Source organism: Capsicum annuum, chromosome 6, assembly GCF_002878395.1.
Source record: "Capsicum annuum cultivar UCD-10X-F1 chromosome 6, UCD10Xv1.1, whole genome shotgun sequence".
Lineage (NCBI taxonomy): Eukaryota > Viridiplantae > Streptophyta > Magnoliopsida > Solanales > Solanaceae > Capsicum > Capsicum annuum.
The window spans coordinates 75,233,208-75,305,296 of record NC_061116.1 but is presented as its reverse complement, the minus strand read 5'-3'; the positions used below and the strand labels follow the sequence as shown (position 1 = coordinate 75,305,296).

The window sequence follows — 72,089 nt, the reverse complement described above, 5'->3', positions numbered from 1 at the left end:
GATAATCAGGCCTTCTGAAATATAGAAGGCTCACGAAGTGACTCTACAAATCTTTCCGAGGAATGTACTAATTTTCTGGACCCCTAGACTGCGCCTCCGAACTTGGGAGGAAGGGGGTCAATAAAAAAGTACTGGTATGCAGAGATATAAAAAAACATAAATATTTTTACAAAAATAGTTGAGAGCTATTATAAAGTAGTTTCATATCAAGTTATTTGAAAACACATGGGCGTAATGTAATTGTTTTTCAACAATAATGTAATGTAGCTGAGCTTGGTGGAATACCCTACATATCATATTTGCACCAACTGTCAAACCTTGGTTGCCATCAAGATTAGAGTATACGTGAGGTGAAGACACATAAGATCACCTGGTAGTGCAAAAGATCATAAAGCAGCGCTCCTAACCATAGTTCCAATTTAGGAATGACATAAAGTTAGGTGCACAAGATCACAAAGCAAGGTACCATATTCCCATGTTGGCAAACACAATTTCCAGCGATGATCCCTAACACTCAAGTGCCTTGTTCGGGCATGCACCTATCTCATGTAAAATCAATGCATTCAAATTTTATCTAATTAAATCACATATCTTATTTGTAGGGTATCGTCATACCCGACTTGCAAGTCATCAATATCACATCAACATTTGCATAATCATGTAAAAATCAAGATGTTTTCATCATTTACAAGTAGTGGACAATAATTATTTCAAATTCATGCTCTCTTTTGTTGGTCACAATCTAATATGGGGTATCGAAACATTATCATGGGAATTTGAAAGCAATTTATCATTCATATTTATCAAAGTTCCATGACCTTAAAAAAATGACTTAGAAATCATAATAAAATCAAGTTATTAGTATTTTATTAAAATCCCCCATTTAAAAGCATGCATGTTCGTAAAACTACACCTATGAGATTTTTGGATAGCCCCACGTACCTCGATTACTACGAATATTAGGTGCTTCTTGAAGCCTACCTTGAGAGGATTCCAAATATGCAATTAGTTTCTAAAACTCCCAGTTTAATCTTGAGTTGCTTGGGTTTTTATTTTCAAACCCTAAGGAGAATCCTTGAGCACTTTTGCTGAATGAAGGTGTATTTTGGGGTCTTTGGAACTAAATTTCATGTTTAGGGCTAAGTAAGGGTGGAAAAGGACCATTTTGCCCCAAAAACGGAGTGTTTAAGTTACTTGAAACCTTTACATAGGTGCCGCCTATGCTATCGCCTATGTCTACATAGGCGCCGCCTAGGACATCTCCTATGTTTACATAGGCGCTGCCTAGGCTATTGCCTATGTTTACATAGGCGCCACCTATGCTATCGCCTATGCTTTGCAGTGGCCATGTGCGATTGGTTAGGCGATGCATAATACTTTGAAAGGCCATAACTTCTTGCTCGGGTGCCAGATTTTAGCAAAATTGTATCGTTGGAAAGCTAACTTACCAACCTATCATTTTACACATAGTATGCTCTCGAATTTGACATATACAAAGAATCATGGTCGATAGAAGTTGACACAAATTATTATGTCTACTTGAACTTAATTGATCGAAGTAGTTTTCAAATCGTCCTTGAGTCAAATGACCCCTATGGTCTAAATTCAAGCTTGAATGGATTCACATGCTACACAAATAGTTACCATGCCGTATTGGCATAGGATTTATGGCTTCAGCATTTATCAGCATATTGTAATCATGGTCTATATTGTAGCCCGAAATTCGGGGCGTTACATTATCCCCCCTTAGGATCATTCATCTCCAAATGATGATGCGGGACATAGACAGACACGATTTCAAGCATAATAAAGGACTTGTAAAGATAAGATAGGAATAGTACTTTCTACCTCATCCTCCATCAAAACAAAGAAATTGGGATATCTAATTTTCATGTCATCTTCTTACTCCAAAGTTGCTTCTTCGACTTTCTGATTCCTCCACCGTACTTTTACTGAGGCTATCTCTTTGCTTCTCAACTTTCAAACTTGGAGATCTAAAATTTCAATGGGCTCTTCTTTGTAAGATAAGGAATCTATAACTTTGGCACTCTCTACTGGCAATACCAAAGAATGATCTCCAATGCATTTCTTTAACATGGATATATGGAATACCGGATGAATGGAACCCCAACTTGCAGGCAATTCTAGCTCATAAGAAACTGCACTAATCTTTCTCAGAATCTGATATGGCCCTATATAGCAAGGGCTCAATTTACCCTTTTTTCCAAACCACATAACTCTTTTCATAGGAGAAACCTGGAGAAACAACCAATCACCAGCTTCAAACTCTGGTTCTCTTCTTCGAACATCGGCATAGGACTTCTGACGACTCTGAGTAGTTTGGAGTCGTTCTCTAATAATCTTCACTTTCTCCATTGCCTGATGAGCAAGATCAGGCCCATACAACTAAGTCTCACCCACTTCATACCATCCTATCGGAGACCTATATCTCCTTCTATACAAAGCCACAAAAGGTGCCATCTTGATGCTAGCATGATAACTATTATTGTAAGAAAATTCAACCAGTGGAAGGTGATCTACCCAACTACCTTTGAAATCAATGACGCATGCCCTTAACATATCCTCGAGGGTCTGAATGGTATCCTCAGCTTGCCCATCCGTATGAGGGTGGATAGCTGTGCTTCAATTCATTTGTGTACCTAGACCCTTCTGAATAGATCTCCAGAACTGAGATGAAAACTACGTACCTCTATCGGATATAATAGACACTGGTGCCCCATGCAACCGAACTATCTCCTCAATGTAAATATTAGCATAACCCTCTCCCAAATAATTAGTCCTCACAAGTAAAAAGTGGGTTGACTTTGTCAATCGATCTACAATCACCCATATAGAATCATACTGGTTTCGGGATCTTGGATGTCCTATAACGAAGTCCATGTTTATCATCACCCACTTCCATCAAGGTAGGGCTATCTCTTGGGAAGTACCACCTGGCCTCATGTGTTCTACCATCACTTGTTGACAGTTCAAACACTTAGATACAAAATCAGCTACATCACGTTTCATGTTATCCACCAATACAAGGTTTTCAGATCATGGTACATCTTAGTAGAGCCTGGGTGAATGACATACCTCGAAGTGTGTGCCTTATAAATGATTCTTTCCCGCAGTCCATCAATATTCAGAATGCACAACCTACCCTGAAATCTCAGAATACCATCACTACCAATTTAAAACGACATTACCTTTTATTGACGCACATCTTTCTTTATTTGCATTAAGATGGGACCTTTAACCTACTTCTCCTTAACTTCAGCAAAAGGGATGACTTATCTAACTCATGAACAATCACCCCTCCATCTTTGGAATCCAAAAGTAGTACTCCCAGATTTGCAAGGCGGTGAATATCCTTCACCATTTCTTTCTTTCCTTCTTCTACATGAGAAAGGCTGCCCATAAACAACCTACTGAGGGTGTCAGCTACAACATTTGCCTTGCTCAAATGGTAATGAAGGCTCATATAATAGTTTTTCAGAAGATCCATCCAGCACCTCTGCCTGAGGTTCAATTCTTTTTGTGAGAAACTATACTGCAGACTCTTGTGGTTAGTAAAGATATCAACATGAAAACCGTACAAGTAGTGCCGCCAAACTTAAGTGTAAACACCATAGCCACTAACTCCAAATCATGGGTGGGGTAGTTCCGCTCGTGTACCTTCAACTGCCTAGATGTATAAGCCACTACCTTACCATGTTGCATCAACAATAACTAAGTCCCATACGGGGCGCATCGCAGTATACCACAAAGCCATTACACACTCGGGAAGGGTCAAAACAGGAGCAGCGGTTAGTTTGTCTTTCAACATCTCAAAACTATTCTCACACAGATCATACCACACAAACTTTTCCTTTTTCTAAGTCAATTTAGTGAGTGGTGCAGCTATGGAAGAGAAAATCTCTATGAACCTTCTGTAATACCCCTCTAAACCCAAGAAACTCCGAATATTGGTTGGAATCGTGGGTCTAGGCCATTTTCTCACTGCTTCAACTTTCTGGGGATACACTCCTATCCCGTCACTGGACACAATATGACCCAAGAAAGAAATAGCATCTAACTAGAATTCACACATAGAAAATTTGGCATAGAGCTGATGATCCTTAAGGGTCTGAAGAATAATTCGGAGGTGATTGACGTGATCCTCTTTACTCTTAGAATAGATCAGAATAACATCAATAAATACAATGATGAACAAGTTAAGAAATCGATGGAATACTCTATTCATAAGATCCATGAAGGCTGTAGGGGCATTAGTCAACCCAAAGGACTTGACTAGAAATTCGTAGTGACCATATCGGGTTCGAAAGGCTGTCATAGGTATGTCTGACTCCCTAAATTTCAACTGATGATAACCTGAATGAAGGTCTATTTTTGAAAAATACTTGGCACCCTAAAGCTGGTCAAAATGGTCATCAATCCTAGCAAGAGGATATTTATTTTTAATCATGACCTTATTCAGCTTATGGTAGTCTATGCACATATGAAGGGAACCATCTTTCTTGCGTACGAAAAGTACAGGCGCGCCCCAAGGAGACACACTGGGGCGTATAAAACCCTTATCTAGTAGATCGCCTAACTATTCTTTCAACTTTTTTAGTTCTGCAGGAGCCATTCTATATGGTGGAATAGAAATAGGATGAGTATTTGGAAACACATCAATACCAAAATCAATCTCCCTATCAGGTGGTATTCCTGGGAGATCATTTCGAAATACTGGGAATTCTTTTACTATGGGAACAGATTGAAGAGAAAGACTCTCGGCATTGGAGTCCTTAACTCGGATAAGGTGGTACAAGAAACTTATAGAAATGAGTTTGCGGACTATGAGATAGGATATACCTCTGGGTGCTAAAGAATGTCCTTCCCACTTTATCACTGGTTCCTTCGGGAAAGAAAAAGTGACCCTTCGAGTCCTACAATCTAATGTGGCATTGCACGAATAGAGCCAATCCATTCCCAAGATAGCATCAAAAGCAACCATATCTAACTCTATGAGATTTGCCAACATATCCCGGCTACCAACAGTCATAACATAACTCCTGTACACCCTCCTAGAAATAATAGAGTCCCCTACCGAGATGGAAACAGAAAGGGTTCAGAAATCACACTGGGCTCAAACCCGAAACCAATAGCAACATAAGGGGTCACATAGGATAAAGTAGACCCAGGATCAAGTAATACATAAACATCAAGGGAAAAGATTTGTAACGTACCGGTAACAATATCTGGGAAAACTTTTGCCTCCTGGAGGTTGGTCAAAGCATATAATCAGTTGCGACTGTTCCTTGCAGCTGAAGGGGCACCCTTATGAGGAGGTGCCATGAACGTGGCTTGGGGCTTAGTCCCCCCCGCATTTACTCTAACAGAAGGGAAATCTTTTTAAAGGTGGCCCACCTTGCCACAAGTATAACAATTCCTCCCCTCAACATAACACCTCCCCGAGTGATTCTTCCCACAAGTCTCGCACCATGGACCTGTACAACATTTTTAGGCCACACTACCCTATGACTGAGTATCTGGGGCTCTGAATCTATGAGGAGTCGAAAAACTCTGCGATCGTCTGTCTGTTGGTGGTCTGGGTGCTTGGGCGTTGGTAGCTGACTGTGTATTACTCCCAGACTTTATCTTTTTCCTTCTATTTCCCCAGTTGCTGCTCTGTGGTTGGCTATGATTCTGATCTATGGTTCTGGCTCTCTTTGCTTGGCTGTCTTTCTCTCTTGTTTTTGAAATTTTCTTTTTCTTCTCTTCTATCTACTGAATATAAACGATTAGCCGAGCAAAGTCTAGCTCCTTATTAAACATTTCCCCCTCGCACTCAAGCACCAGGTTATCAGAAAGGCCAGATACAAATTTCCATATTCGGGCTCTCATATTACCAGTCAACTCTGGGGCATAGCGAGCTAGTTTATTAAACTTCAAAGTGTATTCCTGGACACTCATACTGCCCTGCTTTAGATTCTTAAACTTTTCCACTTTTGCCTACCTCAACTCCAGAGGAAAGAATCGATCAAGGAAAGTTTCCACAAATTTGCCCCAAACTGTGGGCTCAACACTCTTACCTTTTACATCATCCTAGTCGGCATACCGTTGATTCGCAACATCCTTGATCTGATAAGTTGCTAGTTCCACCCCTTCAACCTCATCCATATTCATAACCTTAAAGATCTTTTCCATCGCATCCACGAACTCCTTTGGATCTTCCTCTACCTTGGTGCCAGTAAACTTAGGTGGGTTCATCTTCATGAAATCTCCGACCCTAGTAGCCTCAGACGCAATAGATGTAGACCCAACATCTTTCGATCGTTGATCCTAGTTAGCTACCAATTATGTTAATATATAAATAGACCGTCTAAATTGCGCATTTAAAATATCTCCCTAAGCAATTGGGGAAGGGTTGACATTAGTCTGCGGAGCCTGACATGGACTGGTCGAGACTTGAGAGACGCCCGAAGTAGGGACAAGTTCTAGAGTGTGAGCTCTATTATAGGTCCATATCCCATGGGTGGGACGAACCTCATCTGCCTGAGCATTGTGATCGATGATACGACGTGGAGGCATAACTGTGTTTCTTAAATACAAGAGATATTGCTTACGACACAGTTCAGACTCTGAAGCACGAACTAAATCATAAAAAAGGGAAATAATTCCTAAACGCCTAGCAGCTTCCTACTTATAAGTGTGGCACGCTACACACCCATAAAAAGGACTCTACCCGACGCGATTTTGCAGATACCCTGGGATAATAAACAATGCTTTGATACATAGTTTGTCATGACCCAAACTAGGGCCCTAGCCGTGATGAGTATCCCAAATCATGAAGGCCAAAAAAACCCCTATCTATCTGGTTATCATGCACATAATTCAAATGATAAAGAAATGCGGAAGACAAATAACATTACGAAAAGCATAGTCAAGAATCATATGAAAGCAATAATAGAGAATAATGTCCCAAAATCTCAAATCAACACCTCTATAACATTTACAAAATCTCTACTACATGACTGAGATAAATATCTATCTAAAAACTGGGACAGAGCCCCCAGTAGACCCAAAACTAATAAGTGATAAATGACACTGTCAGATAATCAGGCCTTCCAAAATATAGAAGGCTCACGAGGTGACTTTACAAATCTGTCCGAGGAATCTACTCATTTTTTGGACCCCTAGACTGCGCCTCCAAACCTGGGAGGAAGGAGGTCAATACAAAAGTACAGGTATGTAGAGATATAAAATAAACCTAAATATTTTTACAAAATATAGTTGAGAGCCATTATAAAGTAGTTTCATATCAAGTCATTTGAAAACACATGGGCATAATGTAATTGTTTTTCAACAGCAATGTAATATAGCTGAGCTAGGTGGAATACCCTACATATCACATTTACACCAACTAACAAACCTCGGCTGCCGTCGAGATTAGAGTATACATAAAGGGAAGACACACAAGATCACACAGCTGGGTGTCTCGACCCAATGGTATTGCACAAGATCACAAAGCAGGGCTCCTAACCATAGTGCCAATTTGGGAATGACATAAAGTCAGGTACGCAAGATCACAAATCAGGGTACCAAATTCCCATGTCGACAAACACGGTTAAAGTGATGAGCCCTTACACTCAAGCTCCTTCTTCGAGCATCCACCTATCTCATGTAAAATCAATGTATTCAAATTTCATTTGATTCAATCACATAGCTTATTTGTAGGGTATTGTCATACCCGACTTGCAAGTCATCAATATCACATCAACATATGCATAATCATGTAAAAATCAAGATGTTTTCATCATTTACAAGTACTGGACTATAATTATTTCAAATTCATGCTCTCTTTTGTTGGTCACAATATAATATGGGGTATCGAAACATTATCATGGGAATTTGAAAGCAATTTATCATTCATATTTATCAAAGTTCCATGGAAAATCTCAAATCACATATGCATGGTTTCAACCATTGAAGTATATAGGCAAGCAATTCCCACGACCTTAAAAAAATGACTTAGAAATCATAATAAAAGCAAGTATTAGTATTTTATTGAAAACCTCCATTTAAAAGCATGCATGTTCATAAAACTACACCCATGAGATTTTTGAATAACCCCACGTACCTCGATTATTATGAATATTAGGTGCTTCTTGAAGCCTACGTTGAGATGATTCTACATATGCAATTATTTTCTAAAATAACCAGTTGAATCTTGAGTTTCTTAGGTTTTAATTTTGAAACCCTAAGAAGAATCCTTGAGTACTTTTGATGAATAAAGGTATAGTTTGGGGTCTTTGGAACTGAATTTCATGTTTAGGGCTAAGTAAGGGTCGAAAAGGACCATTTTACCCCAAAAATGGAGTGTTTAAGTCACTTGATCCCTTTACATAGGCGTAGCCTATGCTATCGCCTATGTCTACGTAGGTGCCTCCTAGGATATCACCTATGTTTACATAGGCGCCGCCTAGGCTATCACCTATGTTTACATAGGCACCGCCTATGCTTTCCAGTGGCCATGTGCGATTGGTTAGGCGACGCATATTACTTTTAAAGGCCATACCTTTTTGCTAGGGTGCTGGATTTTAGCAAAATTGGTATCATTGGAAATGTAACTCAGAAACCTATCATTTTACACATAGTAGGCTCTCTTATTCAACATATACAAAGAGTCATGATTAATAGAAGTTGAAACAAATTATAATGTCTACTTGAACTTAATCGATCGAAGTAGTTTTCAACTCGTCCTTGAGTCAAATGACCCCTATGGTCTAAATTTATGCTTGAATGGATTCACGTAATACACAAATAATTATCATGCCATATTGGCATAGGATTTATGGCTTCTGGATTTATCAGCACATCAGAATCATGGTCTATATTGTAGCCCAAAATACTGGGCATTACATGGTGACAACGGTACTTGGTCCCTATAGCACAGGTATGGTATGGGAATTTTATGCATCCTATCGAGCTACTGTGGTCCTTACCATGTACCACCATCCTGGCCAGATCAGATTTGCACGGTACCCACAACTTTATCAAATACTGGTTAGAGGTGTAAGAGTTGATATTATAGAGAAAACTATCTACAGAGTTATTTTGGGCCCAGATTACATCTCTCTAACATCTACAACTGAATGCAACCACAAATTGAGGATCACACATGATTGATATATCATTTGGGAGGTCGAGCAAAGATGTGAGTGGATCAATATGGCTACATGGATATTAGTTATATTTCACAACTAGGTGATACAACCCCGTGGATTAACGGGCAAGCTGTGATCAAGGAAGGCCTCTTGACGTTGGAGGCCAAGCTTTAGTGGTTGTTGATTAGATAACAATTGATATTTACTAATTTTGATAATTCATTAATGTGGGAAGGAGAAATACTGGTTGCCTACTTAATCGCCAGATATGATGTTGATTTTGCTGCTATTATTTGCAATGAGTTGTATGATAGAGCATTGGGGAATTAACTAATATGCCCTTCATGTGCATAATTCGGAGGTTGTACAATAAGACTAGTGTGCCTGAGATACCAGGTGTAGATGAAATGATAACTGCAACAATGACTACTCTAATGAGGACATAAAGGGTCTAGCACGTCCAGATACTTCTAGAAGATCAAGACAACAGGCAGTAGTACTATGAGCTTCGTTTGAGGGCCCAATAATTTTTACAAATCCTAATGTGTCACATCTAGATGATAAAAGTTTTAGTGTTTACATAGAGATAGGGGAGCATATATTGGCTCCTAATTTGATTACACAGGGTGAGAGAACACATGCTACTTCTTCTTAAGCCCCTTCTTTGACCTCAGATCTAGTGGGAGCATCTAGAGAGCCTAATCACTCAACTACTGCAGCTCCTGTGATAGGTATGATCAATATATCTAGTGAGTTTTTGTAGAGGTTAGTGGATAGCCTGAGGGCCACAGTCCCTAGAATGAGGATTATCGAGACTAAGATAACTAGCCTCTATGATCAGATAAGATTAGGGGTTAGGACTAGCTTTCATCAGGCACAAGATATATGGAAGGAAATACTAAGTACTACACCATCCAAGAGATGTAATGATTTCTTGGAATGGCTCATTGAGTTTGAGAGATGGGTTATAGCTCGATATACAGATACTGCTGCACCAGATCTAGCCTAGATAAAAAAGAAGTTTGCTGTGTTATGAGCAGAGGTACACTCTCTTATGGAGAGTCATTTTGTAGCCACTACCTCAATTATACCCTAGGTGGTCCAGATATCACCTCTGTACATACCTAAATAGTTTTTATTTCTTACAGAGAGTTATGAGGATGTTCTAGAATTTGGGTTCATGAGAGGTCTCATAGATGACTTGTTGGACCCTGATTTGTCATATGACCAGGCTGTTAAAAAATCCAGGCATGATTCGATTGAGTCTATATTAGTCGATAGGTAGAGGCGTACATCTATAGTAGTGGGTGCATCATCCAGTAGTGCACCTCCATCACCACTACCTTCATCAGCTGATATGCCTCTATTTGGGGATGCTCCTAATTTGGGCTCCTAGTGCATCCCAAGTATGTTCTCACTTCCTTCTATTTTATTTTGTTCTAGCGCATTAATGGTATTACGTAGTTTTTCATTAGAGGTGGGCATACCATGCCGCTACAGGTTTTTATTGTCGCTCTTATTTTTTTGCTGGTCGTTGTATGGTTATAGAATAGGCATGTCTATGGTAATTTTGTGTTATATTATGTTTTTCTTCATATTTATTTGTCTTTTTGTAATTAGGAGATTTTAAGTATTTAGAAAAGTAGTCTTGTTTTGACTAATTTGTGATACACCTTACAAAATTGGTGTTTTAGAACTGTGTGAATGTATATACGTGTAACATTTTTGGATTTTGTTATGGCATTAAGATTAGGGACATAATAATCACTTTATCAATTTTATGATCAAGATTGGCAGTAGCTGGTAATATTAACTCTGTGCTATGTGTGTGAAAGGTACTAACTAGTTCCCTTTGTGTGTCAAATTCAAAACTTGTCTGGCTAGTCTTGCCTAGGTTGAAGGATAGTCAACTAGGAAACAATCATAGGCCATTTTCGAGTTTAGTCCACCATTAGCCTATACGATATTTCATGTGTGAATTATATCTCTTGATCCCTATTTTGAGACTTGTAGCCTTTTTTTATTGTTTCACCATTCTCCTTCCCATTTGTAGTACAATGAACTTATTTTGGTCATGGTCCTCCTTGGATATGTGCACCTCAAGACAGGAAAAATACCTAAGTTGAAGGTGGCTATCATAGGGGTGCATAGTGTAAAATGGGTATTAATAATGTTAAAATAAGAGAAAAAAGTTAGTAGGGATGGATGTGGTAGAAAAATAAAAAAAAACAAAAACAAAAAAAAATTATGAAAAAAGTTTAAAAAAAAAAAAGACCACACCCAACTTGAATGTGCATAAAAGAATAAAAAGGAGAAATAAGGGTGGAATAAAAGTAAATTGGTTAATAAGTGATAACCTAAGTTTAGTGTAGTGTCAAGGAGGCTTAGTCACTTGATATATCCATAGGTACCATACCAGCTTCCATGCCTATATTACAAGCTGAGGAAAGTCCTATAGTGATCCTAACTTGACTATATGAATGCTAAGCAAAAGAAAATAAGGGAAAGCCTATGGTATTTTACATGCACTAATTGTAACTTCAATCTGATTGTCTCTTGACTGTCCTTGCATTGAAATGCAAGATTTCATATGAGCAAGTGGGACATCATTGTTATGATGGAACTTAAGTCATACTGCTAGTTATTTGCTTGTTTTGGGCAGTGTAACTTGTATATATGAGTGGTTGTCTATTGCTAATGTAACTTTCATACCTTGGTCCCATTATATCAGATTGTTGTACTTCATTTTCAAACACAGTTAGTTTTGAAAAATAAGATTGGATGGCGATATTGTGTTTTGAGGTTAAGTGATTGACTGATTGCCTTGAATCACTTAGTTTCTCCTAGTTAAGTCTAGTTTTTGTTTTTGTTGTGTGTTATTGCCTGAGGACATACAAACACTCGATGTTGAGGGTGTCGATGTGCTATAGAAATATAGCACTTTTGATGCTTTAAATGAGGAAATGATGCAATATTTTGAGGTTATTTTATTGGATATGATCCGTTTTGGGTATGTTTTGCAGGAAATTATGTTCTGAATGATAAGTTCTTGAAAAAGGTGTTTTGGCTTTTTTTTGAGAAATTATTGATATTCGGGTTGTTTTCCATCGTTATTGTGATCAAAGCATGTTTTGGAATCAAAGAAGCGATGAAAACATGACTCCCGACGCTTATAAAGTCAACATATGGCCTCAAGTTGGACCTCTGGAGCAAATGTAGGCCAAGAAAGTACCAGAAGTCCAAAATCTCGAGAGCTGAACTTGCAAGAGTTTTTATCTTTGTACCTGTGGTTTGTACCTACGCCCAATGTCAGAACCGTAGGTAGTAACTACGCCCTATGCCAGAATGTAGGTACAGACCACATGTGTCCACCGAATCGATTTTCTCCTATTTTGTTTGGGCTTTGTGACACGGCCCGAACCAGGGCCTTGTCTTAATGGGCATCCCATGTTCAACAAGGATTGGGAAGCACCCTTGTTACCTAGCCTAACCTCCAAACACATACTCTGAGTTTGATGAATTTTAAACATATAACAAGATAGCGTAATTGTACCAATCTAGATTCTTGGATGGATCTATAACCGTGAACAACCCAAGAAACTCCACTCATCCAATACGAAACCAAAATAATACCAAGTTCCTGTCCATAACATAATATGGAAGGATAGAACAACCATAAATTCAGTCAAAGGGTATCCACCCCAATACCTATGTAAATACTAAGGCATACAACAATACCGACACCTCTCATTCCAACCCGTAGTAGTTACACAAATCCTATAACAAAAAGTAAAACAATATACGGTTGGGACATGCCCTCACCATCGCCAAAACTAATGTCTATAAAATTACCAAAGTATGAAAAGACATTCATGATATGAAATGGAGCCTTCTGGAGTATGCAAGCTCACCACTTCAATCCAAAATCTAATCCCATATCTGATCACTACGTAGGAGGAGTAGAATGGCTTGTTCCTAATTGCATAGAAAATATACTCCCGAAGATGGGTTAGCGGGTGAACGCTATAAAGTACTAAGGATAAGAATAAAATAATGCCAACCTTGAAAGCCAAGTAAACCAACTATATGCATTCACAACTATACATATGTATATATAACCATGCTGGGAAAGGTACCAGATCTAACATGCCTATGAAATCATTATCTTAGGTATGTGTCGCTTAACCATCCTAAATCCACCCACGGGCATTATAGGTCCATTGTAACCACCTAAACGGACCTCGATTTGTGTTGCTGCACGAATTGGAGATACCTTAGGAGTAGGGGATTCCTGAGTACCCTTCGCTCTCTATAATACATATGTACAAATGTACTTAAGGATTCCCCCAGTAAGTAACATATATGGTCATTATGACCAATCCTCATGTCGTCAAAAATGAGTTTCCACTGTCTGTTCATAGGACTCACACCTTCATGGTTAGCTATCACACACCACAATTATTGCCCAATGAAAACCATTACCACACATCCAAGCCACCATTCAATTTATTATTAACCAAGGCTATAAGTAGTGGTATCGTCATACCAACTATAGCTTGCAAGTAATATCCTTAGCAATACTTTTTAAGAAGAAGGGATTCCCATGTACCCATAATTACATTATTAAGTTGAATTGGTGGAATCCCAAGTACCCCACAAGTGATCATTATTATGTTTTCTTGGGAGATTCCCTTGTACCCCACAAGACTTTCAATTTGACAAACCACAACCAACAAGACCTTACTATATAACCATTCCAAACATTTTAAACCATTTATACCATTTAGGGTTCCATTACCAAGTTATACCATGCAATAGTTCCATTAAAAGTCCAACAATGTAGTAAAAGCATTCACACAGGAATTTTAGCAAACACACTGCACTGTGTTTCAAAATCAAAACCATGTACCAATTAACCATTCCCATGCAACCAAATGTCCAAACCACCATTAAAACACGCAAATCCATAATTAAAACACGGAAAAATCATAACCAAGCATTTATAACCAAAACTCCAGCATATATTTGAAAACCCAAAACTATACAACAATTATACCATCAAAATAATTTATATATCATGCCTTTAGTTGGAACTAATAGTGAGAGAGGATTAACTTGCCTTAGATTGAGAATAAGAAGAGAAAAAATCACCCATATGAGCCTCAATTGACCACCTTGGAGGAAACCCTAGCTTTTCTTTAACCCAAGATCCTTGAATGATTTTGAGAGTGTTTAGAGTGTTTGATTGATAGCAAATAGGTTAATGAAGCACCAAAAAGGTGTTTTAAGTCATGGGGTCCAAAAGATTTATAAGGGGAAACGTCCAGATTACCCCCACTTAAACTGTATAAATTTCTCGCAAGACGGTACGACCACCCCCTCTATCCATACCCTAGGTTATGATTGGTACCCATCATTCGTACCCCAAGCTGAATCTAAATCCCCACACTAACCAACTTACCATTCTAAAGTCCCACTCATACCCAATCATATGATTGGCACCCATAAACCGTACCCTAGGCAGAATGAAATCACTTAGGTTAATACATAGGACATCATACGAGTTGTATCATATGACTAGCACCCTATCATATGACCCTTATAAAGATGTTGTACCCTTGATAGGAGCCAACCTAGCCAAACTGATCAACATATGAGTGATGACCCCTAAATCATACCCTAGCATATGACTAGTACCCCTAGTAGTATGATGTTAGGAATGTTCAAAACTTAGGAAATTTCTAAGGACCAAAACCCAAGGTGTTTAAGTCTTCCCCAATAGGATCATTCATCCCAGATTAATGGGCAAAGTAGTATAAGCACGAATTACACCCCAACATAACCATTCTAACTTTTAAGTTAGAAAACAAAGATGCAAGGAAATAAACCTTCTTTAAACTAAGTTAGAAAGAAAAGATGTGATAAAAACACACATACCTTCTACATAAATATCCAAAAAAGAAAAAAATATAGATACTTAGACTTCATGTCCTCTATCAATTCCCAAGTAGCCTCTTCCAGCTTGTGGTTCCACCATAGTACCTAACCGAGCTACATCTTGGTCTGCAACCAACGAACCTCCAATCTATGCTCTCAACTTAGATCTTTTCATAAGAAAAAGAATATGAGATGCCCAGTCCTTCTAAAGGAACAACCGATGAACGATCACCTATACACTTTCTCAACGTAGAGACATGGAATACTGGATGAATGAAGCTAAAACTAGAATACAACTACTAATAATATGCAATATTACCAACCCTCCTGAAAACCACATAATGACCAATATATTGAGGACTAATTTTTCACCTTTTCCTGAACTGCATTACCCCTTCCTAGGAGACACCTTTAGGAATACGGTATTCCCAACTTCAAACTCCAGGTCCCTACTCCTTATATATGCATAGGACTTTTGGCAACTTTTGGCGAACTTAAGCCTAATCCAAATCACCTTCACCTTCTCTATTGCCTTATATACCAAGTCTAGACCAAACATATGTACCTCACCAAACTCAAACCATCCAATAAGAGATCTACACCTCCTACCATACAATGTCTTAAAAAAAGCTATCCCAATGCTAGAATGATAGCTATTGTTGTAAGCAAACTCTACAAGAAGTAGATGCTCAACTTAATTACCACCATAATACATAACACATGCATGAAACATTCCATGCAATGTTTGAATAGTCCTTTCTACTTGCCTATCTGTCTGCGGGTGAAAAGCAATACTCAGACTAACATTAGTACCCAACCCCTTCTAAAATGACTACCAAAAGTAAGATGAAAATTGCATATCATGATCAGAGATAATAAAACCAGGTACCCTATGCAGCTTCAAAATCTCATAAAGATACAACCTTGCATAATCCTCAGCTGCAAAGTTAGTCCTCACTAGCAAAAAGTAAACCGACTTGTTAATCCTATCAATAATGAGACAAATCAAATCAAATTAGTTTTGATACTGAGGAAGACTAACAATGAAATCCATGTTGATCACTTCTCATTTCTATTCAACCAATTCAGTCTCCTGATACAAACTCCCAAGCTTCATGTACTCAACTTTCACCTATTAACACACTAAGCATTTGGCCATAAAACCAGCCACATCATTCTTCATCCCATTCCACCAATACATCTCCTTGAGATCATGATACATTTTTATTGAACCTGGATGAACAAAGTAGCATAATTCATGTGTTTCAGCCAATACCGTTTCTCACAAACCATCCACGTCTAGAACACATAACCTCCCTTGATACTGAAAGGTACCATTACCACTGATCTCAAATTCCATTACATTTTTCCCACCTATATCATCATTGATTTTTATCAATATAGGATCTAGCATTTACTTCTCCTTGATCTCTGCACTAATAGACAACCAAACCATTTCCTCTACCAATACGCCACCATTTTTGGAGTCCAGAAGGAAAACTCAAAGATTAGCCAAGTGGTGAGCATCCTTTACCAACTCCCTCTTCTCCTTTTCCACATGAGCTAAACTCCCCATAGACAACCTGCTAAGAAAATTAACAACAACATTAGCCTTACTAGGATGGTAGTGAAGACTCATGTCATAGTCCTTGAGAAGCTCAACCCATCTTCTTGGCCTGAGGTTAAGCTCCTTCTTAGTGAACAATATCTTTCTTAGTCAACACATACTACAGATTCTTATGATCAGAAAAGATGTCCATACGCACTCCATACAAATTATGCTACCATATTTTCAATGCAAATACCACCGCTAAAAATTCTTGATTATGAGTTAGATAATTCCTCTCATGCACCTTCAACTGTCTAGAAGCATACACAATCAATTTACCAAGCTGGATCAAAACATAGCCAAGTACCATCCGAGACATGTCACAGTAAACAAAAAATCCTTCATTGCCTTCAGGAAAAGTCAAAATCTAAGCCAAAGTCAGTTTATCCTTCAGTATCTCGAAACTACCTTCACAAGAATCTGACAAAGAGAACTTTACCTTCTTTTGAGTCAAATTAGTCAATGAGGAATCTATCATCAAAACACTCTCCACAAACCTCTTATACTACCTATCTAAACCCATGAAGCTTCGAATGTCTGTTGAAGTCATGGGTCTAGACCACTTCTTAACCACCGCCAACTTTTATGGATCTATCATGATCCCCTCACTAGAAATAATATGACCCAAGAAAATGACAACGTTTAACCAGAATTTGTATTTTGAGAATTTGGCATACAACTACTACTCTTCAAGGTCTGCAACACCATATAGGGGTCATTTGCATGATCTACCTTACTCTTAGAGTACAGCAAAATGTCATCAATGAACACAATTAAAAGAAGATCCAGAAACTGATGGAATACCCTATTTATCAAATCCATAAATGCTGCTGGCATGCTGGTCTAACTAAATGACCGAACGAGAAACTCAAAGTGCCCATACCGAGTACGAAAAACCATCTTAGGGATATCCACCTCCCTAATCTTAAGCTGATGGTACCCATAACAAAGATTTATCTTTGAAAAGAATATGGCACGTTGCAACTGATCAAAGAAATCATCTATCCTTGGAAGAGGATACTTGTTCTAACCATCACCTTATTCAACTGTCGATAGTCGATACATATCCAAAGGAAACCATCCTTCTTACGCACAATTAACACCAGTGTACATGGGGACACACTAGGACGGATGAAACCCTTATCCAAAAGATCCTTGAGTTCTCTCAGCTTAGTTAGAGATATACTATAGGGAGGAACAGATATTTGATGAGTGTTGGAACCAAATCAATCCCAAACTCAAGAACGCTGGAAAGAACAACCAAAAAGACCTCAGGAAACTCATTCATCAATGAAATTGAATGGAAAGAAGGACCTTTCGAGTTAGAGTCTTAAACACAGACCAAATAATAGAGACACCCTTTAGAGATTAATATCTAAGCCCTAAGATATAATATAAATTTCCCCTTAGGAGCTTTAAGGATCCACCCTCCCATTTAATAATTGATTTATTAGGAAACTTGAAGACAACCTTATGGGTCTGATAATATAAAGATATGTAGAACTAGTGTAACCAATCCATCCCTAGAATGACATCAAAGTATGCTATATCTAATTCAAGCAAATGATACATGTCATGAGAAAAGAGTTGTAACATACTAGTCATGAAATCAGGCGATGCCTCAAACTACTGTTGGGATGCAAGATCATATAACCTATTACGGCCTGTACTGGTGCCAAAAGAAAAAATAGATACAGAAGTAGCACCCTTTTGTATAAGAGCAGATGAGGAGACAACTGGAGCCTTATTCACTTCTGATACAGCCTTACTAATTGGAAAATTTTTGAGCATATATCTTAGCTGGCCATATTTGTAGCATATGTCCCCCCTTTCATCATAGAAACCCTAATTTAATCAGTCACATAACACAAAAGAAGGACTTGATAAAGCCAACTGTACCCCACTATCTTGAGATTTGGCACCCTATGCCCTAAAGTTATCGATACCCTACTGATGCATATTATCAAAGTATTTTGGGTAAGGGGTACTAGCTGTGGAGAAGGAACCAAAACTTTTCTACTTATTCTTTGGCCACTTACCACAATCCCAACCACTTTATTATTGTCCATTTTACTCAAAAAAACTGAACTTCTTACCCTGCCGTTCCCCTACCTCATCTTGTTTTCTTTTTTTCCTCCTCTATTGTACATGAACAACCCAACCTATAAATATCCTTGTCCTTGATTAGCAATGTAGTCTTGTTTTTATTGACCAGCTCATGCGACAGTACTGAAGTGAACATTCTTATTTTGGCTCTCATATCTGACACCATTTCTGGAGAATATCTAGACAACTGGTAGAACTTCAAGACATACTCCTTGTCCGACATATTTATTTGCTCCAGATTAACAAATTCCTCTACTTTCTCTTCCCTCAACGCCTGAGAAAAGAAATGGTCCAACAATGTATTGGAGAAAATCTTCCACAGAGATGACTCATCAACCTCACCTCTTACCTGATCCCATTTCTCATATTATTAGTATGCCATATCCTAAGATGATAAGATACAAACTCCACCCCTTCCATATTTGTCGTATGAATAATCCTGAATATGTTTTCAATCTAATCTAGAAAATCTTGAGGATTCTTCTCCACATTAACACCAGTAAAGGTCGTAGGACTCAACTTTATAAACTAGCCAACCCATGTGTCCTTTAAAGATGGAATACCATATGCACCATGCTCATCTTAAGAAGATACCAACTGAGCGATCATATGAATCATATCTACTCAAAGAGGAATAGAAGGAACTGGTAAAACTCTAAAATAATCACGGACTGGACCCCTAGACCAAGTATGGATCCCCTGAGTAAAGCGTGTCCTTTTAACATTGTCCCCAGTTGGGAGAAAGGAATTTCTACAAATTTTAGGTCTTCGAGGCATGATCTAAAAGGTGAATAAATAGGAATTAGAGAAGAGTTCAAGGACTTAGACTCCAAGCTTGAAAATAGAACACAAAGAAGAGAAACATTCCTAAATTCCTTATAGCCTCTCTATTATGAGTGTGGTGTGCTACACACCCTTAAAAGAGACTCTACTAAACACAGCTTTGTGGACTCCTAATTGACCATAAAGATCAATCTCTGATACCAACTTGACATAACTCAAATTAGGACCTTGTCGTAAAGGGCATCCTAAGTTCAACAGGATCATGGACTACCCCCGTTACCCAACTCAACCACCTAATGCATACCCTAGTCTGATGAATTCAAAATATATAACAAGATAGCATAATTATACCAATCCATACTCTAGGATATGTCCATAACTATGATCAAACCAGGCAAGTCCACTCATCCAATACCCTACAAATAACCATACCAAAACCAAAATAACAACTAATTGCCTATCTCTAAAATAACATAGAAGGATGAAACTATCATAAATTTAGTCAAAAAGTATCAGGCCCAATACCAATCACAATACTAAGGCTGAAACCAATACCGACACCACCCATTCCAACCCATAATAGTTCCATAAAGCCTCTAACTAAAAGTAAAACAATATCTGATTGGGACATTCCCCCAACCATAGCCAAAACCAATTTCTATAAAATGACCAAAGTATAAAAAAACATCCATGATATAAAATGGAGCCTTTTAGAGTATGAAAGCTCACCACTTTAATCTAACAGCTGATCTAGAATTTGATGACAAAGTAGGAGTAGAATTACCAGTTCTTGGATCGTACCGGGATATAGCCACCCAAAAATGGGTTAGCAGGTGAATGCTAGCGAGTACTTAGGATATGGATTAAAAACTGAAAACATCAAAAGCTAAGTAAACAAACCATATGCATTTAGAACCATACATACATATATATAACCATGCTTGGCAAGGGAACCGGGTTTTACATGTTTTTGAAATCATAATCCTAGGTATGTGTAGCTTAACCATTCTAGAACCACCCAAGGGCTATATGGGTCTAGTGTAACTCTCTGAATGGGCTATGATGCTTATAGCTGTATGACCTAAAGATACCATAGGAGTAGGGGATTCTCAAGTACCCTTTTCTTTCCAAGATATCTATATACAAGTGTACCTACGAATTCCCATGTATCGTATAAGTATCATAGATGGTCATCATGACCAATACTTATATCGGCAAACATGAGTTTATAGTGTCTGTCTATAGGACTTACACCTTCACAATTAGATATCACACTACTCTATTATTATCTAATTAAAACTATTACCATATATCCGAACCACCATTCCATTTATTATTAACCAAGGCTATAAGTAGTGGTATCGTCATACTGACTATAGCTTTCAAGCAATGTCCTTAGCTATCCTTATTAAGAAGAATGGATTACCATGTACCCATAGATGACATTATTAAGTTTACTAAGAGGAATCCCATATACCCCATAAGTGATTATTATTATGTTTTATTGGGGGATTACCTTGTACCCCACAAGGCTTTCAATTAGACCAACCATAACCACCAAGACCTTAGCATTTAACCATTCCAAACCATTTAAAATATTTATAACATTTAGGGTTCCACTACTAAGTTATAACATGTAATAGTTCTATTTAAAAGTACAATAATGTAGTAAAAGAATTCCCATAGGAATTTTATCAAACATATTAGGGCATAGTGTTTCAAAAATCAAATGTATGATGTCCCTGGTCGTATGATGTCCAGAGAGTTCAAAACTCAGGAAATTTTTATGGACCAGAATCCAGGGTATTTCACTTTGGTTTAGGATTTCGTCTTTAACTATAAATACCCTTTATTTACTTTTTAGTCAGAGTTATGCACTTTTAATACTCACAAATATATTTTGATTCCAAGATCCGCTTTGGTCTTGGGAATTTCTTATTTTGACTTTTGTTCACTAATTTAGTTACGATTATGGGTTTTATTCTATCTTATCTTGTGATTTCATATGCAGTTTCTATTATGAATGCTATTGATTTCTTCACAAGCATGAGTAGCTAAAACCCATAGCTATGGTTGTGAAAACTCTGATGGATTGACGAAGTAGGGGAAGTGTGTTTGTTGTTCTAAATCGATACTCATACATGTATTGCATTACCTTCTTTATGATAGTTTTATTAATAGGTCCTCACATATGGATCCCGCCTAGATATTGTTTCTTACTCCAAAAGAGAGGTAGTGACTACGAAAAGGTAAAGACAATAGTAATTTGGAGTTAAACTATCGATCTACGCTTCTAGGTTTTATCTTTGTAAGATTGTTAGGTTTCATCAAATAGCTAGAGACTTAAAAGGTAATAGTTGACTAGGATCAAGATAAGGGTTAGTAAGGCGTTATCTTGACACTTAAAAGGAAAAGGGTGAAATCCTTTTACTCGTTCAAAAGACTATAGAAGGTACCTAACTTATTGATTCTACAAAATGGTATTAGATTGGTTAAATAAAGCACAATAAGCCTATGAAGTTGAGAATCCAGATGGAACACAATCCTAGTATTCACGTACACTAATTATGAAAAAGTCAATATAGTTACTTGCTTGAGATTACTACATCAAAATCCCCCATTTACTTTTCTTGTTCTGCTGTGGACTATAACTGCTTGAGATCTCTTAGGATTAGATCCTAACTTCTGTTGGGTTAGTATAATTTGATAGTGATTGTATCCTCATATAATAAGTGGTGTTGGTTGGACGTCATTAGCGGCTGGTGTGTTAGTCAACCCAATGGATTTCACTAAGAACTCATAATGACCATAATGGGTCCTAAAGGCTTTCTTCAGGATATGCTCAGCCTGAATCCTTAGATGATGGTAACCAGACCTCAAATCAAACTTAGGAAAAATACTTGCACCCTTAAGCTAGTCAAACAAGCTATTAATACAAGGCATAAGAAAATAGTTTTTCACCATCACTTTATTAAGCTGCCTATGCTCAAAACACATACGCATGGATCTATCTTTCTTCTTCTTAAATAGCATAGGAGGCCCCCAATGGTACATACTTGGTATAATGAAACCCTTGCCAAGAATATCTATAGCATAGAATTTAGCTCCTTAAGTTCGATAGGTGTCATACTGTAAGGTTCCATAGAAGTAGATAGGGTGTCCAACTCAAGATCAATAATTAACATAATCTCATGGACGAGAGGAATGTTAGGAAATTTGGTAGGTAAAACATTTGGAAGCTCACAGACTATAAGGACAGAGTAGAGCGGTCGACTCTCCATACTATCATAATAAATATGTTCAAGATAAGACTCACAACCTATACAATATGTCTCTTAGCCTGAACATAAGGAATAATCCCCATCAGCTCACGGTTAATAACTCCTTGCCTCAAGATCGAGGGTTTGTCGGGCATGGCTAAGGTAACGATCTTGGAAAAAACAATCCATGACTGAATAATAGTAGGATAACCAGTCCATGCCTAGAATTACATAAAAATCTACCATGTCCATAATAATATGATCAACCTCAGTATCAATGTCTCTAAAAGTTACAACACATGACCTAAAAACCTAATCCACTACTAAAGAATCACCAATGGGAGTAGATTCATATAAAGGCATGGATAACAAATCATAAGATAAAGTTAACTATGGGGAATAAGAAGCAGACACAGAAATTTAAGTGGATCCCAAATCAATCAAAGTAAAGGTCGACTGACAACTTGTACCTATGATAACAATATTCGAAGACTCAGACTAAGTCCTAGTTGGTATGGCATACAACTGACCACACCTGCTACCTGGTTGGGCTTCTGATCGATCTCCATCCCTACCTTCCTGAGAATCTTCATAAGCACCCCGGGGACCATATCTAAGACCATGAATACCACCTCTAGTTTTGGGATAAACTACTTTAATAGGGGGAACACTATAAGCTATTGTAAAATCTCCCCACAACTATGACACTCTCACAAGTAATGACCTAAAGATCCCCAACCATACTATGCCTAACAAGATAAACTAGAACAAAGAGATTTGGCTTACCCAAAATAACCACCTCTACTAGAATTACCAAAATATTAGCCCTTCAAAGACTGAACATTACCCTGACTAGGGTGATCACTAACCTAAGACTTATCTCTGTCAGTAATATGAAGCGCTTCCTTAATGGGTCTACTATGCTGACTTTGAGATTGATACATAGTGCGTGGAGTGTATGTACCAAAAGGACTACTACCTCTAAATTGGGAGCTATTGTGGCTCTCACTGAAACTGCCCTAACACTGAGGCCTCTTATCGCTGCCACCTGGGCCTCGTGATATATCTCTTTCATCACCTAAGCATGGTCAGACACCTTAGCAAAAGACCTATACATAATAACTAGACTCTAAGTGCACATACGAAGAAGAAGTCTCAATCTCCTAATAAAACAACAAACCTTCTCATACTCTAAAGTTAAAATAAAAGTAGCATGCTTAGCCAACTCTTGAAAATGAGCCTCATATTCCACAAAAAATATGGATCCCTATTCCAACCTCATGATCAGATGTCTTAAATGATCCCTGAGACTGTGAGGCATGTACTTATCCAAGAAAATCTCAGAGAACTGAGTCCATGTCAAAAGAGATAGTCTAGCTGGCCTGGAATCAAGATGATTTCTCTACCAAGGTCGAGCTTTCTAGTCCAATTAAAAGTTAGTGTAATATTTACCAAGATTCATAACTAATCCTAAATTACATAGCTAGTCCTCACAAGACATTAGAAACTCATACATCCTCGCTCGATGCACCAGAAAACCTAGACAGAGCCAATTTAAAGAATCTGCCAAACATCTTCTGCTCTTCAACATAGATAACACAGTAGAAAACCACTAAAAGAACAACTACCATCTAAGAACCTACTGATAGAGCAACTGCCAACATAAAAGGGACTTCAACTCTAGGAGCTGCAACTATAAGTTATGGCCCCACCTCAGTACCACTCTAATATGTGGACTGCTTACAATTATACGATTCATCACAGACTAACCCTAAAAGTTGAACCGAAGCATCCCAAAGTACTGAAGAGGTAATAAATCCCATTAGATCCTGGGATTGTCCTTGGCCCACCGCTAGCTCGGGTAGAAGAATTTTTGGATTAGGAATAGGAATGGGGATAGGTGGAGGTAATTTATCCTGGTCCTTAGCCGGTGACACATCTTGAGGTTTTCCATAACCTTTGGGTCATCTATGAACAAGAATAGGATCCCTAGGCTTCATCTTAGGACCTTTGTATCATATAGCGTTAGCACGTTTCCTAACCATCTGCGAAAGATTGAATCCAAAGAAATGATTTAGAAATCAACTCAAACACTTAGCACAAAATAAGTGAAAAAAGTAAAGAACTCCTAAGAAAGTCCTATAGCCACTCAAAGATAAAAAACAAATGTTATCGTTCTGATCTGGGAGACTCTACTAGACACTTTCTCTTGTACCTTAAATACAGGTGAAACCTAGGCTTTGATATTGATTTGTCATGACTCAATTCACGAGTCATGATGGAACTACTCTACCCCGCCATTAGGTAAGCCAAACCATATCCTTGAGCTATTTACAATGGGCTAACTTTATGGAAAATGCTCCAAAAAGGGCGAAATAGACATTGCAGCTCATAAATAAGCAAGTCAATAGAAATAGTCTGAAAGGTAGCCATAATACAAAAAACTATCCCATGACCTGGTAAAGTTAGTAAAAGAGCTACTATAACACACCATATGTCCTAAAATAGGCATTACAATCTATCTTAGAACAAAAGACTAGACATAGATAAACAACTTGAAAAAGGGGAAACTTTAGCTCTAAGAACCCACTCTATCTCAAAAATCCAATACAACATGATCATCAATTTAACGACGATAAATAGTACTAAGATCTACACCAAAAGGGTACATGGGTGTAGTATGAGTACTAAAACCATGGGTACTCAAGAAGCATCATCGTTCTACTAAGCTAATTCATGATACGAATACGATAAGATGAAAAATAACATAACTAAGTAAAATAAAAGGCACACCTGATCATAACTCCAACATCATTGTACATAATTAAATAAATAAACTAGAAAAATATCATCATGAACATGAAATTATCTCTACAATATTGGCCCTCAAAAGATAATAAGTGTAAAAAGTAAATAACCCAATGCAGGCCCACATAAGACTTGAGGGTATAATCAAGGAGAGTATAACTGAGAAACCATAATTACCCACCCCTCAAGATATCAATGGGAACCAGTTCGTATCATGTTACACTAGGAACAACTCCTCTTACCGAACTCAAACTGGCATTATATCATCAAATATCAAATCAATTGTCGAACTTAAACTGGTATTTACATCATCATCATAAGCTACGACCAGACTTGAACCGATATATATATTATCAATAATATAATCAATAGATGAACTCAAACCTGTACATATAGATCAACTTCATAATCAATATCCAGACTCAAACTTGTACATATATCGTCAATATCATAATCAATAGTCAACTCAAATCGATACATATATTATTAACTCTATAATTAATAACCGGACTAAAGGTGTTGCATATATAATCATCCTGTATCACAATTAAAATTTTGAAATATATATATATATATATATATGTGTGTGTGTGTATATGTAAATGTCTACCAAAGATAGCTCAAGTCTTGACCTAAGGCAAGCCCAAAGAGGGCCCACTTTTGATCCTCGAAATCCATGATAAGGCAAACTCTATCCCCGAACTAGGCTAAGGTATTTAGATCAACTTTTAGATGTTAAGAAAGTTTTAATTATTCCTAAGACACAAATTATACTAAGGACCTAACAAACTAAGCCAACTATACCATATTCATGATTTTTAAATAATCTAAATAACCCAACTAACCCAAATCTTGTCAATGATGTTGCCAGCACCTAAACCCTATCCCAAATCTAATATTTTATGACAACATACTATGAAATAGCTCAATCTATAAAGGGTTAAAAATTTAGCCTGCATAGATGTCGATAAAGCTCTAAGAATCCGCTAAATTGCTAATTTTTCCTTCGGAGATGCTTGTGCAACGTGTCACTCTATCAAAATCACAATCTGCTAATCAAAATGAAGACAATGATACCCATATTGAACTATTGTTCTTCGAGTTCAAAATCATGCACAAAATCCCATATGGGGCCCTTTTACGGAAACTGCATTTTCGAAACCACCCTGATGCGCTCCCCTATGCCGAAGGAGTATTTACCCTTAAATTTGGGTGAAATCCGAGTTATATTGGGGCTAGAATCAAGACACCAAGAATTTAGGGATTTAAGGTAGAAAAGGTAAAATCAACCATGAAAATAAAGGAACCTTACCTCAATTTTGAAGGAGAATTAAGTAATTAATCTTTATCAAAGCTCCCCAAATTACCCACAAATGTTATCCTTAAGATTTAAAAATTTTTAGGGTTCAAATGTCTTGGGGATGAATGAAAAAGGTGATAAGTGAGTTAAAGGGGGTATTTATACCCTTTCCAGATATACGAATATCGTATACGTGATTTGGCATTGCGATACCTGACCAAATACGTGAAAGTCGCTTATGCGACATTATTATTGCACACGCGATACCTAGCCTTCTGCTAGGGTTGTCGCAATGGGTGCACAACCAGCACCAATTGAGAATTAGATATTGCCAAGCCTATGTCGACCCTCGGGAATCATTTCGAGTCCCATATGTGAAAATAGACTATGCTACCTTATCAAATCTGACTCTCCAAACTCAATGGTGTAGTCAAAATCTCCATCAGAGGTTGCTTTAATTAAAAATGGGACCCATAAACAACTTACCATTTTCTTAACTTCTGACTAATAGCTTGAAATAGCTTAGGTGTCTAGGGACCCGAACCAAAGATCCACCCAACCTAAAATCAACATTTTAGAGCTACTGTAACAGTTAGATTTAGCATATGATATCATTTGACTGAAGTTTTCACCTTATTGTTATTTTGAACTATCGAAGACTTCAAAATGGAAAATTGGCTCTAAAAATCAAATAAACTTCTCGATAACTGAATTGTCAGTCCCTGCAAGTCATAAAGGACATGCGGCAACTATAGACAAGCTCTAAAGTTGAAAATATGAAAAATATTGAAAATGACTTAAAAGGTTGATTACACTAACTAAGGACATTACAGATACATAAGTAAAGAGGGAAAACATATGGCTAATCAGAAATGCATATATTATCTCGTAGACTCAATATTTTTCATTTCACTTTTAAAATACACATGAAAAGTTCTAGACATCAATATAAAAGTGTGAAATACCACAAAAATTCTTACACACATGACACATGTTTGACTCAAGATGGATACATATTGACTATCAATTAAGCAAGCAACATTAAGAGTTTAATATAAAGCCAATAATCACAATAGTCAAGACAATAAGCCTAGGTATTGCAAGATAAGACATTCCCTTTTTCACAACATATTTTTGAATTAAAACCACAACTTTCCTTGTCGGTTAATTTAAAATCCAATTTGAGCACCTAATATTCAAATAGCCATAATGACCACTTAACTCCTAATAACTAGATTTTGTCAAGATGGTTATCAATCATCCATCATATTTTAAAAATATTTTATTTTTCAAATAAATTTATATAAAAGCTATTCTAGAAATAAAATGTTACCTGATTAAATAGGGCATTTTTGGGGAATGAACCAATTCCATAAGAAAACCAAAAGGTGGATGAGATATGCTACTTAAAAATACAACGCATAACAACATACTCAGAAAATCCTACAAATGAGATATGGAAAGGGTAAACTAAATGAAGACCTTACCATTACGTTAAGGATGTAGGAAGGCTATTTTTGAAAGGCTGTCGGCTCATATGTAGCGAACTAGGTACAAAGTAGAGGAAACATTAAAGATAATATAAAGACTATTCTTTCATAGAAAAATAATAATCATCCATAAAATAGTGTGATAATAAAAATATTAGATACAACAACATTGATAGATACCTACGACTAAACCCTAAGCTACCATACCATGGTGCATGGCAACACTCCTACTTGACTAACCTTCTATGTTAATATGCATCCTCCACATACTAAGGTCATGTACTCCTTAACTAGACTATGAAACTTAAGAACACTAAAAACCAAAATAGACACACAAAATTATTTATTATTTTGCTAGAAATAGTATAAAATACTATGGCACAGATATTCCATTCCATACTAAAAGTCATTATTCGTCCTCAAAGACATTTATAGTAACAACATTTTGAATAGTAGTGAGAAATAGTCCCTGGGACCCTCTAGGGCCTAGAAGCAGCATGTTTTCTTATATTTTTCAGCACGGATTGCACGGCCTCCACTTAAGTTCAAACGTGAATTTTAGATTTAGTTTAGGGTGCTCAGAATTCCCTTAACTTGCGATACTAAAAATAAGACATGAAACTATTAGAAAAATAAGAATATAAACTATTACCAATTGGATTGCCTTCTAACAATTGCTTGATTTAATAACGCGATACGACACATCATGTATCGATTTAATAACGCGATACGACACATCACATATCGAGGATCTCTCATACGCTTCGACCTCTTATGATTCAACTGTTATATTTTTCTCCCACCTAGAGATTCATAACTTTTTGATCTCTCTTATTTCCTTACTATTCTTCTATTTTAAGGTTCAAGCTCTTTCCATTTCACCACTTTCTTCAAGAATATGCAAATTCACCCCACAAAAATTTTAGATTCACTAGCTCAAGTAGAATGACCCTACACTTGTCTTTTATCACCTTTATGATTATGCATAAATCTTTGTAGTATGATGGAGTAGGGAGTGTTTTGTATATCTTGAATGACATTTCCCCACTGTGTACTCTCAATTTTAATTAGAACTCTCAAATATCAATCAATTCTTCAGCCGCAACTAAGAATGTGCACTCAAATATGATTGGCACTCCATCATTTTCTTTAAAATTAAGAATTACAAATAAAGTATGAATCAGAAACTCACTAATTCATATGAGTACATCTTAAATAACTTTTTCTAGAATAACTAAATATTTATTATCCATTTGTAGAGTGGGGTAGTGGGAAACAGTTCTCCTAAGACAAGTGTGTTAAATATAAATAAGCACATAAGATTAATAATCGCCCCTATATCACAAAGGCTTGCCCAATATCATTTTCACCAAATTATATTAGAAGAGCAAAACTTCTAGGATCCTTGAGATTTAAGTATATCTTGTTTATAACACTCATATGGCACTCTTCAGTAAGTGTAATTATTTTAAACTCTAATAGAAGCCTCTCGCATACAACTATATCTCTCATATACTTAGCATATTTTGGCATATCTCTTAGAGCATGAATTTGAGTAATGTCTATCAAAGTTGCTTGAAGATGTCAAGATACTTTTTGATGTTTTAATCCTCTTTAATCTTCTAAAATCTTTATGCAACTAATGATAGAAGTCTTTTAATCACAATGTCAGGCTGCTTGACTACCTCTTGCTCTATTACCTTTTAACAACCCTATTAATCATTATTAAAAATACCTCCATAAATATCCGAGATTAATATATTACATTAATATTGAGTTAATATTATGATAACCATCATTAGAGGTGTCAAATTTTTTTTGGATTAAATAGAATAGGTAAACTATATAGGACCACTACAACGGTCCCCTAACTTCTACACCAAACTCGTTGTAGTGAAGCTCGTACAGCTGTAATGAGCCCAGATAGTGATCAGCCTAGGTTTTAAACCCTTTTTACACTATCTTTGTTTAAAAATTTTTCCTCCTCCTAGAAATTCCATAGGATATTCTTAATCCAAAATCTATGAGAACAATGAGGCAAGGCCTTAGAAGAATGCATCCTAATCATATTTCTGTGAATTCTCCATTAAAACTGCTAGAATAGAATCATGGAATATAGACTCATGCACCATATAGAAGCAGCTTGGCATCGAGGTAGGTTATGCTTTATGAGTAGTATACAAAGATTTAGAAATCATAATTTTACTACAGATTTGATAGAAAAAATTAGGCTTAGGCCTATGGGCATGGTGTTTAAAGGAATAAAATATAGAAAACTAAGTAATAAAGTTAAATTGGTATTAATGTGAATTTTGCGTAAATTTATGATTGGATATTATTTGTTGTATGATCTCTATGTTAATTGTTATATGTTTGAATTTTTTTTATGTATCATTATCAAATCGAAGTGAATCTAGAAGTAGAAGAATTAACCTAAATACTTAATGACGGTGATGCATATGATGTGTTTAGCTTAGTGTAAGAGTGTATTGTTTAGTGTAATGGTAATTTTGATGAAAAAAGGTACTGTGGTACGTAGTGTAGTCTAAGCAATGATAAGGGGAAAAATGGCTCGATGGACCCTTGTACTATGTCCATTTTGTAATATTGATACTCCTACTTACAAGTTTGTCATTTGGACCCTTGAACCCATTAAAAAGCAACATTTCAAACACTTATTTACTTATGTGGCATTAACATGATCTAAATGTGTTTTGAAAAATCTGAAACTTTTCTAGGAACACCTATTAACCTTCCTGATCATGAACTAATAAAAATTCGTACCATTAAAGGACATTAAGGTAGAGAAATAAGATTGCTAACTTTTGAAGGCCAATAATTAGCTAAGTCTGGGAACCTAGCTAGAATTTTCTAAGTCTGGGACCCCTTGAAAAACTTAAAGGACTGAATAAAGCTTTAGGATTTTGTAGGGTCATACAATATCTCCCCTTTGAAAACATTCATCCTCGAATGAGACTATCTGAGAGGGTAGAAAAGATAAACCGATCTACATACTAAACATGAACTATTGGAACATGATTCCACGACTTACATGACCGATAAACTGAATGTATCATACTGAACAAGCATATCTGATGCATGGCTAACTGGTTCATGAATGAATGACTAAATATGTAATGGTAATTGATACCAAGTTTATCATGGAAATCTGAGCATGAAACTAGATAAGTTCAAGGGAGAGTGTTTCCTTAAAATGAAAATTGTAATAAGCCTGAAATTAATTACTAGATATGCATGAGCGGAAACACGTGAACGTAACTGAGTCTGCAACATGATACATGAGCTGGATACTGTGATCTGAACTGAGTACCTTGAATACACAGCTTACGGCTGAGGTCAGATTTTGAGGGTCAACTTATAAGTACCCCTTACTCAAAACTAGATTCATTATGAGAAGAGATAATGGCATGTTTTATGTTATGAGAGTTCGGGGAATTATTGTGTATCTCCCCCTTGGGACACTAGGTCCCTTGAAGAATACTGATTTTGCTTAGATACTGAGGATAACTAGGTGATGCACAAGGCACCTACAAACTGAATTGTGGATGGATATCCAAGATATAAAGCTAAGACAAATTGATTAGACCTTACACACTGCAACAGAGACTACTAAAAAGATTTACGTGGGTGCTAAGTACGAATGAATAAATATACACTAACTTTATCTGATTAGTTAAATAACTTATATCTGAATATAGGGCGTGTAAGACTGAACTATACTTAGTCTGGATAGCTGGACTTAGACTATAAGTATTATACATAAGAGGTAATAACTGACTAGGTAATATGAGGTAACTGAGCATGAGTAAGGAAAAACTGTATTACCTTAGGAATGCAGGACCAGGTTTCTAATCATGATTTGAAAATATTTTGGAAACTGAGGTACTGCAATACTAATAACTCAGTAACTGGTGGCCATATGCTAAGATCGGGTAATCTTTAAATTAGACTGAGTTTCTGATCTGACTACTGGACTAGGACTAGGACTGGATTATAGCTAAGATGGTAATTGAGACTATAACCGTAACTAAGACAGTAACTGAAACTGAATATAATTTTTCTATAACTGTAGAACATTTGAGTCATTTACTAAATTTTGATTACAGAACTTACATTGTCACTGAGGCCTGTGGGATGGAACATTAATAGTACAGATTCACTGAGGGATCTAATCTAAGGGTATAAGTGGCATAATACGAGTTTTACTGAACACTAGGAGTGAAGTCATGAATCGTGTGGGCTAATCATACTGTAAACCATGACATGAGTGCATGAGTCATAAGCTGCACGAACTAGGCTTGGAATTTCTGAATTTGTGGAACATGATCCAAAACATTGGATAAACATGGACTCCTCATATAAGGAACTTAAATCACACACTATTCTATGAATATCGTATGGATATAAGTTGTATTTATGGGACTAAAATGGAAAAAATGCGTAAGTATCATGATGGTTAAAGTACAAAACATTGCACTGAGAGAGAAATAGGTTGGGAAGCATCTTCCATTATGAATTTCTTACACATACTGGCATTACTATTGGAACCTGAAGGCTTGACTTTCAGAGATTTCATAATCGGACAACTCCTATATACCTGTCGAGTTGTGTTAGACTGACTCACTAGGGTGGGGACTAGAAAAAGGTCCTTTTAAAGTTGACTGCTATTCAAATAGTTACAAAAGTAAGAAAGAAGCTCCTGAATCTGAAGAAATATGAACATGTAAATAAGGGATATGTAACATACCAGTGGCTATATCAGGAGAACTTTCTTGATCCTGTCAGAACTGAAGTGCATAGATTCTATTTTTGGGTTACCCAGTGATAGCACTGTAATTGGCACCCTACTGATTCAGGGGACCAGAAAAAGTTGAAAGATGACCGTGCTTACTTTTAGGGCCAAGCCTAGGACAATCTCGAACCTTGTGACCTATCTTGCCACATCCAAAATGCATATCAGTACCAGCTCTAAATATACCCTTAGAATGCTACCACACTTCTTACAAAGTGGATGAGTAAAAACTCTTCTCTCTCTACCCTGGGCCTTGGAGCCTGGTGCTCTATCTCTACGGGCATTTGTAAACTTTGGTACTAGTGTATTAGTTAAAGATGGATCTGGGGCTATCTATGCTGAGAATGATTACCCCCCATGTGACCCCGGCTGAGAAAAGCTATAACTACCAGTTTAGGCCCTCTTATTTTCCCTCTGCTTCTTCTTAAGTTTTTGCTCCTCAATCTGTTGAGCATGGACTATAAGCCTAGATATATCCATCTCTTTAACCAATATCACAGTAATGCACTCCTAAACTACTCTACCTAATATCCCAGACACAAACTTATTCACTCTAGATCTACTATCTGCTACTACATGAAACGCGTACCTGGCTAACTAAGTGAACTTGAGAAAGTATTCTTTTACGCTCATGTTACCTTATCTGAGGTTAATGAATTTTAACACTTTGGATTTTTTCTGCTGTAGGGGAAATAATCTACCTAAGAAAGACGTAGCAAACTCTTCCCATTCTATGGGATCTACATCTGCACCCTTTTCTACCCTCCAAATCTTAAACCACGTATGGGCTACATCTTGTAGCTGATAGGCGGCTAACTCTATACTCTCATTGGTAGTCACTCCCATGATATTTGTGACTTTCTAAACCTGGTCGAGGAACTCCTATAAATCCTCTTCAGACTTAAAATCAGTGAATAGGGGAGGATTTATTCGGGTGAAATCCCAAATCCTGGCTATAGCAGAATTGCCCACTCGGTTGGTTGAAATAGCAGTTGGCCGATTATTCTAGAGCTGTGAATGAATTGGCTAGAGTAGAGAATGAAGTTTTAAATTCTTCATGAGAGACTTGCTCATCCAGAGGATCTGTCTGGATAGGCTGAGGTGATGACTGATTCCCTATTTTTTTTCATTAGCCTTTTTGGAAGGCATGTTCTATAAATGAAAGAGAAGAAGGGATAAAAGTGAGAGTTTGATTGGAGCTCATGCTCATTCGAATGACATGAATACTAAAAGAAGGGAAATTGTTCCTAAAACATCACATAGCCTCCTGTATATAAGTGTGGTGCACAACACACCCATATAAAAGACTCTACTAGATATGGCTTTTCAGACTTCCTAAGATGTTGTTGAACCTTAGGCTCTGATACCAAGTTTGTTACACCCTAAATATGAAGCTCGGAATACTACTGAAATAAGATAACTGGATGGCATTACTAAGATCACTGAGTTTTCTTGAGTCATATAACCCACTGAATTCTAATGATCATGGCTTGAATGGAAGTGTTATAAAACTGACACTGGCTCTAGGCACATAATTAAATTGTTGGGTAAAAGTACCCTAAGGACTCAATACCATGAAACTGATAAGACTTGACACTTCGTGAACACATAACCAATATCAACAATTCATAATACAATAAATTGGGGATTTCATGAAACACATAGTTGACATAATGTTCTACATGGATGGAATTGCATATAGTCATGCCACACTTTCATTAACCTAATCTCATGAACATTCCATCAAACACTCATAATGAACACAATATCATGGAAGTCATTTTTGGTCATAAAGGTAAAGCGTGTATTTATTATTTGAGTCACAATTGATCTATAATACCCAATTTCTATCCTCCTAGCCATTTTATCAAACACCCTACATGCATAACTTAAGGCATAGATGAAATCATCAAATTACACATTATAAACAACTCAATTCATGGTTTTCATCTTGTATGCTAACATAGTTTCATGAAAATACATAAAGATTCAAACTTGGGAATCATAGAACAAAATAAACTTGGCTTCAAACAACCCACAACATAAATATCATGTTTTATAATTTGAAAGCGGGTTCTTGGACTTCATGGATGAAAGAAATCCATAAATCAACACTTGACATACCTTAGTTCTTAATTTTACCAATATTGATATTGAGATTCTGGCATTTGAAATATAGCTGAATCACGTGTTATTAGGCTTACCTAAGGATGAGAAATTGACCCGTTTGCCCTTAAAAATGCAAAAATTTAATGACTAAAACTGGGTACCGATGCTACAAGTGACACGACGTACTGATAGCAATGATGCAATACTCGATGTGTTGCTCCAAAATCATGTTGAGCCTCAGAAGTTTTGTCTCTAGCAGCCTGAACAAATGTTGACCAGAGCGATTGGCGATGTAGCGCGCCATGATCACGTTGGTCTACTATTTTGGAACTTTTAACATGATCTAAACATGTTCTGAAAAATCTAAAACTTGTCTGGGAATACCTATTGACCTTTCTGATCATGAAATAGTAAAAATACAGACCATTAAAGGACGTTAAGGTGGCAAAATAAGATTACCAACTTTTGAAGGCCAATAATAGGCTTAGTCTGGGAACCTAGCTAGAATTTTCTAAGTCTGGGACCCTTTGACAAGCTTAAAGGACTGAATTAAGCTTTAGGATTTTGTGGGGTCATACAATATCTCCCCCTTAAGAACATTCATCGTCGAATGATACTATCTGAGAGGGTAGAAAAGATAAATTGACGTACATACTGAACATGAACAACTGGAACATGATTCCATGACTGATAAACTAATGTATCATGCTGAAAAAGCATATCTGATGCATGGTTAACTGGTTCATGAATGCATGACTAAATATCCAATGGTAATTGATACCAAGTTTATCATGGAAATCTAAGCATGAAACTGGATAAGTTCAAGGGAGACTGTTTCCTTAAAATTAAAATACTAATGAGCTTGAAATTAATAACTAGACATGCACGAACGGAAACACGTGAATGTAAATGACTCTGGAACATGATACATGAGCTGGATATTATAATATAAACTGAGTACCTTAAATACGCTGCTTATGGCTGAGGTCGGAGTTTGAGGGTCACCCCTTACTCCAAACTGGATTCAGTATGAGAAGACATAATGGCATATTTTATGTCATGAGAGTTCGGGGAATTATCTCGTATCTCCCCCTTGGGACACTGGGTCCCTCGAAGAATACTATTTTTGCTTAGATACTGAGGAAAACTAAGTGATGCACAAGGCACCTACAAACTAAATCATGGCTAGATATTCGGTATCTGAAGATAAAAAAAGTGATTAGACGTTATACACTACAACTGAGGCTACTAAAAAGATCTACATAGGTGCTGAGCACGAATGCATAGATATATTCTAACTTTATCTGATTAACTGAATAACTTATATCAGAATATAGGGCGTGTAAGACTGAACTGTTCTTAGTCTAGAGAGATGGACTGAGACTATAGGGTATTATACATAGGAGGAAATGACTGACTAAGTAACATGAGGTAACTGAGCATGAATTAGCGAAAACTATATTACCTTAGGAATGCAAGACCAAGCATCTAATCATGATTTGAAAATATTAGGTAAACTGAGGTACTACAATACTAATAATTGAGTAACTGATTGCCATATTATATGGTTGGGTAATCTTGAAACTGGACTGAGTTTCTGATGTAACTACTGGATTAGGACTACGACTGAGATGTAGCTAAGATGGTAATTGAGACTACAGCCATAACTATGACTGTAACTGAGAATGAATGTAGTTTTTCTATAACTGAGGGTTAGAATAGAACGAGAGTACGAAATTCTAATTGCTAAGTAACTAATAGCTGAAAGCCATGGTTCTGTAGGACATCTGAGTCATTTACTAAATACTGATTACAAAACTGACACTGTAACTGAGGCCTGTTGGATGGAACATTAACACTACAGATTCACCGAGGAACCTAAACTAAGGGTATATGTGGCATAATCTGAGTTTGACCGAACACTAGGAGTGAAGTCATGAATAGTGTAGGCTAAGCATACTATAAACCATGACATGAGTGCATGATTCATGAGCTGCATGAACTGGGTTTAGAATTACTGAATTCATGGAACATGATCCATAACATACAAACTATTCTATGAAAATTGAATGGATATAAGTTGTATTTGTGGGACTTAAAGAAAGCATGTGTAAGTATCGTGATGGTTAAAGTAAAAAACTTTACACTGTGATAGGAATGGGTTAGGAATATCATCTTCCCTTATGGATTTCCTATACATACTGGTATTTTTATTGGAACTTGAAGCCTTGACTTTCAGAGATTTCATAACTGGACAACTCCTCTATACCTGTCGGGCTGTGTTTGACTAACTCATGGAGGGGGACTGGAAAAATGTCCGATTAATATTTGGTTTGACCTTAAAATTGGCTGCTATGCAAAGAGTTACAAAAGAAAAAAGAATCTCCTGAATCTGAAGAAACGTGAACATATAAATATAGGATCTGTAACATACCAGTGGCTACATCAGGAGGATATTCCTAATCCTCTTGGGACTGAAGTACATAGAGTCTATTTTGGTGGTACCCACTGATAGCACTGGAATTGGCACCCTACTAATTTAGGGAACTAGAATGAGTTGAAGGATGACTATGCTTACTTCTAGGGTTGGGCCTAGGACAATCTCAGACCTTGTGACCTATCTCTCCATATCTGAAACAGACATCACTACCGACTCTACATATACCCTTATAATTCTTACCACACCTTTGACAAAGCAGATGAGTAAAAACCCTACTCTCACTACCCTGGCTTTTGGAGCCTGGTGCTCCATCTCTACGGTTATTTTTGAACCTTTGTATTGGTACACTAGTTGAAGATGGAACTCGGGCTACAAACTTCTGTCTATGTTGAGAGCAATTACCACCCTGCGACCCTGACTAAGGAAAACTATAAGTACCAGTTCTGTCCCTCTTATTTTCCCTCTTCTTTTTCTTAAGTTTTTGCTCCTCAATATGTTGAGCATGGACTATAAGCCTAGATATGTCCCTCTTCTTAATCAATATCACAGTACTGCACTTCTTAACTACTCTATCTAATATCGCAAATACAAACTTATTCATTTTAGATCTACTGTCTGCTACTACATGAGGAGCTTACTCCGCTAACAGAGTAAACTAGAGGGAGTATTCTTTTACACTCATGTTACCTTATATGAAGTTGATGAATTTTAATAGTTTGGCTTCTTTCTACTCTAGGGGAAAGAATCTACCTAAGAAAGCCATAGCAAACTTTTCCCATTCTATGGGCTCTGTATCTGCACCCCTTTGTACCCTCAACAACTTAAACCACATATGGGCTACATCTTGTAGCTGATAGGCGGCTAGCTGTACACTCTCACTGGTAATCACTCCCATAATATTTGTGACTTTGTAAACCTGGTCGAGGAACTCTAGTTGATCCTCTTCAGACTTAGAATTAGAGAATAGGAGAGGATTCATTTGGGTGAAGTCCTGAATCCTTGCTGTAGCATAATTGGCCACAGGTTTAGCTGGAACAACAGTTGGCCAGTTATTCTAGAGTTGTGACTGAATTGGCTAGAGTAGAGAATGCAGTTCTAAATTCTTCATGAGAGATGTGCTCATCAAGAGGATCCGCCTAGATGGGCTAAGGTGATGATTAATTCCCTGTTTCTCTTTCATTAGCCCTTTTGGGAGGAATATTCTATAAATGAAAGAGAAGAAGGCATAAAACTGAGAGTTTGATTAGAGATCATGCTCACTCGCACAACATGAATACTGAAAGAAGGGAAACTATTCCTAAAACATCTCATAGCCTCCAGTATACAACTGTGGTGCACAACACAACCATATACAAGAATCTACTAAATATGGCATTTCAGACTTCCTAGGATATTGTTGAACCTTAGGATCTAATCCCAAGTTTTAACACCCTGAATTTGGTACCCGGAACACAACACGGTGCTCATAATCCCAAAGGAAAATAAGCTAACCCTTGACTGATATCTGTAAATGAGCCCTGAATAATAATAGTAATATCATAAATGTAAAAACATTAACTAAAAGGCCATAAGGTTCAATACTAATACATAAATAAAAATATAATAAAACAATACCAAAACAACTGAAATAACTGTCTGAACATGATATAGTCTGAAAGCCTCTAAAACTGAACTGTCTAAATAAGGAGTTGATGGGATAATCCCCCAACTAACCCCTCTGCTAAAATAAACTAAGTACTGAAAGAATGAAATAATCAAATAATAACATCCTTAAATAATGAGGACTCACTGCTAACTCTGATTGCCAAAACTGGAATGCTACTGATACTCTGGAGCGTATGCTTCTGAATCTGTCGTATAAAACACCATAGCATAAATACATCAGTACAATTAAATATACTAGTATGCAAGTGAGGTAGGCTGAGTGCAATGGTTCATATGAATGAACAATACTAAATTACCGAATAACATGAACGTGAGAATACATACATGAATACATAAATGTATTTGAGATCGTGATAATACTGAATCATGAATTTTGATAACGTGGATTTACTAATATCTGGATACTAATACTGGGATAATGAAAGATTAAGTCTATTGAGTACTGAGGAACTGATGTCATATTACTGATAAAGGAATGACTATTTCTAATGGTTCTGATTATGAAGAACTGGTCTGATAGGCTATATCTGACAGTCCTGAAATTTGAATACTAGTAACATCAATTTTGTATAACTAATATACTATTAACTAGGTGACTATGTCTGACAGTCCTAATTTCGATAGAATTAGCTGTGTTCTATACTAAACTAAGCGAATGTATCTGACAGTCCTAAAACTGTAGAACTGAACTGAGTTCTATTATTGAGACTTGATTCAAAACTGAGACTGTGGGAGGTAATCATCTAACAACATGACCCAAAAATAAACTGGTGGGTTCCAACCTATAACCCCATTTAGAAGGGTGTTAGTACTATGCCACGGGTAAAGATAAGTTATGAGTAAACCCTATCTGACAGAGAGCTCTTCCGTTAACCCCTTCTAGTTGGAAAAACTCAAATGAAGTGTATAATTCCTAAACTCATAGGGTGCATCTCAACCTATGCTGGCTACATAGTTCTGGAATACAAGGATTATTTCTAAGGATCACACCCTCTTCTACTAACAGGTGAGTCCCCATCCCTGGGTTCACTCGGTGTCGAATCCTACTCCCAACTGAAGAGACATTGAACTGATTTAAACTAAATGATTTGAACAGAGTTCACTAAATTCTATTGACTGACAGAATACTACTGAAATTGGATAACTGACTGAGATTACTGAGTTTTCCTAAGTCATGTAACTGACTGTATTCTAATGATCATGGCTTGAATAAGAGTATTGTCAAAAATGACACTGGCTCTAGGTATACAGCTAAATTCTTATGTACAAGAACCCCCAAGACTCGATAACATGAACTGACAAGAATTGACCCTTCGTGAACATATAACTAATATCAACAATTCATAAGACAATAAATTTGGGATTTCATGAAACACATGGTTGTCATAATATTGTACATGGATGGCATTGCATATAGACATGTCCTACTTTCATCAACCTAATCTTATGAACATTCCATCAAACACTCATAATGCACACAATATCATAAAGGTCAGTCTTGGTCATAAGGGTAAAACATACATTTATTATTTGAGTCATAATTGAGCTATAATACCTATTTTCTATCCTCCTAGCCATTTTTTCAAACACCCTACATGCACTACTTAGGGAATAGGTGAAATCATCAAATTACAATCATAAAGAACTCAATTCATGGATTTCATCGTGCATGCTAACATAGTTTCATGCAAACACATAAAGATTCCAACTTGGGAAACATACAATAAGATAAACATCACTACAAACAACCCACAACATAAATATAATGTTTTATAATTTTAAAGAGGGTTCTTGAACTTCATGGATGAAAGGAATCCATAAATCAACACTTGGCATACCTTAGTTTTTGATTTTACAAAGATTGACAGAGAGAATTTTGAATTTGAGTATTGAATTTGTATCCTTAATTTAAAACCTTGACTTGTTCTTAAGAGAAACATGAGGGAAACTCTATATTTTGGGTGACATATGGTTGAATCATGTGTTATTAGGTTTATCTAAGGATTGGAAGTTTACCCTTTTGCCCTTAAAAAGCGGACATTTAATGACTAAAAATTGGGTGCTGATGCTACAAACGACGCAGCGCATTGATAACTGTGATGTAATACTCGATGCATTGTGCCATGATCACATCGAGCCTCAGAAGTTTTGGCTCTGGAAGCCTACACATATGTTGGCCAACGTGATTGGCGATGCGGAATGCCATGATCACTTTGGTCCACTATTTTGGGACTCTGAACATAATCTAAACGTGTTTTGAAAAATCCAAAAATTATCTGGGAACACCTATTGACCTTCCTAATCATGACCTTATAAAAATATGGACCATTAAAGGAAGTTAAGGTGGATAAATGATATTGCCAACTTTTGAAGGCCAATAATAGGCTAAGTCTAGGAACCCAGCTAGAATTTTCAAAGTCTGGGACCCCGTGACAAGCTTAAAGGACTGAATTAAGCTTTAGAATTTTATGGGGTCTTACATATCCCTTGACCTTGCTGGGTATAATCAACATCAACATTATATTTTGGGATTTAATCAGCTATTTAATCAATTTCGTAAGTACCAAAATTGTCAAAAATCAAGATTTTTAGTATAATTAATTAGCATGCCTATATAATAAATAATTATCTCTTCTAGAACAAATAATAACACAATTGCTAACGTCATCTATAACGGTGCTTTCTAACATTACCACTAGCATAAATGTTTAGCATGATCATAATAATAAGCAATATCATGAGCAATGACTTATGAATAGTATATCCAATGGCTTATCATTAGCATAAAAAATAGTTTATCTATATCTAGAGCAATATCTAATCCATTTCATAATATATAGCTTATTTATAGCATCGTCACTTATATAATCTATGGCTTGGAGAATATCATAGTTAAGGGCTCATTCCATAGTATATGCGGTAGTCCAATCAATGGCAATAATAATAACATAACTAATAGCTTGTCATAAGCTTACCTAATAAATCATACATATGACATAATCATGAGGAGTTATTTCCAACGTCATTCATTAAAACCAACATGTACCAAGGTCCCTCAATATGGCCTTAAAGGGGAAATCTCTAGGCAACTACTAAGCATACAAGGGTTTCAAGAGAACTAATCATTTATATTGGATTAAGGTGGGTTAAAAAGCCCACTTTTAAATTCCCAAAATATATTTTAAGTCAAATTCTACCCCAGACTAGTCAACAGTATCTAAATCCACTCTTAGATTTATAGCAAGCCACAATTATTCCTAAGGTAAAGGTTCTTCTCAACATAGCAACTAAGCCAATATAGTAACTAAGAAAACTTTCCTAATGAAGGGGATAAGGCCAATCTTACCCTAAGCATAGGTGTATAAATCATTTTACTCAATCTTGAGAAATCTAAGGCATTCTCATTTTAAATATGTGTTATGAAGTCCAATTATCTTAAGGGATAGGGGAACAAGCTAAGTATTTCAACTCTACAATGTTAATTTAACCTAAATAGGACAACTAATCCAAGTCTTGCATTTTATTAATACAATATCTAAAATACATCCCAAATCTAACATAATATCATAGGAATACTACGAGATAGCTCAATCTAACAAGGGATAAACCTAGCCTATCTTGACGCCAACAAAAGCTCAACGAACCGTTAAACTACTATTTTTTACTTTTGAGAAGCATGATGAGTGGTGAATCTACCACTCATTTACACTCATTATTTATGTACACTACCATGTTTTTAAGGAATAAAGGAGAAATAATCATGATTAATATCACTAATATCCATATTTTGTAGGCACAGAGTTGATGAGATGAAAAAATATAGATTTGAGTTAAGCAGGGGCCAAATAGAAGCAAAGGAGTGCAGCTGGAGACCTGGAGTAGACACAACCTCAGTTACCACAGTCATGGTATGAGGACCACGATCATGTCCAGTCAAGAAGTTTACTCAGTCATGACTGTATTGATATGACTGCGGTGGCAATAACTGGATCACAGCCAAGCGGGATTAATAAGCAAGGGCATTTCGGTCAAATGTAACAACTGATTCAAATTTCTATAGAATACGTAAAAAATTCTTTTCCCTATGGATATTATGAAATAGATTAGATTAAAAAAATGGACATTGTTGAAAGCCTAGAATTTAGGGAAAAATCTATTTCCATCTTTATTGTACTTGTTATTCCAAGGAGAAGTTGGTCAAATTGAATTATGGAAGTGAAGATTATCTTTACTCTATATTATTATGGATGCCATGGATGAATTATTTGGTAACATTTTTCCTCTTTATTTAGTGAGTAGCTAATTTCTCTTGTCTTGAGATTATATTTAACTAAAGTGTAATGGTGTATGAGTTTTGATGCATTTGCATGATATTTTAGTTGTTAAGTATTGATTCCACTATTTCTTGAGTTTACTAGTCAGAATTTTTGGGTTAAAACCCCAAATATCCAAATGGGTTTGATGGGTGAAAACCCCAAACTCTAAAAACATTTCATCATCCTTGAAAGAGGGATTAAGGTGAACATATGAGAGCCCATAACATCCTTAAATGTGAGTTATAGGGGAAAAAGAAATAATAGACAATTGAATATGTGGTTTTTTACCTTTTACAATGGTAGACATAAGTGTAAATGGTGTATAAGTCATATCATAGGCATTTTTCTAGAAATAGGGATATTTGGTTGAGGTTTTGGTGATTATAAATGACACTCTTATTAGGTTCTCGAATGATCCACGGGGTGACATCTTTTTGGTTTTGATTGAAATACTAACCACAAAGACCTTCAACCTAACCTATCTCTCACTTAATAACTAAGAGTTATGCTAAGCCATTATTAATCCACGTGATCATTACTTTTAGGTAGGAATAATCCCAATATCACATCCACACTAGATTTTAAATCAAAATTTCTATACTAGTTTGTTGTTTCAAATAAGATTGTTATAAATAAACTACAACCCAAACCCCCCCCATTTTACTTTAAAAGTTGTTTTCATTTGCATTCCTGGTATCCTTTAAGTAATTAGAGTATCTATAGGACTTGAAAGTTGCATTTCACTCCTTGTGGATTTGACCCTAACATGAGTTGGGATATTGATAATGAACTCCTTACCCCTTGAGAATGAGAGTAAGTTGAGCATTATCAAATTGGCACCATTGCCGGGGAGAAAAAATAAATTTCACTTGTGCAATATGATTTTTACTTAGGTATACCTGGGTTGGTGTGATTTACTTTCTTTATTTTTTTTTTGTATTTTTGATTAGGTAAGCATTGTTCTTTCCATAAAATCATAAGTCAAGATGGCTCAGGGTGCCTTGTCACCAAAGGTCATGAAAGTGCCATTCATATTCTGCCCACTGAGGAGCATGGAGTTTTTTTGTCACAAGTAAAATAATTCAATTACTCCATTCAAAGGGACTTTTCGGGGGTCAATCCTATGAGAACACAAATGCACACTTGAAGGGACTTGTGGAAATTTATATTTCTTTTAATATTGCTCACATATCGTAAGAGTCCATCCAATTATGTCTTTTCTCTTTATCTCTTAAGGGAAAGGCGGTGCTATGGCTAAGATCTATACCCACCAGGTCCATCACCTCATAGATAAGTCTTACGGAAGCCTTCTTAAGTCACTACTTCCTAACTTCGAAGATGTTGATATTGCAGGATGAGATTGTTAATTTCCATCAACTAAATGAAGAACCTTAGTTTGAAGCATGGGAAAGATTCAAGGAAATGCTCACAATTTTCCCTAACCATGAGATGCCAGAGAAGATGCTTCTCCAAATATTTAATAGGGCTTTGGATCCATAAAATAAGGATATAGCAGATAATATATCCATTGGATCATTCATTAATTCTCCATATGGGTTATTTCAAAAGTTTTGGATCAAGTGGCAATTTTGTCTAAGGGTTGGGACATAAAGGATGTTAAGATGGCCGTAGGGTTTCCCTCCTCATATTTTCTAAAGCAAGATGAAAAATATGAAAGGGAAGAGAAAGATGGGATTATGGTAAAGATGATGTCATACCTAGAAATCCTAATAAAGCATCTGTTAGGAGACCCAATTAACAGTTTAAGTGTGACAAATGCAAGACAGGTTCAACTATTAGAGAGTACGAAGGAAGAGGTGCCCGATGACGAGTTTAATATGTTACCTAAATGCTTAGAGGGTTTCCATCTTTTCTCTTAAGTTCAATATGGGAATCAAGGTCAGAATCGTGAGAGTCTAATATGACATAATGTGAAGAAAAAAGTAAATTGATGGATATACTCTGGTTTGAATCTTGAGTAGTGTTGAGAGTACCGACAAAATGGTAAATATGATGCGAAGTGATTTCTCTATGCTCAACTAAATGATTAAATCTAACTCGATCGCCATTAAATAATTAGAAGAAAAATTGAATCAAATATCAAGGTATCTCATGGAAATTGAAAGTGATGAAATACAAAGTGGGGAAGAAACAAAGGCGAAAAAAAAAAGGTCCAATGATGTGGAGCCAAAGCTAAGAGAGATTTGGATGGGATAACAAAGGGCAAAATGATTTTTAAATTGTATCTATACCACTGAACCCCATGCCTCCTCCTTTCCCAAGTGTTCAAAAAAAGGGAAAAGATGCAAATCTTAACAAGTTCTTTGATAAATTAGCATCCTATCAATTAATATTCACCTTATTAAAGCTCAACAAGACATGTCAGGTATGCTAAATTCATGAAAGATTTTGTATCTACGAAGAAGCTTGTGGAGGATGAAACTATTTAAATACTACATCATTGTAGTGCAATTATGACAAAAATATTTGTGGAAAAGAATAAAGACTCTGGAGCATTTATATTTCCATGTACCATCAAATTGTTTAAATTTGTAAAGGCATTGTTTGATCTTTGAGAAAGAGTAAACATAATGCCTTTTGCCATATTTCACAAGCTTGGATTGGGAAGTCCAAAGCCTACCAAAATAAAATTGCTTATGGCCGATTGGTCCATCAAAAAGCCAATGGGAGTTCTTCATGATGTGCTAGTAAAAGTTGGTTTATTTTTTCGTTGAATTTATGATCTTGGATTGTGCAATGGATGTTGAAGTTTCTATTGTCCTTGGGAGGCTATTCTTAGCTACCGTGAAAGCTTTGATAGATGTGGAGTTAGGTGAGATGAAGATTTGGTTGAATAATAAGGAAGGATTATATTTTTGAATAATCCTTTGGTAGGAGTGTTATGGAATTTTGAAAAGGAAGAATTGGAAGAGTATGATGAGGTGGTTGCATCATTAATGGGACTTGGAGTTTACACCAAGAACCTGATAAAATTGGACCATGATAGAAAAAACTGTGAAATCCCACCCACAAATCCATCCATCCTTGAGCCTCCCAAAGATTAATTGAAACCTTCACAACCCCATCTCCAATATGTGTTATTTGGGGATTGAGATATATTAACAATTATCATCGCTAGTGACCTTGTACCCTATTAAGTGGATGTAATGAAAGTGGTAGTAAAGAAGTTCATTTGAGCATTTGGATGGACAATAGCGGACATTATAGGAATAGCCCCCAATATTTGCTATCACAAGATTAAACTTGAGCAAGGCCATATCCCAAGTGTGGAACATCAATGATGGTTAAACCAGCCTATGCAAGATGTAGTAAAAAAAGGAATCATAAAGTGGCTTGATGCAAGAGTGATATACCCAAAATTCAATAGCACTTGGGTGAGTCTAGTACAATGCATCCCAAAAAAGGCTGGAATCATGGTAGTTGAAAACAAGAAGAATGAACTTATTCTCGTTAGAACGTTCACCGAGTGGGGAGTTTGCATGGACTACCAAAAGTTAAACTCATGGAATGAGAAATACAATTTCCCAATGCCTTTCATGGATTAAATATTAGTTAGGCTAGCCAGACAAGGATGGTATTGTTTCTTAGATGGTTATTTGGGGTACAATCAAATATGTATTGCCCCAGAAGACCAAGAAAAGAGGAGTTTTACTTTCCTATATGGGACATTCTCATTCATGGTAATTCCCTTTGGTTTATGTAATTCCCAACAACTTTTCAACACTACATGTTGCCAATATTCGTGGATATAGTGGAAGACTCTATGGGGGTTTTCATGGATGATTTCTCGGTGGTGGGGAACTGTTTTGAGTCGTGACAAGAACATTTAAGCAAGGTGCTTGAATAATGTGTGGAGACAAACCTTGTGTTGAATTGGGAGAAATTCCACTTCATAGTCAATGAAGGCATTGTCTTGGACCACAAATATCGGGAAAGGAATTCAAGTCGATCAACCCAAGGTTGTGGTAATGGCCAAGCTTCTACCTCCTATTTCTATCAAGGTTATTTGGATCTTTCTTGGTCATGCTGGGTTCTACCGATGTTTCATCAAGGATTTTTCCAAGATAGCTCATCCAATATTTAAAATCCTCGAGAAAGAAACCTGATTCAACTTTGATAAGGCATGCTTGAAATCTTTTGAACATCTTAAAGAACTTTTTATTTTATCCCCTATCATTGTGGCCCTGGATTAGTCGTCCCCTTTCAAGGTAATATATGATGCAAATGGGATTGCATTGGGTGCAGTGTTAGGTCAACGCAAGGAAAAACTCTTCCATACTATATACAATGAAAGCAGGACCTTAAATAATTCTTAATGCAACTACGTCATTATCAAGCAAGAATTGTTGGTGGTTGTTTATGCTTTTGAAAAATTTTATGCTTACTTGTTAGGCACGAAGTAGGGGTGCACATGGATCATTCTACCCTCAGATACCTCACGACCAAAAAGAAAAACCAATTCGTACCTAATTAGATGGATTTTTCTCCTTTCAGAATTCAATTTTGAGGGAAAAGATCAAAATGGGTGCGAAAACCAAGTGGCCGATCATGTCTCGCATCTTGAAGGTAATCATGGAAAGCAAGGTGAAATTGAAATTGATGATTCCTTTCTCAATGAATTGTCCATGTCTATTGCGAGAATAAGTGCACCATAGTATGCCAACTTTTCCAACTATGTAGCGAGTGGTGTACTCCCTAATGGAATGGACTACCATTAAAATAAATGATTCTTTTTCAATGCAAAGAGATACTTTTGGGATGAACGATTCTTATTTTGGGAGTGTGTGGATGGATTCATTCGGAGATGTGTCATGGAGGTGGAGATAAATGAAATCCTTAAAGTGTGTCATTCCTCACCCTATGGTAGACATGATGAAGGAATCCACACCGCTGCCAAAATCTTTTAATATGGGTTTTATTGGCCCTCCATATATAGGGATGCCATTGAATGGGTAAAATCATATCATCAATGCCAAATTCATGGTGGTATTTCAAGAAGACATGAAATTCCCCTCAAACCAAACCTCAAAGTGGAATGATTTGATGTATAGGGAATTGAGTTAATGGGACCATTTGTGAGTTCATATGGAAACAAATACATATTGGTAGCGGTTGATTATGTTTCTAAATGGGTGGACATTGTGTCACTTCCTAATAATGAGAGCAAAAATGTTACATCCTTTTTGAAAAAACATATTTTCAAAAGGTTTGGAACACCTTGTGTCATTATTAGTGATGGTGGCTCATATTTTTGTAATCGGGTATTTGGGGCCCTTCTTGAAAAGTAGGGTATAAGCACAAAGTATCTACCCCATATCACACCTAAACAAGTGGCCAAGTTGAAGTCTCTGATGTTTGGTGTTTTGATGCACTTTAGAGTTGTTATCCTAGCCTATTTAGCAATTTTTAAAGGACAATTCATGTAATTTATGTGTGATGATGATACAAATAAGCATAGTGTTCAAGGATGTGATAATGTTTAATGGTATTTCCAAACAAGTTTGTACTTAATTGAGTCATTTAGAGTTCAATTGAGAAGACTAGTTTTACTACCTTGAGCTAGGTGTGTATTTAGTTGATCTCGTTGAATTTCAGTGTGTAAAATGAATCCAAATGGTTTAATAGTGTGTTTATATATAGGATGACATGATTATAATGTGAAATGATAAATTGAATCAAGACAAGAGCAAAAACAACAAGTAAAAGTTCAACTTGAGCAAGCCTAGTCTTATCTCATGTTTTGAGTTCATCGTTCTTGATATTGTGTTGTTTTGATATCTAACCATATTGCAAATTGATGTAGAATCTTTTGTCATCTGATTGTGGTGATATATTTATGATTTAAAGGCTGGAAATCTATTGGAAATATACCATAAAGTATGGAGGAAAACATAAATTCACAAGGCAACGAGGAAAGTCAAAATGCAAATTCCAGTGAGGTATCATGTTGGAGCCACGTGATTACCACTTGAATTGATTATGCAATGTACTGTGACCCCTAGTAAAATTGAACCATAAATATGATGCGATGGCCACATGGGTTGACCACACAACGTGACACACCTCTATTTCAAACATGGCCAAAGTCACTTCCAATATAAATAAGACTTCTTGCTTATTGTTACTTAATTTGTGATGTCTTGCAGACTTAGAGGGTCTATTTCTACACGTATTTTAGGGTTCATAGTATTTAAAACTCAGTTTATTTATGATTTTGATCATCAATACAATTATTTGGATGATGATTATTTTTATTAGTGGCTAAAAACTCCTTTTCCGAGGTTAAAGACAAGACCATGACCACTATTGTTTTGAATTTATTTTGTTAAATTTTCTTATCACATTTGGTTTCTTGTTTATCCTTGATTTAACTACTTTATGGATTGGTCACCCTTAGAATATGTATATTGTCAACCTTGTGATCTTGGGAGAAGGAATAGGAAGATAGAATATTGGGATGAACAAAGTAGGGTTCTAATTCTTTTATGAAAAAGGAATTCGAATAAGCATATAGGACAGGGATGTGCCTAGATGCCTTACTTGATATCACATGTAGGATGACAACGTTAAGTACTTCATTGTATTTTTAGATCCCCGTTCAATGATATAGTTGTAATGTCAAAGTTAGGTAAACGATTAGAGTTCGGGAGACCATGATCATGCAATAAACTCTATGAATCAACAACAAGATATGCGAGTTAACAAAGAAGTTCAATAGAGTAGTACGATTTTTTCTAAGTGCTTTAACCTTGGGCTTTACTCTATTGATTGTCTCAAGTCTCTTATTTTGTGTTATGTTTACTTTATTTTTAGTTACCAATCATAAACTCTTTTTTGTTACCTTGCATTAAGTTAATAGGTGAACTAGAATTGAATAGTTGTTGGAACTAGTTGTAAGACCCCGAAAATTTTTCTCGTATTCTAAGCCTTAGAGCATGTCAAGTGAAGTGAAAATCCAGCCTTCAAAGATTGAGAAGTATCTTCCCAAGTGAAAAGTATTTTGAACCGTGCAGAATTTCCATAATATCAACTTTTTGTTATGTAGAGCATTGATTAAGCTTTCGTTCGATACCAAATTTGCCCAAATTCGACACTCAGCCAAAGAGTTAGAGCTATTTTAGTGAGACAGCATTCCACCTGGCACTATAGCGCGTCGCGAATCTAGCCAAAATAGAAATCATCAAAATCCAGTGAGGCTCCATGATTATGGCACATCGTACCAAGTCTTAATTTTAGAATTGTCAATTTCCAGTGCACCAACACGATTTAAACCGTGTCGTGCCATCAAGCAGTTTCCTGATTGACGAATTTCCAGTGAGCTAGCATGATTATGGCATGTCGCACCAGCATGTCAAATTGGGATTTCTTAGTTTAATTTCAAAGTCCAAAATGGTCTTTTCCCAACCCCTATATATACTCCTTAACATGGGATTTGGCCTCATTTCACCCAAAATATCATTATTTTCTCTCAAAGTTGTTCAAGAACAAGAGCTAGGCTTTCTACAACAATCAAAACCCTTCCTTCTTCTTCAAGATCAATCAAGAACTCAAGAATCTCTCCAAGGGCTTTCAAGAAAGAGTTTCTCTAAGGTATGCAGATGTTGATTCTTGGGTTCGTTTCATTCAAGAAGCTCAAGAACCCTTTTTCAAAATTTCAAAGCTTGAATATTTAAGAGTTTTCATCATTCATGTGAGTTGAAATTGATGTTCATGCTATTATTGAGTTTTGATTCATGTTTGTGTACAAGGTTTTCAATCTTTGACCCTAGTATGTTGTATTCATTTGATGTTCATGATAAACCCTCTTCAAGTTGCTTGTTAAGTGGTATGTTTATATCAATTACGTGTAGAAATTGTTGAATAAGCAAAGCATGCTCCCTATATGCTTGATAAAATGCGTATGTGAATGAATTAGAGCCATTGTAGCATGTTGACTAGAAATCTCCAATTGTTTGTAAGCCCATGCATGACAATTTTTTGTTGAAAAGCCTTAGTGAATAAATTGTGGCATGATAGCGTGAAATTCCCTAATTTTGTGCTCTTTGATACATACTAAGACTTTAATACATAAAAAGTGTTTAATGAATGAATTGTGACATGATAGCATGAAGTTCCCCAAATATTTGTTCTCTGATACATGCCAAGAATTAAATATGTGCGAAGTGCTTGATGCAAGGCCTTGTTGAATGAAGTATGATCCAATAGCATGTCCCCCTATGTTATTACATGTTTTGGATTCCTAAATTCTTGTAGTGATTCCTTAGTGTTTGTGATGATGAATGATTGTCCATGTTCTTGATTATTCAAGAATGGTTATGTTTTACTTTTATGTTATCGAGTCCTGGGGTATTTATACCTGACAATTTAGCTGTTATCTAGAGCCCGTGTTAGTTTTTATGATAATTCCAGTTGAGCCATGATTCTCAGAAGTCAGTGAGTTATAGAAATCTGTAGCCTCAAACAGATATAAAACTTAAGAAATCTCAGTAATTTCTGTAATCGTCGTAATCTCATTATCGCTAGTAATCTAGCCTCAGTTCTGTACCCAGGTCACATCTAGTAGTATTCAAGTATTCAGTTTTGACCTCTATATTAACTGAATTCTCGATTCAAAGCTCAGTATCATTCAGTTAGATAACAAGGTTCAGTAGTATTTTTTCAGATACGAAACCAACTAAATTCATCTTAACTTAGTCAGATCAATTGAGAAATATGATCAGTATTAGATCTAGCTTAGTTTGTGTTAAATTAAGAATCAGTTTAGAGTCTTTCAGTTAGGAGTAGGAGCTAGCACCGAGCGAGGGAAGGGATGGTGGCTCCCCATTACAGAGGTAAAGCCGTTAGGAGCAATCCATAAACTCCAGAACTGCATAGCCAGTGCAGGATGCAGGAGTCACCCGACAGGAAAGGTTAGTCACCCGTCAGATAGGCTTGACTATTATATTGCCTTAGGCTTGACTTTCTGTAAGGGTCACCCATCAAATAGGATTGACTAGAAAGGTATTTACCAAAGGCACGGTATTGAAACCCTTCCAGCTGGGGTTATAGGTTGGACCTCACCAATTGAGATTTGGCACATGTCTATTAAGTGAATACTTCCAACAGTTACAATTTTAGTATCAATCATCAGAAATTAGGACTGTCAGATACAATCATCTATCTCAGTGAGGAACTAAGATAGTTCCGTTGATTCATAGACCACGCGTTAGATAGACTTGGTCCCATATAAAGTTATTCACTATCAGATCTTGAGATCACCCGTCTGATAGGCTTGATCTCAGTCTCATATTTAATTAAGTAATTTTATTATCCAATCCCGAGATCACACGTTAGATAGGCTTGATACTAGTCTTAGATTTAGTTGAGTATTCTTGTTATCATATCTCAAGATCACCCGTTAGATAGGCTTGATCTTAGTCTCAGATTTATTTGAGTAATCTTATTATCAGATCCTGAGATCACCTATCAGATAGGCTTGATCTCAGTCTCAGATTTAGTTGAGTAATTTCTTTATCAGATCTTGAGATCACCCATCAGATAGGCTTGATCTCATTCTCATATTTAGTTGAGTATTATTGTTATCAGTTCATGAGATCACCCATCAGATAGGCTTGATCTCAGTCTCAAATACAGTTGAGTAATCTTATTATCAGATTTCCAGATCACCCGTCAGATAGGCTTGATCTTAGTCTCAGATTTAGTTGAGTAATCTCATTATCATATCAAGATATCACCCATCAGATAGGCTTGATCTTAGTCTCAGATTCAGTTGAGTATTCTTATTGTCAGATTCGGATATGATCATTTCTTATCATTGATAGTAGATTTTGGAATCATCTGTTGGAGTAGTTTGATCTTCGATGCAGTTAGTCGAGAGTAGAAAGCTCAGAATTCAGTTATTGATATTAGTAGATTCAGTAAACCAGTATCTAAGTTTTAGTATTTTGAGTCACGATAATTTCGGTTATGGTTTGTGCATTCATGTATATGTTCTCATTTAGTACTCTCATGATTATTCAGTTAAGTAATTGTTCATGTATAAGCCCTTGCATTTAGCCTTACCTCATCTGGATACTCGGTACATTCTCGTACTGATGCATTTGCCCTATGGTGTTTTATTTGACACCATAGGTTCAGAGGCACGAGATCCAAAGTACCCTTAGCAGCTCAGTCCCAGTTAGCAGCAGTAGACATAGTAGTGAGTCCTCTTCAGTCGAGGATGTTCCTTATTTTTATCATATTTTATTTTAGTAGATGGAGTTAGTTAAGGACGTGTATGATCAACTCCATAGTTCAGACAGTTTAAAGGATTTTTTGACCGATGTATTAGTATTCATTTTTCAATTTTTGGTATTTTTAGAGTTTTGAACCTTATGGTTAGTTTCTGCATTTATTATCTATATTATACAGTATTGTGGTATAGATATTAGTAGAAGGTTGGCTTCTAGTACTTCAGGATCATGAGCACCGTGTGACATTTTGGTTATAGAAAATCAAGTCGTTACAAACTTGGTATCAAGCCTAAGGTTCAATAGTATCCTAGGGAGTCTGAAAATCCACATCTAGTAGAGTCTTATGCATGGGTGTGTTGCGTGTGATATTTATATATAACAGTCTATAAGATATTTTTTTAGGAGCAGTTTCTCTTCTTTTAGTATTCATGTTATGCGAGTGAGCATGAGCTCAAGTTTATCCTCGATTTAATCTACCTCTTTCTTTCATTTACAGAGTATACCTCCACGCAGAGATTATATCGATAGAGTTGATGACCAGCCCCCTCAGCCAGTAGATCCTGAGAATAAGAAAGTGTCACATGTAGAGTTTTGGGTTGCTTTTCAGGCGCAAGCCTAAGCTATAACAAATGTTTAGGGTAACCGTTAAGCTGTGGCCTTACCTCAGCAAGATGGGGGTTCAGCTGTAGCCACAATTAGATATTTCATAAAAATGAGCCCACCAGAATTCTTTGGGCCAGTAGCAGGTGAGGACCCACAACTTTATCTTGAAGAGTTGAAGAAGATCACCCAGATTATGCATGTTTCTGAGGAGAAGAGTGTAGAACTGCTATGCTTCATAGAGATATAGACCATGCTATACTGATGATACATATACAGTAGATTAAGCTAGATAGGGGGAGAGAGAGAGAGAGTAAGTAAGAGAGCCAGGATAGGTAGTCATGGTTTCTCTCAGGCAAGGTCCCAGGGTGGTAGCCATTTTTAACATAGTCAGAGATTTTTAGTCTCAGCTCCATCCCCAGCTAGTCTACCCACACCGAAGTTTGGGGATGTTAGTTATTATGGTACGCCAGGATCCAAAGCCTAGATTAGTGCTAGTGGTATTCGTACCAATCCACTTTGCGGAGAGTGTGGAAAGAGCCACCTAGGTATGTAAAGAGTCGGTAGTGATGTGTGCTTTTGGTATGGTGAGCCAGGCCACAGAATGCGAGACTGAGAGTGCTAACTCATAGGGATAGAGATTTTCTTCAGCAGAGTGCCCCTTTCGGTGCCAATAGTGGTCAACATTAGAAAAATCTCTATGTGTTTCAGGCTCTCCATGATCAGGAAAGGTTCCCTGATACAGACACATTTATGTTATGATTCCGTTATCTTTATGATATGCATTGCTAGATCCTTTGCTTCTATTTGGAGTTTATATGTCAGCATGAGTTATGCATGAGTTTTAGATCTAAGTTGGTCAATCATGAACCAGTTCGTAGGTGCCTCGTGCACTGCCCCAGTATTTCAGTAAAGTCTATTTATAGGGGCATAGAGTCCCTAGATGGAGATACCCCATGATATTGCAATGCTTTCACGTCCTTAGACTCATTCAGTTGCATCTTTAGATTTTTCTTATAAAGTTAACATCAGTTATTATTGCATAGCCAGTCATTCTTTTGAAAGTTAGTTCAGTCAGAAATTTATGCATTAGACATGCATGTTCACTAGAAAGAATTCTATTTTTTAGTGTATTCAATCATGCATTCATGAGAACAACTCAGTTATGCTTCCATGCATCAGATATGCATGTCTATTATGAGAACTTAACTTATGAGTAGCTTCAGTCGAGTATTCCATACATCAGATATACATGTCCAGTATAAGAGTTCAAAATACCAGAGAGGTCTTTACCCGTGGCATGGTATTGACACCTTTCGAGTTAGGGTTACAGGTTGGACCCCACCTGTTGAGATTCAAGGAATGTCACTTAAGTGACTATTTCCTATAATTATAGTTTCTGTATCAATCTTCAAAAATTAGGACTGTTAGATACAGTCATCTATCTCAGTGAGGAACTCAAATAGTTCAATTGATTCATAGACCACCCATCAGATAGGCTTGCTCCCATATAAAGTTATTCAGTATTAGATCCGGAGATCACCCATCAGATAGGCTGACTCGAGATCACCCATCAGATAGGCTTGATCTCAGTCTCATATCAGGTGAGTATTATTGTTTTCAGATCCCAGGATTAGCCATCAAATAGGCTTGATCTCAGTCTCAGATTCAGTTGAGTTCTCTCATTATTAGATCTTGAGATCACCCTTTAGATAGGATTGATCTCAGTCTTAGATTCAGTTGAGTAATTTAATTATCACATCTCAAGATCACCCATCAGATAGGCTTGATCTAAGTCTTAGATTTAGTTGAGTATTCTTGTTATCAGATCCCGAGATTATCCATCAAATAGGCTTGATCTCTGTCTCAGATTTAGTTGAGCAATATTTTTATTAGATCCCAAGATCACCCATCAGATAGGCTTGATCAGTCTTAGATTCAGTTGAGTAATCTCATTATCAGATCTAGAGATCACCCGTTATATAGGCTTGATCTTAGTCTCAGATTCAGTTGAGTATTCTTGTTGTCAGATTTGGACATGATAATTTCTTATAGTTAATAGTAGATTTTGGAATCATCTGTTAAAGAGGTTTGATCTCCGATGCAGTCAGTCAAGAGTAGAAAGCTCAGAATTCAGTTATTGATATGAGTAGATTAGTAAACCAGTATTCGAGTTTCAGTATTTTGAGTTATGATAATTTTAGTTATGGTTTCTACATGTATGCATATGTTCTCATTTAGTACTCTCATGATTATTCAGTTAAGTGATTGTTTATGCATAAGCCCTTGCATTTAGCCTTACCTCATCTGCATACTTGGTATATTCTCGTACTAACATATTTGTGCTATTATTATTTATTTGATACCATTATTTCAGAGGCACGAGATCTAGAGTACCCTTAGCAACTCAGTCCCAATCAACAGCAATATACATAGCAGTGAGTCCTCTTTAGTTGAGGATGATCCTTATTTTTATCATTCTCATATCAGATTTGGTTTAATTTTAGAAGACCGAGTAAGTTGGGGACATGTCCTATCAACTCCACAGTTTAGACAATTTAGAGGCTTTTCAGAAAGATGTATCACTATTTAGTTTTTGATTTTTAGTATTTTTAGATTTTTTGAACCTTATAGTCAATTTTCGCATTTATTATCTATATTATGCAGTTTCAGGTACTGATATCAGTAGAGGGTTGGCTTGTGGTCCTTTAGGATCATGAGCACCGTGTGATGTTCCGGTTCTAGAAAATCAGATCGTTATATAGTCTCTGTGCGATCGATATTCGGCTTTCTTTAAGGCCACTATATTACTTGGTAGATAACGTACAGTTGCGTGTATGCTTGGGAGCTGTCAAGCTTTTGGCACCACTGTCGGGGACTTCTAATTTATTGAATATTTTATCTTTAGTTTTTCTTTTTAGTTTTCTTTGGTGTTTTATGCTTGGTCTTGGTTTTGTATTTGTAGGAAACAAGTTTTGAAAGTTGTAAGCTAAAAAGGGCCAGGGAATTGGTTGAACCAAGCCCCGAACCTGAGCAATTTTTCCATCAACGAAGGAGAGAAGAAATTTTTCTCCCCCATATTCTGCAAATCAAAGAAGATCAAGATTATTCTACTCTCATGGCTGATGAACAAGCAGCTCACAAAATTGTTAGAGAAGTGGCAATCCCTCTTCTAACAAATTTGACCTCTTCTTTCGAAAGATCGGCTGTTGGAGGTAATTTTGAGCTCAAACAAAATATTGTGTAGCTTATTATTAGTAGTGTACAGTTTACCAGGGTTTCACATAAAGATCCATAAGTCCATTTATGGAAATTTCTGGAAATCAGTGACACATTCATCCCTACAGGTGTGAATTCTGATTATGTGAGGCTGACACTATTCCCCTTTCATTTTTTGAGGAAGCAAACAAGTGGTTGAATGCTGAGTTGTCAAATTCAATCACATCATGGGACAATTTATCTTGGAGAATCCTCATCCAATTTTCCCCTTCTGGCAATACTGCGAGACTTCACAGTAAGATTCTGTGCTTCAAACAGAAGCCAGACAAAAATTTATATTATGCTTGGGGGTGTTTCAAGGCTCTACTCTGGGACTGTCCACACCATCAATAGTTCAATGAGGTAATAGCTCATACTTTTGTTGAGGAACTTGCCCATAACTCAAAGATTTTGTTACATTCACCTATAGGTGGTCAAGATTTAGAGATTACGTCTGATGAGCTGTATACTTTGTTGAACCGAATTGCACAAGCTAATCTTGAGTGTTATTCAGACTCAAAGAGTGCTACTATAAAAGCTATACGTGTTTTGGAAGTTGATCAGTTTACTGCAATATCTGCTCAAATTTCTGCATTACAAAATCAGTTGACTATACGGATCAACAACGTAAAATTGGGTGCAGCACATCCTACAACCACGGTTAATGTAATCCAACAAACTAAAGGTTGGTGTGAAGTTTGTGGTAATAGTGTCTATTTAACAGCTATGTGTGTTCAAATCCTAAGTCTGTGATATATGTGGTAAATGCTCACAGGTAAAATTATAGAAATGCCTACAACATGAAGTAGCAGACTCAGCCAATGAATCAACCATGGAATGACCAACAATAGAAAATTCAACAATCATAAGCACAAGGAAATCAGAAAACTAGAAAATTGGAAGAGATGATGAAACAAATTCTAACTAATCAAACATAGTTGACTACAAATGTAAAGAACTAGCAAGAGGCCACGAGAATCTTAGAGTTGCTGTTGGGGTAGTTACAGAAGACACAAAATACCAGGCCTCAAGGTGGTTTATCGGGAGATATAGAAAATCCAAAATAAGTAATGACAATCACTTTGAGATATAGTAAAGAGCTTAATGAAAAACCTCCAAAGGAAACTAAGGAGGTAGATGATACTAATTTGAGTCCTAAATAGGTAAATAACCAAGTTGCTAAAAAGTCGAGGAAGTCTGAGTACTCGAAAGAAAAAGTTATTGAATAATTGATGAAGATCCCTCAACTACCTTTCCCACATAATCATATAATGTCAAATGAGGATGCATGCTTAAAGAAGTTCTTTGACATATTCAGAGAGCTACACATTAACTTACCTTATTTGGATGTTTTGTAGGAAATGACCAAGTACGCTAAGTACGTGAGGGATGTGGTTTCTAAAAAAGTTAAGTTGCAGGATATGGAGACGATAACACTCTCTGAGGAGTGTATCCTGTTGGTGAAATAAAGGATACCTAAAAATCTTAAGACCTTGGAAAGTTTACTCTCCCCATTTAGATTGGCAATAGCGAGATAGTTTAGGAACTTAGTGATTTAGGGGAAAGTATCAACTTGATGCCCCTATCTTTGTTTAAGACATTAGGCTCGAGAAAGCCTAAACCAAGATCTATGCTACTACAGATAGAAAAAGGGACCATAGCTCATCCTGAAGGTGTGATAGAGGATGTTCTCATAACGGTTGGTAAATTTACTATTCCTAGTGACTGTATTATTTTAGACTTTTAGGAAGATAAAAGAGTACTAGTCATCTTGGGATGTCCATTTTTTACGATGGGAGGAGCTTTCATTAATGTAAGGGAAGGCACACTCCCAATAAGGTTGGAGGATAAAGAGGATATGTTTAAAGTGTACAAACTGCTTAACACACTATCCCATTATAAAGATTTTTGCACAATTACTCTGATTGAAGGGGATAAGTAAGGGGTAAAGGATTTTATTCCACAAAACACCTCTTTGGATACCTTTATTGAGCACCCTAAGCCATAAGCACCTAAGCCTGACATGATGCAGATTGATGAGCCTGAAAAAGATAAAGTTGAAAAAGTTGTTTACCTTAAGAGTTCACACTCAAGTTGAGTTGGATTGTACCGTGACATTAAATTGGACGCTGCTTGGGAGGCAACCCAAGTTAAGTAGGCTTATTTTATATTTAGTTTTTTATAGTTTTTACTTCACGTAGTTATAATTTTTGTTGAGTCACAGGTTTAGGGGAAGTCTGAGTATCGAAAAATCTGAGCTAAGGAGTATGGAAGGACTAATTGTAGGGTACTCAAACCCTTTTGATGTTTCAAAATGCTACTAGCTAGGCCTAGAGGCCTCAGGGAATATTTATATCCCTTCTTTTAGAGCATACGATGGAGAGAAAGTAGATTTTTAAGTGTGGAGTGGGGGAAATTCCCATTTTTAGGGTAAATTTTTTGTGTTAGGAATAAGTGATATATTCATATTAGTATTATATTTTTACTCCATGATGCAAGTGTTTTGGTTGTAAAAGAATGTTTGTGAATTACTACTTTTTAAACTCCTAGGCTCACGATTATAACTATTATACTTGTGGCTTAAAGTTGAATTCATGTTATTATTTTGTTGTGAGTCTATGATGATCCTACTAAGTTTAGCATGTGCCATGTGCATGTAAGGTATTTGCATATTCCTTGTTGCATATTATGTCTTGAAATTTCCTGGTGTATCCAAAGAAAAATAAAGAGTGTGAGTTTAGAAGATGATATACGAATTCTTTGATACCCTTGTTTTATGCCTTCTTTTTGACCAACCTTTATGCATAATCCTAGTAAGCCCTGTTAATCCTTTAGCTTTTTCTTTAGAACCCTCATGTGTAGATTAATCCCTTCTTTGATAGACTTTAATTTGATCTAAATCTCCTATGCGCTTTAGCGTAAAATTAATGAGTTAAGGAGTGTGAAATTGAGGAAGGAAAAGTTGAAATTAAAGACCCTAAAGTGGTAGCTATTGTTGTTCCAAAGAATTGTTTTGTGTTATGCTGGGGAGTTTAGTAATGAAAAAAATAAAAATTTGTTCACATTGAATTAGTTGTGCATAGAATACCCCCACCATAGTGTTGAGAATAAGCTTAATAAGATGGGGTGAAAACAAAAAAAAGGAATGGAGTAGACAAAAGTGGAGTGATTTGGTTGTTAGAGTTGAATTGAATGTAAAAAGTGATGTATTAAAGTGCATAGGAAAGATAGTCACTATTATTCCAAAATATTTCTTACCCATCCCTTAGTCTGCATTACAATCCAAAAGGACCTATTTAATCCTAAGTCTCATCATTCTGATATTAGTGGAGTACTACACTAAGGTCAAGCCTATGGTTCATTATGTCCAACTTGTGAATTCCTTGTGAAAGTGAGCGAAATTTGATTCTTGTACCCATCATGTTATAAAATGCTTTTATGTGGATGATTATGGGTAACTCTCTTATTGTGAGGGCACATATTTGACGAATGTGTGTGATTTGTATGATGTCTTTGATTGAGCAATATGCATTAGTTTGCCAACTTGGTGAGTCAACTTGAGGCTATGATATTTTGAAGTAAGATTCTTACACTGTCAATTAGTGTACACAACATGCTTCGTGTAGAAACTTGCATTCTATGTAGTTATTATAGTACAAGATTGAATATATTGCAAGTAGTATAAGTGGAGATTCTTGTAAAGCCCCGAGTTTGTACCCCAGACGCTACACAGTACTTACAATCCCGAAGGACCACAAGCTAACCCATGGCTGATATCTGCTACGAGCATTGAATAATAATATTGTAACAAATGTGGAATATAGGCTAAAATACCATAAGCTTCAAAATTTGTACATACTGATATAGAATATCAACTGATAATAGTAATCTGTAAAACGGAATACTGTCTGAAAGGCAAGTCTGAAAACCCTTTAAACTGAACTATCCGAATATGGAGTCTATGGGACAATCCTCCAACTAACTCCATCTATTGAAATACTACATCTACTAAGAAACTAAAATAATAAAATACCCTTGATAGATGAGGACTCACTTCTAACTCTGACACTATTCGCAAAATCTAAATCAGCCTATACGCGGTCGAAACCTGAGCATCTAAACCTATATATAATACATTATAATGTAAAATATGAGTATGCGTCAGTATGAGAAATATACTATTATGGTAGATGAGGTAAGGTTGAATTTAAAGGTTCATATGCATGAACACTAACTGACTAAATGATATATTGTAACTGAACATGAGAGTACATGGATAACTAATACTGCTGTAAAAACTGAGTATGCATTACTATACATATAAATAAATACTGTTACTGAGCTTCTCTGAAGCTATGTTCTGAGTTCTGATATTGAGTAAATGATATCTGAAGTTAATATAACTGAATTATTGATATTGGTTGATTGTATCTGACAGTCTTGATTCTATAAAACTGAACTAATTTCTATTCTGGAGACTTGAATAAAAATTGTGGGAGGTAATCATCTAACCAACATGCCCAAAATAAGATAACTGAGTTAGGGTCCAACCTTTGACCCCAGTTGGAAGGGTGTCAGTACCATGCCACAGGTAAAGACACTTAAAAGTTACCCACATCTAGCCGGTAATCTAATGAGAACGGTGGAATCCTCTACTGGTACGTTAAAATACCTCATTAACACTCAACTGGCAGGTTTGATGTCTCAACCTATGCTGGCTACGTAGTTCTGGAATGCAAGGATTGCTTCTAAGGATCACACCCTCTACTGGCAGGTGATCCCCCATCCTAGGGTTCACTCGGTGCTGAATCCTACTCCCAATTGAAAGAAACGGAACTAATTATATAGAACTGGACTGGACTAACACTGAGTTTACTGAGTTTTCCTGATTTCTGTAACTGACTGGATTACACTGATTAGGATATGACTGACACTATTTCATAACTGACACTGGCTCTAGGTACATAGCTAAATTGTTGGGTAATAAATACCCCCATGACTCGATAGCATAAAATAAAGGCATAGAAAAATCTTGAATAACATAACTATGTTCACTTGATCATAATTCATTCATAAAGGCATTTCATCAAACACTTGCAATGCATTAACTTGTACATGAATTGGGAAGACATGCTACCATGTTATAATGGCACTATTTAATCCACATAGGCATTTTATCAAACACATGGGGAGCATGCTTAGGTTATACAACAATCAACACATATAATTATAATGGCTACATAAATTAACTTGCAAATAGAAAGGTTTATCACGATGATCATGTAATTCAACACATATGAAGATTAATTGCATGAAAACTTGTAATTCAATCATGGACTGAGACCCAACAATAACATGAACATGAATTCTATTCTATTTCAAGCATGTCATTCGTATATCAACAATCTTGTTTATATAAAAACTGATTTATGGACTCTATATATGAAAGGAACCCATAGATGAACACCTAACATACCTTGAAATGTTAATTCTTGAAGGATCTTGGAGAAATTCTTGAAAGTTAGCCTTGATTCTTAAAGTTAGGATTTTTTGCCTTTTGAGAGAGAGTGATTTGATTTAGAAGAAATTAAGTGAATAATGATGTAACGGGCTATTTAGGGCATTAATCTAGTATTTAGGACTGATTAAGGTCGTGGAAAAAGACCCAAATACCCCTGGAATGAGTTAAAAATTCATAACTGCAAAAACCAATTTGGGCACCTGGTGCTATAGCATCGTGTCTCTGGAAAATGACAACTGGGAAATACCTGGTGGCGCGATGCGATGGTATCGCGTTGCAATATTGGATACTACCTAGAAGTTCATTGCAACGCGTTGGAATTGTATTGGAACACTGAAAAAAGGATAATTCAGAATTAAGCCCATGGCGCGACGCACCAATATCGCAAAGCAACACTGTAATTTGGGTGGCCTCTGTGACACATTGACATGCATTTTGGCCCACTGCTTTATGAAAATGGCTCTAACTCTTCGCTCGGGTATCAGATTAGGGAAAATTTTATATCGTTGGAAAGCTAACTGAATTTCCTACACATTGGCAGGTTCTAAATTGAAAAATACTAAGTATTTCAAAAGTTGTATGCTGGTAACTAATGGACTTAAAGTTAATTTAAGCTAGAAAAATATGGGGTATTACAATATCTCTCCCTTTGGAATATTCATCCTTGAATGAGACTGATTAAGCTGAGAAACACTTATAAACTGAGTTTATGCACTGAACATGCACACTGAAGTATGACTACTTGACTGAACTACTAACAAGCTAAGTTCTTATACTGAACATACATATTTGATGCATGGAATACATGACTGAAGCTACTGACAAGATGAATTTTCATACTAAAAATACATATCTGATGCATGAGTACATATCAGAACTGATTCATGAATGTATGATAGAAAATTCAATGGTAACGAATACCAAGATTGTAACTATAACTGAACATCGAACTAAGTAAAGCTAAGGAAAACTGTTACCTTGAGTTGAATCAGAGTTTGTGGAGAAGAGGTGAGGATCCTTGGTTTACATATCTTCTTTTGCTTCCTAAGTAGCTCCCTCAATAGACTAATTCCGCCAAAGAACTTTGACCAAGAGAACTTATTTGTTCCTCAGTCTACGAATCTGATGATCGAGGATTTGGACTGGAACCTCTTTGAAAGAGAGATCATTCTGAATATCTGTGCCCTCTAAGGGAACTATGACTGTTGGGTCACCAATGCATTTCTTTAGCAAGGAGATGTGGAATACTGGGGCACTTAAGCTAGATTTGAAGGAAAATCAAGCTCATAAGCTACCTTTCCGAAATGACTGAGAATTCTATAAGGATCGATATATCAGGGACTAAGTTTTCACTACTTGTCGAACCTTTTTGCCCCTTTCAAGGGAAAGATTTTCTCTAAGGTATCAAACACTATGTCAGGCCCTACTACTGTGGCCTCACCTACCTCAAACCAATGAATTATAGTAGTACATCTCTTATCGTAGAGAGCCTCAAACAGAGTCATCGGAATACTGAAATAGTATATGTTATTGTATGCGAATTCAATCAAAGGCAAGTAGTCATCCCAACTTCTCTTAAAATTAAAAACGTAGGATCTTAGCATATCTTCTAGAGTTTGAATGGTCTTTTCTTCTTGACCATATGTCTGAGGGTGGAAGGCTGTACAGAGGTGGACTCGGGTACCAAGACCCTTTTAGAATGCTTTCCTGAAATGAGAGGTAAACGGGGTACCTCTATCTGAGATGATGGATATTGGGACTCTGTGTAACTTATCCAACTCTCTAATATAGAGTTTGGCATAGTCCTCAACTGAATAGGAAGTATGAACTGGCAAGAAATGAGCTGATTTGGCCATAAAACCATCATAAATTCCATGTTCACTTCTTCCCATTTCTATGTGGGAATACTGAACTCCTGCATTGATCCACTAGGCTTCTGGTGCTCAATCTTAACTTGCTGATACGTATAGTACTTAGCTACAAAATATATAATATACCTCTTCATCCCACTCCACCAATAGATCTCCCATAAATCATGGTAAATCTTAGTGGCCTCTAGATGAATAGAGTATCGCGAGCCATGTGCTTCGGCAAGAATTCATTGCCTAAAGTTTTCTACACCTGGCATACCTAAATGACCTTAGAAATGCAACACACCATTTTTCCTGACATAAATTTAAATCTTTTTGAGAGAACATATGCTACAAGCTTTTGTGATCTATGAACGCATCAACATGCACCCCATACAAGTAATGCCTCCAAATCTTTAAAGCAAACACTACAGCTGTTAACTCATGATCATAAGTCGAGTAATTTTTCTCATGGGGCTTAATTTATCTAAAGGTATAGGCTATGACCTTATCTCTCTGCATGAGGATACAACCCAACCTACTTTGGATACACACATTACACAAAAAACTAATCTGAACCATCTGGTAAAGTCAAAACTGGGGCTGAGGTGAGGTGAGTCTTTAACTTCAAAAAACTCATCTCACAAGAATCTAACCAATGAAACTGGACTTTCTTCTAAGTTAATCAAGACATGGGGGATGAAATAAACGAAAACCCTTAAACAAAATGATAGTAATAGCCAGCTAAACCCAAGAATCTCTGAATATCTTATGGAGAGATGGGTATAGGCCAATTTCTCACCGCCTCAGTGTTTTGAGTATCAAATCTAATGCCATCAACAAAAATAATATGTCTAAGGAATGCTACTGACCTTAGCAAAAATTCACACTTATTGAATTTGGTGAATACCTGATGAATTCTGAGAGTTTAAAGTACAATTCTGAGGTGATCTGCGTGATCATTCTCGCTATGAGAATAGACAAGAATGTCATCAATGAAGACTATAAAGAACATGCCTGAGTACTACTTTAACACAATATTCATTAAGGCCTCATATGTTTGCACTTAATAGAGGTCTGAATCTGAATGGTTTAGACTTCAGACCATTAAGTGCATTTGTTTCTTATTAAGGTTTTAACTCTTAATAGGTCTGAATAGATCTTAATCATTCAGATCTTAAACTAAGTCTTAATAGATCTAAAGGGATATTTGGGAGTTGGATAATATTCACCACTCTATTCATATTCAACAGTCACCACCACTAACCACCTCTGCCACTGTCACCATTTTCAACCACCACCTATCACCACCAACCACCTCCACCATTATAATCAATATCGATAAAAAAATACCACTACCATACCCACTACCTCTTTTATTGTAATTATATTCACCACCACCACTGCCATCAACAACACCATAATCCGTAACTACTACTGACCAATCCCTGCAACCAACCAACTTATTTATCATAACTAGCACTACCACTAATACATCACAACCTCTACGCATTCTTTGGCTGCCACCACTATTGTCACTAGAAACACCACCTCTACCACTACCTCAACCTGTACCATCATTATAATTTATCTCTACTAACAAACATCTCCACCAATATTATTAATCACTAACCTCAATCATCGTCACCGTAACCACCATTATAATCTATCTCCTCTATCACTAACAAACATAAATATTTTTTCTCAATCAAATACTAATAATTTTATTGTATTAAATTACATACTTTTTTAATATTTAATTAATTTTTTATTTGAATTGTATCTTTTATTTATTATGTATAAAAATAATTTTTTTTCCACATTCAGATGTTGAAAAACAAACAGTCTTAATCATTTAATTTTCAAATCTAGAGACAACATCTTAATCATTCAGATGTACATTCAGATTCAGACATTTGAATCTTAAAAGAACAAATAGAGCCTAAGTCTATGAAAGTTGTTGGGGCATTACTAAATCCAAAAGACATGAATAGAAACTTAAAGTGACTATATAGAGTCCTGAAAGCTGTTTTTGAAATGTCAAATTCTCTAACTCTGAGCTGGTGATAGCCTGATCTGAGGTCTACCTTAGAAAAGTAATTGGTGCACTGAAGTTGGTCAATCAATTCATCGATTCTGGGATGTGGATATTTATTCTTGACTATGACTTTGTTCAACTGACGATAATCTATACACATACTAAGAGAGCTATCTTTCTTATACATGAATAAAACTGGTGCACCCCACAAGGAAATGCTAGGTCTAATGAATCCCTGATTTAAGAGATCCTTCAACTATTTCTTTAACTCTATGACTTCTACTGGTGCCATTCTATATGGAGGAATAGATATGAGTTGAGTATCTGGAAGAAGGTCTATTCTGAAGTCTATTTCCCTAATGGGAGGAACTCCAGGAAGAACTTTGGTAAGCACATTTGAGAATTCATTTACTACTAAAATTGACTCAAAATTGGGAGTCTCTGAACTAGAGTCGTTGACTCATACAAGATGGTAGACACATCACTTGGACCTCATTTTTCTTGCTCTAAGGTATGAAATCAACTGACCCTTAAGCATTGTGGTACTACCACTCCATTTAATGACTAGCTCATTTGGAAATTAAAAATAAACTATTCTATTTCTACAATCAGCTGATGCATAGCATGAATGGAGCCAATTTATGCCAAGAATGACATCAAAATCCACCATCTCTAGCTCTACAAGGTCTGCTGAAGTAACTTTCTAAGATATCATAATCGGACAGTTCCTGTACCTATTGGGGTATGATAGATTTACCCACTAGGTAGAAACTAAGAAAGGCTCTACTAGTATTTGTAGGCTGACTCTAAAGTTAACAACTATATAAGGAGTTACGAAAGATAAAACAGCTCCTAGATATAGCAAGGGATAAACATGTAAACAAAATATCTATAACGTACCAGTGACAACATCAGGAGAATTTTCCTGATCATGTCTAGACTAAAGTGTGTAGAGCCTATTTAGGCGTTGCCCGCTGGTGGCACTGGAAGCAGTATCCTACTGATTTAGGTGACCTGAATGAGCTGAAGGATGATTATACTGAACCTGAGAACCTGACTGAGAACAATCTCTGACTCTGTGGCCTATCTTCTATACCCAAAATAAATATCACTACCAGCTCTGCAGACACCCAAATGGTTTCTACTGCATGTCTAAAAAGAGGATTTTTTTGAGCACTGCTGACACTATCTTAAGATTTAGAGCATGGCTCCCTATTTTTTTTCCATTTCTGAACTTAGTTAATGGATCACTAGTTGAGGACGGAGTTAGAACTGAAGATTTCAAGGGAAATAGGGAATGGGCTAACTTAGGCTGATTAAAATTATAGATACTTGTTCTATGTATCTTATTCTGCCTCTCTCTCTCTTTATTCTTAGCCTCTTCTATATTTTGAGCATGGACCATGAGCCTAGATATGTCCATCTCCTTAATAAACATCATAGTTTTGTACTCTTTAACCAGACTATCTGACATCCCAGATAAGAACTTGCTCATTCTGGACCTACTATCTAATACTACATGGGGATCATACCTGTCTAAATGAGTAAACTTAAGGGAATACTTTTTCACACTCATACTACCCTGTTTGAGATTGATGAACTTTAACACCTTGTCTTATCACATCTCTAAGGGAAAGAATCTCTCTAGGAAAGCAGTAGCAAACTCTTCCCACTTTATGGGCTATGTATCTGTGCTCCTATCTACCTTTCACTAATTAAACCATGTATGAGCTACATCTTACAGCTGATAGGCCGCTAACTCAACACTCTTACTAGAAGTCAGTCCAATAATATCTGTGACTTCTGAACTTGATCGAGGAACTCTTGCGGATCCTTTTCTAGCTTAGATCCTGAGAATAAGGGAGGATTCATTTTGGTGAAGTCTTAAATACTAGCTGCAGTAGTATTGGCCACTTGTTTGGCTAGAATAGCAGCTAGCCGTTCATTCTGAGCTACTACAGAATTGGCTAGTGTAGTGAATGCAGGTCAAAATTCTACATGGAAGACATGCTCGTCCAGGGGATCTGACTGAACAGGCTGAGTTAAAGACTGATTTTAGGTTCTCCTTTCGTTAGTCTTTTTAGGAGGCATGTTCTTTAAATGAAAAGAAGAAATAAATTAGACTGAGAGTTTAACATGAATACTAAAAGAAGGGAAACTTTTCCTAAAACATCTTATAGCCTTATATCCATAAGTGTGGAACGGTACACACTCATGCATAAGACTCTACTTGATGTGGCTTTCAGACTCCCTTGGACTCTGTTGAACATTAGGCTCTGATAAAAAGTTTGTAACACCCCTAGTCTATATCCCGGATTCTATATAGTGCTTACAATCCTAGAGGACTATAAGCTAACCCATGGTTGATATCTGCTATGAGCACTGAATAATACTATTGTAATAAATGCAGAATATAGGATAAAATGCCATAAGGTTCAAAATCTGTAAATACTGATATATAATATCAACTAATAATAGTAATTTGTAAAATTGAATACTATTTGAAATTATAGTCTAAAAAGCCTCTAAACTAAACTGTTTGAATATGGAGTTCATGGGACGATTCCCCAACTAACTTTATCTACTGAAATATGTATCTACTAAGAAATTGAAATGATAAAAGATCCTCGATAGATGAGGACTCACTACTAACTCTAACACTACTGGCTGAATCTGAATATATTTATGCACGGTCGGGAAACTGAGTGTCCGAACCTATGATATTAGACATCATAGCACAGATAAAGAGTATGTGTTAGTACGTAGAATATACTGGTATGCTAGAGATGTAAGGCTGAATGAAAGGGTTTGGAGGCATGAACAATAACTGACTGAATGATATAGAGTCAGTGAACATGAGATTACATGGATAACTGATACTGCTATAAAAACTAAGTATGCACTACTGTGCATATAAATAAATATTGTTACTGATCTTGTTTAAAGCTAAGTTCTGAGTTGTAATACTGAGTAACTAATATCTGAAGTTACTGATAACTGAGTTACTGATACTAGATGATGGTATCTAACAGTCCTGATTCTATAAAACTGAACTGAGTTCTATTTTAAAGACAAAAACTAAAACAATGAAGGTAATTATCTAACCGATATGTCCTAAATAAGATAACTAATTTGGGTTCCAACTTATGACCCTAGCTAGAGGGGTATCTGTATCGTGCCATAGGAAAAGACACTCAAGAGTTACCCTTATCTGGTAGGTACTCTAATGAGAATGGTGGAACCCTTAACTGGCCGGTTAAAACACCTCATCAAACCTCAACTAGAAGGTTTGATGTCTCAACCTACGCTGGCTACATAGTTGTAAATGCGAGGATTTCTTCTAAGGATCACACCCTCTACTAGTAGGTGAGCCCCCATCCTTGGATTTACTTGTTGCTGAATCCTACTCATAATTGAAAGACATAGAACTGAGTCTACTGAACTGGACTGGACTCATACTAAGTTTACAGAGTTTCCTGAGTTCTATAACTGATTAAGTTCAACTGAGTTCTATAACTAACTAGATTCCACTGGTTGGGACATGACTTATACTATTCTATAATTTACATTGGATCTAGGTACACAACTAAATTATCAGGTTTAAATACCCCCAAGACTCGATATCATAAAAGAAAGGCATAGCAAAATCTTGAATAATATAACAATGTTCCTTTGATCATAATTCATTTATAAAGGCATTTCATCAAACACTTGTAATGAATTAACTTGTAAATGAATGTAAAATACATGCTATCATGTTTTAATGGCACTATTTCATCCACATAGGCATTTTAACAAACACATGGGGAGCATGCTTAGGTTTTATAATAATCAACATATATAATTATCATGGTTACATAAATGAACTTGTAAATTCAAGGGTTTATCATAAAGATCAGGTAATTCAACACATATGATGATTAATTTCATGAAAACTTGTAATTCAATCATGGACTTGGACCCAACAATAACATGAACATGAATTCAATTCAATTTCTAGCATGTCATTCATAAATCAAAAATCTTGTAGTCTTAAAAATGGATTCGTGGATTCTATGGGTGAAAGGAATCCATAGATGAACACCTAACATACCTTGAAATGTTAATTCTTGATGGTTCTTGGAGAAATTCTTAAAAGTTAGTCTTGATTCTTGAAGCTAGGGTTTTTTGCCTCTTAAGAGAGAGTGATTTGGTTTAGGATAAATTGAGTAAATAATGATGTAATAGGCTATTTCAGGCATTAATCTTGTACTTAGGACTAATTAGGGTCATGGAAAAAGACCTAAATGCCCCTAGAATGACTTAAAAAATTGTAACTGAAAAACCTGATTTAGGAACCTGGCATGATGTTGACCTATCGCGCCATGTCTCTTGAAAATGGAAACTCAAAAAATACACAGTGGTGCGATGCGGTGGTATCGCATTGCCACACTGGATGCGACCAGAAATTCACCGCGATGCAGTAGAATCGCATCGAAAACTGGAAAAAGGAAAATTTTGAATTGATTCTATTCAGTGATGCACCAATATCATAGAACAATACTAGAATTTGCCAATTGTCATTCGGCTAGCCTCCGCGATGCTCTGACATACATTTTGGCACACTGCTTTACAAAAATGGCTCTAAATCTTCACCTGGGTATCGAATTTGGCTGAATTTTATATTTTTGGAAAGCTAACTGAATTTCCTATGCATTGGCAGGCTCTAAACTTAAAAATACTGAGTATTTCAAAAAATTTATATTAGATAACTCATGGACTGAGAGTTAATTTAAGCT

General features: G+C 36.4%; 1 non-coding gene across 1 annotated transcript; it reads right to left on the bottom strand.

Annotated features, from left to right (window-relative positions):
• Window positions 1-45,135: 45,135 nt before the first annotated feature.
• On the bottom strand, window positions 45,136-45,242 carry LOC124899792. Its single transcript, XR_007057356.1, has one exon. It is a non-coding gene; the product is annotated as a small nucleolar RNA R71 (small nucleolar RNA).
• Window positions 45,243-72,089: the final 26,847 nt, after the last annotated feature.